Source organism: Cervus elaphus, chromosome 30 (genome assembly GCF_910594005.1).
Source record: "Cervus elaphus chromosome 30, mCerEla1.1, whole genome shotgun sequence".
NCBI lineage: Eukaryota > Metazoa > Chordata > Mammalia > Artiodactyla > Cervidae > Cervus > Cervus elaphus.
In genome coordinates this window covers 30,992,490-31,064,285 of record NC_057844.1, presented here as the reverse complement: position 1 = coordinate 31,064,285, position 71,796 = coordinate 30,992,490, and the positions used below count along the sequence as shown (strand labels likewise).

General features: G+C 45.4%; 1 protein-coding gene across 9 annotated transcripts; it reads left to right on the top strand.

The window, feature by feature from the left end:
- Nucleotides 1-36,922: 36,922 nt before the first annotated feature.
- Nucleotides 36,923-57,023, top strand: LOC122687014. Of its 9 annotated transcripts, XR_006338984.1 has the most exons (5): nt 36,923-37,406; nt 42,662-42,789; nt 48,223-48,265; nt 48,591-48,658; nt 49,497-52,285. XR_006338984.1 is itself a non-coding variant. In XM_043892434.1 (4 exons), the coding sequence occupies exons 1-4, from the start codon at nt 36,957-36,959 to the stop codon at nt 48,631-48,633; spliced, it is 633 nt and encodes a 210-aa protein (XP_043748369.1). In that variant the 5' UTR covers nt 36,923-36,956; the 3' UTR covers nt 48,634-48,762. The 9 variants fall into 9 exon arrangements, 2 of the variants coding, with proteins under 2 accessions (XP_043748369.1, XP_043748368.1); XR_006338983.1 differs by lacking the exon at nt 48,223-48,265; XM_043892434.1 differs by lacking the exon at nt 49,497-52,285 and having other exon boundaries at nt 42,693-42,789; nt 48,591-48,762.
- The last annotated feature ends 14,773 nt before the right edge of the window (nt 57,024-71,796 follow it).

Sequence of the window (71,796 nt, the reverse complement as noted above, 5' to 3'; positions counted from 1 at the left end):
TAACAAGACTTTGGAAGGAGGGCTCCTGAGAGCATTAACATCACTAACATCGTACCTTTCTAGTTTTTCTCAATGTGAGAATTTCTTTCTTAGGGAAGTGTAGAAAAAAGTCCGGGGAAAACGTAACCACACAGGGAATTGGTCTTTGAAAATCCTTAAAGTAAAAGGACTCTTCTTGAAGAGTTCTTATTTCTCAGCCAAGGTTCATAATAGCTAAATGACTGGGCTCAGGACTCTGGGGGAGAGAAAATAACACTGATGCTCCTTCGGTCTCAGACACGTGAGATCAGAAGCGATTAGCCATTACGCCTGCTGGCCAAGCTGATAAATTAGCAGAACCAAGTCTGCGGCTGGGAAGTTGTGTCACTGGGGGTGGGGTAGAAGCAGGAGAGCCAATCCCGTGCATGGACACTGTGTGATTGGCAGAGAAGTCGACCTATCCGGGTATGGTGGGGAAGACGACCCTTTTAGGATAAGTGTACACCACGGAGGAGAAATCGGATTTTGCTAGCCCGTTTCGTGGGTCTAGTTGTATAAATCACTTGGGTCTTGGTTAGAGAAAAGATGGGCTGATTTATACTGAAAAGGGCAGAGAACAACTCTGTCCTGACCCTGGGCCGCTCTCCTGATAACATGGAATAAGAAGGTCTGCCATTGAGGTGAGAGTTTTGTGTTGAAAGGGCCACCCAAGTGATTATTATCTTCGTTCTTGGCGAAGGACCGTTGTCCGAACTGATGCCACCAGAGAATAGAAAGGTACACTTAATTAAGAGTAGACTTCGCAGCAGTATGTATGGGAAGAGGCCATGGATTTGGGTCTTAGAGATAAAGACTGTACAGAACACCCTGGCAGGTCATCAGCACCAGTGTCATCTGAGAGCTTGTTTAGAAAAGATGCAGAACCTTGGACCATACCCTAGACCTGAGGGATCAGAACCTGCGTTTCAAGGAGATACCCCGTTTCCTGAAAAAACTGGTCAAGGACCTCCATTCAAGCGTCCACCAGCTTCCCATAGTGGCAGGGGCAGAACACCCTGGGATGAGGAGCCAGGGCTTGGGGACTTCCCTTCTCTGGTAGTCCAGTGTTTAAGATTCCACAGTCCCTACCCAGGGGCCCTGGATTCAATCCCTGGTCAGGGAACTAAAGCCCACATGTTGCAGCTAAGACCCAGCACAGCCAAATAAAATAAATAAATAAATAAATATATTTTTTTTTTTAAAGAGGGAAAGCCAGGATTTGGGAGCCACACTACCTAGTTCACATGATCTTGCAATCCCTTGCATGCTGAGCCCATGGGCAAGATGCATGAATGCTCTCTGTGCCTCAGTTTCCCCATCTATAAACTGGGGGCAGTAATATCCCCACATTGGCTGTTACAAGGATGAAATCATCAATCCACATAAAGCACTTATCTAAAAGGTTGTAGGTGTTCAATGAACACTAGATAGACCCTAGTCATTTTTCCTTAGATGGTAATGTATCAGACCGATCTCTTCAGTTTTCACATTGAGAACCTGAGGGCAATGATAACTAGTCACTGGGCTGTCTGGAGGGTTTTCAGAGACATATGTGTTCTGTGGTCTGTAAACACCTCTCCAGGTGTGAAGATACTGTCATTGACAGCCCACCAGAGGAAGAGGACAGGTAGGAAGGTAAAGCTTTCAACCAGCCTGGGCAAGAAGGCAAGACCTCCTGAGGGGTAAGGGACCACCTTGGTTTTTCTGCAATCAGTGAGAACCAGACCACCCTCAAGTAAGTGATGAGGTAAAAGGTCAGCAGGCTCAAGTCATCCTGTCCTCTTATTCTCTCCAGCTCCACCAGATCAGACCACCCACAAAGAGACGTTTGCACAGTGGCTGGTGGGTAAATAACACCTTTGTGCAACACTGCCTGGAGTGTGGCAAGGACCAGTGTGGGTGGACCACCCCCAGCGCTGTCCGAGAGTCCCCCAAACTCCCCTCTTTCTTTCTTGTCCTAGACAATCCTCGGGCAAGCTGACAGCTCGAACTTTGACACCTTCGGTTCCCATTTTCATTTTGACGTCCCTCTGAGCAGGCATCCGAGGAGATCTGGGATACATTCTGTTATTTGCAGGACCGAGAGACAGATAAAATCTTTTATGCTCACTTCCTGTAGCTGACTTAGTGCCTACAGGGCATAAAAGCTGACCCTGGATTTATTGCTGCTGCTGAGAGACGTGGGAGGTGTCTTATAACAGCATCACTTTTTTTTTTTTTTCCATTATGGCTCAGCTGGATGGAAGTGCTGTGGTTAAGACTCAGTCCCAAGGGCCTCGGAACACTGTCAGGGCCAGGGTGCAGCCAGTATAGGGGCCCCTAGAGGCCTTCCAAAGGGTCTGTCTGAGAACATGCACCAGGTGGGAAGGCTGATCTATGTCGAGTCATCAGGCACTGACTGCTTATGTGTGTGAGTGTATGCTCAGCGCTCAGTCCTGTCCAGTTCTTCTGTGAGCCCATGACTGTAGCCCATCAGGCTCCTTCTGTCCATGGAATTTTCCAGGCAAGAGTAGTGGGGCGGGTTGCCATTTCCTCCTCCAGGGGATCTTCCCGACCCAGGAATCGAACCCAAGCCTCTTGTGTCTCCTGCGATGGCAGGCAGATTCTTTCCCACTGTGCCACCTTGGCAGCCCTAACTGACCTCTTGATCCCTGTGAGATCCTTCGCCTCAGGACTTGCATTCTGCCTGGAGGACCAAGTCCACAGCACCTCCTTCTGTGTCTTCCTCCTCCTCCTAGATAGTCTCTCCATTTACAGTTGCAAAATCTAAAGCCCGAGTGAACCCGTGAGGAATGTAAGCTCTGCCACGCACAAGTTTGCTTTTCCCTTCGATCATCCATTACCCCATCTCGAACCGTCTGTTAAGCCTTTGACAGCAGAATGCCCCCCTCCACCCCGAGACAGCATGAAATTTGAGTTTAACCAGAATGGAAATGCTGGTCCTGACTCTCTTCAGTCATCTGATCTCCTGAAGGAAACCCCCAGCCTTACCCAGCCCGAGTGGTCCTACTATGTCTTTCTAGTTGGGTGAAGGACTCTTCTGTCTCAGGAACAATGTCCGTTACTGTTTAGAAGTACTTGTGATGGTCCAAGGCATTAAATAAGAATGCCCTGCTTCTCCCGACGGGAAAGGACTGGATGGTTTGCATCAGAGAAGCAGCATCTGCTGGTCTCAATGCTGGGCAACCACAGACCTTCTTACTTGTCAGAAAACAGATGGCATGGTGGGAGGGTTGGTTGTGTAGCAGGGCATTGTGTGTGTGTGTGAAGGTTTTCTCCCCAGCATCCTGTACAAGAATCCCATGTCAGGAGGTGAGTGCTCAGATGTAAGGCAAGCACCTGGGACGTGGTACCCATTTACTGGTCCAGAGTGGCTGATTGGACCCCACTTTCTAGGGCGGCATAGCTTCTGGATCCTTCTGGGGTGTTGTGGGCGCTGACCCTGGCCAGCGTGGGGGCTCCACGGTCCTGCTCAGAGCAGAACAGGTGGTGAGGCTCTTCCCCTGGGAGCACCAGGCTGCTCTGAGACAGTTTTGTCCTTCAAAACAAAAGGGTCTGTTGATGTAAAAGAAAATGCCAGTCCTAACTTCTTAGTTTACTCCTGGTGGGTAACAAGCCTCCCATTCACTCTCCAGAGGGTCCCTTTCTCTGGAGCCTCAGAGAAGGCGCATTGTTAGGAGACGGGAAGGTGGGGACCCGTGCTTCAAGCTCTCAGGGCACTGAAATCCCAGGAAGTGGGCCCCTCCCTCTGCTTCCAGGGAGAGGCTTATTCAGGTGTGAGATTTAGAAACTTGCTTTTTTGTGATATAGACTCTTTTGATCCATCAGCCATGTCTTTTTTTTTTTTTTCTCAGATCAGGTGAAAGAATGACTGTGATAAAAACAAGGCTGGGCTTTCCTTATTTATGACAAACCCGTCAGCTGGACAAAAACAATTAAGTCTTCAAACCCCCAAGACATCGTTCTCTAAAGAATAGAGGGGAGTTGTTTATAGACAGGTGATAAGTTTCTCAGAACAAAAAGGAATGTATTCTTTGGATAAGAGCAAAATTTCAAATCGTCCCTTTTTTGCTGGAGGGAAAAGGTTCTGGTTTAAGGTCTCCTTAAATCTCTTTGGCAGAAGCCCAGGAGCATTGACACAAAGAAAAGAAACCAATTTTCAAATGGAATGAAAACACTAATGTTGAACTACATCCTCCCTGTCCTATTCCTTCAGCTCTCCTCTCTCTGTGGATGACTCTAATACCTGTGTCTGGAGGCCTCTCTCTAAACTCCAGATCTGCCTTTCCAACACTTGCTGGATTGGCCCACCAGTGGGTAGCTTCAGTTCAGTTCAGTCACTCAGTCATGTCTGACTCTTTGCGACCTCGTGGACTGCAGCACTCCAGGTTTCCCTGTCCGTCACCAACTCCCAGAGCTTGCTCAAACTCATGTCTGTCGAGTCGGTGATGCCATCCAACCATCTCATCCTCTGTCATCCCTGTCTCCTCCCACCTTCAATCTTTCCCAGCATCACGGTCTTTTCCAATGATGGGTAACTTGCTGTCCCCGTCCCCGAACTGAATGTGTCTGCCACTGAACTCCACCCTCCCCTTTGGAAGGGTATCTCCTACTGACTTCCTTGTTACAATCAACTATTGTAACCAAGCAGGATGCTATGGGGCCTTGCTGGGAGAGACATGCCCATGTCCTCTCCCTGCCTCTTGTCTCTAGAAAACCTCTAGTCTCCCTGGCCTCTCCCAGATTCCAAAAGGTGAATTTAATCAGAGAAGTGAGAAAATACAGTAAGAAAGGAAAACAGTCAAACAAGACAAAATAATAATACTTTAACCATTAAACAAAGTGAAGGACCTTTAGTTTCTCCTCAAAAGCTGCAGATAATATTCTGAGCCATGTCCTTTGAGCTGTTTGTAAATACTGAAAGCCCCACCGGGTGGAAGAAGTTGACTGTGTGTTACCCACAAGCATGTGGACCCCAGACCAGTGGGAACCAGAAGACTGATGTTGTTGGCTCCCGAATACCTCACCACCAGCCGGTCAGGAGGCTGTCCGTGAGCTGATCACACACCTCACAACCCTCCCCCTCGTCCTGCCTTTAATAATCTGTCCCTGAGAGCTGTGGGAGAGTTCAGGCCTTTTAAGTGCTAACTGCCTGGAGTCCTCTTGGCACCTGCAATAAACATTGCCCTTTCCTTCACCACAACCTGGTGTCAGTAGATGGGCTTCATTGCAATTAGGCAAGTGGACCCAAGTTTGGTTCAGTGACACTATCATTGTGAATGTTGTTAGTCCTGTCTAGTGATTTCAGAACCTCCCCACTCCCTTGTGTTCCCACCATTAACAAACATGGTAGTGAAAGACCTTGTCACTACTTCCTTTGACAAGTGGAACAGGCTCCTCTCTCGTCCATCCTTTTTCCATGCCAATCCTTGTCCACAAATAATGACGAATTAATTTCCCTACAAGGGCTTCCCAGGTGGATCATTGGTAAAGAATCTGCCTGCCAACACAGGAGAGGAAGGAGAGGTGGGTTCAACCCCTGGGTTTGGAAGGTCCCCTGGAGCAGAAAATGGCAACCCAGTCCAGTATTATTGTCAGGAAAGTCCCATAGAGTAGCCTAGAGGAATCACAAAGAGTCATGTCTGACTATGCATGCATGCGATTTTCCTAGTTATAGCCATCTCCTTGCTGTAATAGATTTCGTCTGTAGAAGCTGCCCAACATCATTGAATACCCTTCCATATTTGGGGACAATGTCTTCCTAACATTGACATTAGGAAACCTCATACCACAGACTCTTTTGCAGCTAAGACTCAGGTATATGATTTCAGGGATCCATTCTTCTGTTAAATGCAGGTGGGAGATTCAGTCTTCAGGAGTGTTGGTGGGATGTGTTTTCATGATGTAGCTCTGATTTTCTGGCTTCAGAGCCAAGCTGTAGAGCTCACCTGAGGTTTCTATAAGCTACTTAATATTGTGTGATAAATTCTCATTCAGCTTGGAGTAGGCAGAGTAAATTCTGTTGTTGGCAACCAATAAACACAAAATTAAAAATAAATATTGGTGACCCTTCAGGGACTAATGAAAGAAATTAGTCCCCCAGCTGGCATCCACATTTCTCTACAATTAAGTCTCAAAACAGCAGACCTTTCAAGGCCATCCAGTGTATGTCTCTATTCTTATTCTTGCATTGCCTTTACAAGGTGCATGTCCTCCCTTAAACATAGGTTTCCTGCATTAGCTTCTACTTTGGTTTAACCACTTATTTTCTGAAATAACTACCAGGAGCAAACTTTTTTATGACAAAGACATTCCAAAATTCAGTGCGTGACTCTCCTCTTTCATTTTTAGATGTTGAGATCAACAGCTTCCAAAGGTCCTCAATTGTGCTAATACATGTCCTATACTAAATAAATATAAAACCTATTTAGTTTTGCTTGGAAGAAAACTCTAAAACATTAAAGGGGAACTTTATTATCATCAAAAAGCATTTTTGATGATGTCTTTCCACACGCCTTTCATTTTCTTCTCATATTCTCCTATCTGTGACTTTGTCTATGCAACATCAAACACAGGAATGAAAATAAAAAAAATTTAATCAAAGAAGTTTTTCATGTTATGCTGGTAAAACATCTGGAAGACTTAATTTCTTCTTTTCCACCATACAAATGGTCTTGTAGAGAATTAGTTATATCATTTACCAAGATAAGTACTTCCTTGTCTCAGTCCATCCTTCACCTTCATGTGAATTTTTAAAAATCTTTAATTTTTGAGGAGCTCTTTTCTAGTTTTGAAAGACAAAGGCTTCACCAGACCTTTGAGGATGCCCTCAGAAAGAGATCCCATATTTATTGCCAACCTGCCTCTTGCTTTGATACTGTTGGAAGTTAGGAATTGAAGAAAAGGATGTTTGGATGAGAACAGGAAGGTCCTGACCTTGCTAAGTCCTATGAATATGGAAGCAATTGTCAACATCAGCCCTGGACCCTCCGCTGGACATGGTTTATGTGAAGCCCACATAGGCATCGTTGTTCACTGACTGCAGAAAGGCCTAATACTGTCTGTAACCACGGCGTTGGAGCTGATGGCACGTTGCTGACATTGACCCCCAGCCATATTGTTCTCTTTGGTAGCATCCAACTGACTGGAGCTGCCCTGCCCTCCCTCAGTGTGACTTTCGAAGCTCTGTATGAAATCTAGTCACAGTTTAATAGCTTCCCTTTTCTTGGCAAAGAAAACACTTTTCTAAAATCTACAGTTATCATCGGTGCCAAGTTCATTTAGACTCATTATTCCTTCTTCTTCTTTTCCCATTCTCACTCCCCATGCATGCCACAGATGTCCCTGGGAACTGGCAATATCAACCACACCACTGGAAGCCCAAGTGTATCAAAGAAGGATGATGAAAACCCATATAACCTTTACACTAGCAGGTAGCAGCCTTTGGATTATGTTTTTTAAAGGTTTTAACTATATCAGTCTAATTTTAAGAATGGTAGGACTTTCCTGGTGACCCAGTGGATAGGAATCTGCCTACCAATGCAGGGAACACAGGTTTGATCCCTGGTCTGGGAGAATTCCACAGAGCTTCCACTGAACCCGCACCCCCCAACTATTGAAGCCCATGTACCTGGATCCCATGCTCTGCAACAAGAGAAGCCACTGCAATGAGAAGTCCGCACACTGCAAATAAGACCCAGCACAGCCAAAAAAAATAAAGAAATAAGTAAAAAGTTAAAAAAAAAGAATGGCAAACATTGCAAAATTCTATTGCCAATATTTTCCGTAAGTCTTCACTGTTTGAATTTTAAAGAGAAAAAGCTTTTCTTTTTTAACCTAAATTAATTCAAGTTTTCTTTGTTCTGCATAGTTTAACTACCAGTACCATAAATAGATCACTGGTTTTGTCTTCATGAAACTGTTGAGTTCCCAAGATAACTCACTGTGCATATTAAGAAGCTGTTATTTTATATAATTATATAATAATTATACATAACATCTACATAACATACTATGTATGTAAAAAAGCATTTATTATTTATATCAAATATTTATACATATGTATTATAAATAAAATATAAATCAAATTGAATTAATTTGATTTTGAATTAAAAATATTAAAATCTATATTTAAAGCTTCTCCTCTAGTGTGGTGAATGAAATGTTTATCACCAAGTTTTATGGAACAATTGTTCAGTGGCTAAGAGTAATGTTTGCATTTACTCCCAGCTTTGCTAATCACGTGTCTCATAACCACCAGTTTGTTGGATGTGATGATTTAGGGCCTGTCAGAGTCAGTGAGATTTTACAAAAGAGGTGTTCACTATCTTTCCACACATTTCAGGATGATCAGGCTTGACCACACTACCTGGGCAACCATGTTGCCACAGCAGACTTAATTTGTTTCCTGGTTAATAATCTACCTCATACCTTGAACAAAACTGGAAAATCTGGTCATCTGGTTGCCAAATATGCTAAAGAAAATTGAGATGGAAACACTGGAGTTCAGTTAATACTTAAATAATTTGAGTTTCTTTTTTCTTTTTTTTTTTTTTTTGAGTTTCATTATTTTACAAAGCTTTTTCAGATAGGGATCAAGCATATATGTGCTTTTTTTTTTTACTCTTTCAAAAAATTTATTACAATCCAACTTGTTTCCATTTAAAACACTAGAATACCACTCAAGATGCCATCTTGGAACCCCAAGACACACAGCAGGAGTGAAGTGATCATAAACATAACCTTTTAATATTATAGATTCTTTCCGGGGCTAATCTCAAAAGACTGAGGAGTAACCTGTGGTTCAATGGTTTGATATCTAACTGTTTGTACTCTTATCAAGTACCTGAAATACATCAGAGATTTTCTGTTTGAACTGAGGGCCATGGTCAGGATGGACACACATTGGTTATACTTTGGGCATGATTATAAGCTGTCTTCATGCTTGAACTCTTAGTGAGGTGAATGCATTTTCTCCTTCCTTTATGAGGCTCTCATGAGCTTTGTAGAGCCTGGTAATTAAGGACCATGATGATATAGTGGAGGCCCCTCAACTGCATGCCCCATGTGAAGCTGAACAACATGGTGGAATGAGCTGGGGAGGTATGGCTGGAGACTGTGGTCTTGAAGGCCAACCCTGGCACTTACGAGTGGTTTGATATTGGACAGGTCTCTCCACCTCTTTCCTTTCTCATCTGCAAAAAGGGGATAATAACATGTTCTTTCCATACTACTGGAAGAATGAAATAAGACAGTATATGTGAGTACATCTGGCACCTGGTAGGTCTTAATAAGCATTAGTCGAACCTGAATCTGGACTCAAATTCACCAAACACTGGACCAATGTGTTTGTTGCCCGAACTGGGCCAAAGGAGGATGCGTGCATCCTGAAAGAAGTAGGGCCTCTGTTGGTTTCTTGTTTACTTTGGAAATTCCAATGAACAATGGAGGGTTAGAGGCATCAAGTTTTAGGGAGAAACAATTTGGTTTGGAAGTCTCTGGGAAACTTTGGAAAAGGAATGTTCTCTGCCTTCCTGGGTACCCTTCAGGTTGGATTGGGAAATTCTCAGACCATCACCCTCTTCCCAGAGACGCTTATGCATTGAACAGGACTTTCGGACCTCTTGGTAGGGAACTAGAATCTCTTTGGATATTTGGGAGCTAGAATGAGCTTCCAGGGGTCGAGAAATCTTGGTCTAAAACTGTAACATGCTTTTGGTCACTCTGAGCAACACAAGGTCCTCCCTTGTCATGCAGACATCATGGAGCTTGTTCTTACTCTTCAGTGAGTCACCACTTGCCTAGTCCAAAGGCCCTCCTATTATCTGAAGAGGCAGGACTGGAAGGAGAAGGTCCCTGGTGGAGAATCCCAGTGATTTGGCAGGAGGGTCACTCACTAAACAGAGTAGGAGGAGCATGGACTTCACAAATGCACGGCATCAGTTGGAGTCTTAGCAGTCCAACTTGGCCAAGGTCTTCAGCATGAAAAGGCCTCAACTTTCTCATCTGTATAGTGGATAGACTGCTACCTATCCACAGAGTGATTGTGAAGATTAAATGAGATCAGAAGTGTTGAAGAATCTACACTTAGAAGGCATTTGATAAGTCTCAATTCTCCTCCCTCACCCCCTCACTAATTCCTTCATTATTTTCAAGTAGTCTCAGACCTTGGATATGTGCCCCAACCACTCTTCCATTCATAATTCACCCTGTTTTCCTGGGGCAGGGGCTCTATACTTACAAGTCTCCCCTTTCCCACCTAGTTTCCACATCCTGACTTCTTTTCCCTTTGGTCCTTGAGGTGTTCCCCTGAAAGCCACTATGTCCTTCCTGGCACTTTCCATCTCAGGTTTTCTCAGGGAACCGCTTTGTGACCCTCCTGCTCTGGCTTCCTCCAGGTGGCTGTGTGCCTCTTGGAGGGCTGGGGTATCCCGTCTTATTGGTCCTCAGTAAGCAAGTGGGCAGAGCCAGGCAGAACATCAGCTATTAGGCCAGTGTGGAACAGACCCCCTGCCCTTTGGTCAGGTGGGGAGGACAGCGCTTCCAGCCACTGGGCTGGGTCTGGGGGGTGTGTAGACAAGGGCACTCACTGTCTGCATGTGAGAGGCCTTCTCCTGGCAACAGGGAGAAGAGAAGGTGAAACATCATGCCGGCTTGTGACTACAGAGCACCGTTCTTACTGCTGCGTTTACCTGCCTGATTCTCCCCATGTTGTCCGTGGACCAGGCAAACAGATAAAGGCAGGGGAAACAGAACAGAGGGACCAGCTACAGCGAAGAGGAAAAAGCGTTGGGGTGATGCACGAATTGATTTGATTCCACATACATTTATATCAGCTCTTCTACCCAAAAGTAGAAAGATATCAGAATGTGGGAGCAACCAGAGCCAGGGAGAAAATGGAAAGAAATCCAGGCTGGAGTAAGAAAGCACCCTTCAATACTCCTGCCCTTCCTTTCCATGAAGGACTCATGTGCTAGAGAAGGCGGCTGGGTACATCTGTGTCAGCACTGTTCTTCAGACTGCGGGTCCCAACCCAACAGAGAATCCTAAGATCATCCAGGGACTGAGAACCAGCATCTTTTAAAACTTTTTAATTGAAGCATAATGTGTACAACAAAGTACATAAATCTTAAATGTACTATATAGCTCAGAAATGTATATATGTTTATATATATGTGTGTGCAGTATCTATCTATCTATATCTGTATCTATATCTGCATAACGGGGCATCCTTGGTGGCTCAGCAGTAAAGAATCCCTCTGCCATGCAGGAGCCACAGGAGACGTGGCTTTGATCCCTAGGTTGGGAAGATCCCCTGGAGGAGGGAACAGCAACCCTCTCCAGTATTCTTGCCTGGAGAATCCAGTGGACAGAGGAGCCTGGTGGGCTACGGTCCATAGGGTTGCAAAGAGTCGGACATGACTGAAGCGACCTAGCACATGTTTATACATAAAACCAAAAAGCCCAAATCAAGGTATAGAACATCTGCAGCAGCCCAGGAAGTGCCCGTTTGCAACATCCCAGTAAATACCCACTTACTTCCCTAGAGACAGACAAACACTGTTTTGTGGTTAGTTTTGCCTATTCTTATTTGAAAAAAAAAAAAAAATTTTTTTTTTTTTTGCCATGCTGTCGGGCAGGTGGGATCAAGTTCCCCAATCAGGGCTCGAACCCGTGCCCCCTGCACAGGAAAGGGAAGTCTTTACCACTAAACCACAAGGGAAGTCCCATCTTGCCCATTCGTAATCATCATATAAGTAAAATCATATAATGATACTCTTTTATCTGGCTTCTTTCAACCAAATGCTGTATCTATATGGCAGTTGTTCTCTTTTTTTTTTTTTAATTGCTCTGTGGTAGTTTATTGTATGAATAATTTGCATGTTAAGAAATTAATTCAAATGGTTAAACATTTGGTTTATTTCCAGCTTTGTGCTGTGACTTTACAAGTCCTTTGATGGACATAGTCACTCATTTTTCCTTGGGTATGTGCATTTTGTTCAGTCGCTCAGTCGTGTCTGACTCTTTGCGACCCCATGGACTGCAGCACGCCAGGCTTCCCTGTCCATCACCAGCTCCGGAGTTTGCTCAAACTCATGTCCATAGAGTCAGTGATCCCATCCAACCATTTTATCCTGTCGTCCCATCTCCTCCTGCCTTCAATCTTTCCTAGCATCAGGGTCTTTTCCCACAGTCAGTTCTTCACCTATGACTGGAATTGCTGGGTCCCAGGGTTGGGACATATTTATTTCTAGTAAATACTACCGAGCAGTTTTCCAAGTTGAGCTATCCAGTATGATAACCACTGGACACAGGTTGTCCTCATGGTTATTTAAATTTAACTTCAAACAAAATTTTAAATTGAGTTCTTGAGTTGCACCAGGACGTTTCAAATGCTCAATAACCCCCTGTGGCTCATGGTCCCTGTTTAGACAGTGTAGACAATGCCCATTTCTATCATCAGAACTTTCTCTGATGTTCCAAACAGACTTGCAGCATTTTTCAAAACATGAAATCAAGTAGAACATGAGAATGTATTCTATAGAGTAAGGCTAACTATTGTTTCATGAGACTTTTATTTCAGCCATATTTTTGTGGATATGTGTATTTGGTCATGATGTCAAATGTAGTATTTCCAACAGTGAATCCTAGAAAACCCTCTGTCAAGGTACAAGTTTTTGTGATCTTCAGAGTCGCTTGGTCTACAAGGAGATCAAACCAGTCAGTCCTGAAGGAAATTAATCCTGAATATTCATTGGAAGGACTGATGCTGAAGCTTAAGATCCAATAATTTGGCCACTTGATGCGAAGAGCTGACTCATTGGAAAAGACCCTGATGCTGGGGAAAGATTGAGGGCAGGAGAAGAAGGGGGTGATAGAGGATGAGATGGTTGGATGGCATCACCGACTCGATGGACATGCATTTGAGCGAGCTCTGGGAGATAGTGAAGGACAGGGAAGCCTGGCGTGATGCAGTCCATGGGGTCGCAAAGGGTCGGACAAGACTGAGTGACTGAACAACATATACTTCCTATAAGTTTCTTCTTCCAAGTGAGTAGAAGAAACAGGAGCTGCTATATAGCTAGAGGTGGTCTCAGCTTTCCATCCTTCTCAGCCAAAGGGATCTACTTACTCAGTGGAACTTGACTAGCCCTGCGTGGGGCTGACTCACAGGGTTACTTCAGTGGCCCACTGGGTCCATGCAGGTGGGTATGAACCACCTCTGATGCCCAGAAGACAACTGCTTCTGTGAAGTCAATGCCAATGATAATGAAATATCAGATGAGCTTTGCAGGCTTTCAAACTCTGATTGCATGCCATTTGGTCACCTCTTCTTCTGGTGGTAAAGTACCTTGTAGATGTACTTTGAAAGCTCATTAAATATAAACAGTCCCCCAATATTATTGTGATCGTACAAGATGTTCCCAATATGAAATTGTGCTTTAATCAGGAAACAGTGACTCTTGCATAGTTTTAATGGAAATGGAAACAGAAAATCAAGCAATTCTTTCAGACTTCTGAGCAAAGTCACACTAAACTCTTGTTAGTTCCAGCATCTTTGATTCAGTTCAGTTCATTTCAGTTCAGTTCAGTCGCTCAGTAGTGTCCGACTCTGCGGCCCCGTGAATTGCAGCACACCAGGCCTCCCTGTCCATCACCAACTCCCGGAGCTTACTCAAACCCATGTCCATCGAGTTGGTGATGCCATCCAACCATCTCATCCTCTGTCGTCCCCTTCTCCTCCTGCCCCCAATCCCTCCCAGCATCAGGGTCTTTTCCAATGAGTCAACTCTTCACATGAGGTGGCCAAAGTACTGGAATTAGGTGGCATCAAATTCTAGTCTGGTCTCCAAGAGCCTATCTCAGGCGATGGCTCCATGTGGGTCTAGGAGGTGCTTGGTCGTCTCTGAAAAGCCTTCCACCCTGGGTCTCCCTTGGTTCCAAGGTCCTTGGGGTGATGATTTGATTCCAGAGGCAGGTTGCTCCAAGTGTGTCAAACCTTTCTGAAGATGCCACGTTCCAATGAAGACACAGCATCATGCCATCCTAACAAATGCTAAATCACCTCACGGAACAGACTATAAGAATTGGGTATAAAGATCTTTCCTCCTCCACTTATATTTTTCCTCTCAAGAATATCAGGAAACTTCCCTGGTGGGCCAGTGGTTAAGACTTTGCCTTCCAGTGCAGGGAGTGTGGGTTTGATCCCTGGTTGGGGAACTAAGAGCCCATGTGCCTAGGGGGCCAAAATACCAATACATAAATTGGAAGCATTATTATAACAAATTCAGTAAAGACTTAAAAAATCTGTTGTTGTTCAGTGTACACCTCTTTGTGACCCCATGGATTGCAACACACTAGGCTTTCTGGTCCTTCACTTGTTTCTGGAGTTTGCTCACGTTCACATCTGTTAAGTCAGTGATGCTCTCAAACCATCTCGTCCTCTGGCCCCTTTCTCCTTTTGCCTTCAATCTTACCCAGCATCAGGGACTTTTCCAATGAGTCAGCTCATCCCATCAGGTGGCTAAAATACTGGAGCTTCAGCATCAGTCCTTCCAAAGAGTATTCAGGGATTATTTCCTTTAGGATTGACTGGTGTGATCTCCTTGAATAAATAAATAAATAACAACAACAACAAAAAAAGATTGTCAATAGCTAAGCCTTTCTTTGATAAACCTGTTCTTGAAAAGTCATGTCAGTTAACTTTTGATACATTGAATTCTCACTTCTCTGGTCGAATACTCCAGCATCAGTTTTATAAATCCTCCTACCTTACTGCTTTTCTATAAATCCCAATTCTTTTATATAACTCCCAATAGTTATGCTTCTTGCCCTGCTCCCTCTTTTGTCACAAAGATTATAAATAACCCTTTGCAAGTTTTGGATATATATGGGGTGGCAGTGGGATGCTGCTTTTTGAAAGCGTCTTGTTATTTTATGAGTTTGGGTTTTCAAAGTCAAGTTTCCTTAAAATGAGGCATGCCTGTACCATTCATTCCAATCTGATCTACGGTGTGAACCATAGTTCCCACATCACACAAAACTGGTGGACAGCACTGCGTTTATTAAGTCCATCAAATTAATACCTAATTTTCTATGGCAATTGTTGACTTAGCATATGATCTAAATTCAAGGCTCGAGCCTACATTTTAAGACTCCTGGGGAAAATAAAAGACTCCTGGGACTTCCTCAGTGGTCTGGTGGTTAAGACTCTGTGTTCCTACTGCAGGGGGCACAAGTTCAATCCCTGGCCAGGGAACAAAGGTTCTACATGTCTCACGGTGCAGCAAAAAATAAAAAAGACTCTGGCTGTCAGGATACATCAATTATAGGAAGGATATTGCAGCAAATTCTCTCTCGAGGCCAGGTATCCTCCACGTATCACAGCCTTCCTTGCTCTGGGGCTCCATGAGTCTTCAGAATCTTTCTCAACACAGCAGTTCAGGCACCCATTAATCAGTATTCAGAGTTAGTGAGATGAAACGTATTTGCCTGCTCTGGAATCTATCATTTATGGATGAATTCCCCTTCAATGACTCTTAGGCTGATAAGAAATCTCATTAGCTTAGACTGCTTTGTCTGAGCCCTGGCCAGGGCCCATTTATAGAAGAGAGAATCATGTATTCTTTAGTCAAATGGTGGTCACAGCCCTATCCGTTTGCTCTTGGCATAGAGAGGCACCAGAGCATAAGAAAATCAGATGGACCTGAATTCAAATCCTAGTCCTGCAGGTTTCTTGCTGTATCACCCTGAACAAATGACTTAACTTCTCTAAGCTTCAGTTTCTACAGCTGCAAAATGGGATAATAAAATCTCCTGCAGAGCGTTGTTTCGAGGTTCTATCAGGAAATATTAATATAAATCTTAGCACTTTGTAAGTACTTGATACATGGTAATAATTATATTATTTTCAACTGCTGTGACTAGTTGTAGGTCTTAGGTTCTTCTGTGATGGAATTTAAATAAAGACGTGCATTAGTCATTGGAAATGTAAACCCAGTCCTCCAGTTCAGACCTAGGAGGAGCATGTCCAATGTAGAGACAACAAATGCAACCTCAGCTGGGTGATTCTCTCCAAAGCATGGCTACTTGGGTGGGATCCAAAATTAAGCCATTAATGAAATTAAAAGATGCTTGCTCCTTGGAAAAATAACTATGACACACCAAGGCAGTGTATTAAAAAACAGAGACATCACTTTGTGGACAAAGCCATATAGTCAAAGCTATGATTTTTCCAGTAGTAATGTATGGATGTGAGAGGTGGATCATAAAGAAGGCTGAGCACCAAAGAATTGATGTTTTTGAACTGTGGTGTTGGAGAAGACTCTTAAGAGTCTCTTGGACTGCAAGGAGATCAAACCAGTCAATCCTAAAGGAAATCAGCCCTGAATACTCCTTGGAAGGACTGATGCTGAAATTGAAATTCCAAAAATTTGGCCACCTGATGCGAAGAGTTGACTCATTGGAAAAGACCCTGATCCTGGGAAAGATTGAGGGCAGGAGGAGAAGTGGGTGACGGAGGATGAGATGGTTGGATGGCATCATTGACTCAATGGACATGAGATGAACAAACTCTGGGAGATAGTGAAAGACAGGGAAGCCTGGTGTGCTGCAGTCCATGGGGTCACAAAGAGTCGGACACAACTGAGTGACTGAACAACAACAAGAGGCAAGGGAGTAAGCAGACATCTGTCACTGCAAAGCTGTGTTAGCCTCTCAGCCACACCCCTTGGACATGAATCAGAGAAGCAGATAACATATGAGACACTGCATATTCAGCAGCAGAACAAGCCCTTTGACCAGGGAAATCCTGGATGTGGCTCATGCCATGGGCAGACCTCTGCCCGCACAACTGTGCCCAGGCCTCCTATATCTGATAGGATGGCTCATTTGTATAATTACTTTATCAGCTAAGGATGATGCTGTGAGGGAGAAAGAAGGGAAGTGGATAAAAGAAGCAAGTTGATATCCTTATACATAGGAAGCGTTGGTTCTAAGTGAGCCATGTAGCTCTAGCTTTTAGTACCTATTGAATGGCATCTTCCACAGTTATTTAGGGTTTCCAGAATGCCTTTTGGCAAGCTTAGGTGGGCCATGAGGTCTGGACTATAGCTGTGTCCTAAGAGCACAAAGACATTCTGATCAGAGATCAACAGCAAGAGCAGGTAGAGATAAGTTTAATTTGAGTCCTTTCCATTGAGTTCATTCTAGAAGCCAATGGAAACAACTTTAAATCATCACCATGTTGGACTGAGAGCGTTGAATATTGTCGGACATCCTAAGAGAGTAATATGACTGCATCTCACAGAAATAGACACTGAGGCTGCCACAGAATTGGGTATTTGGTGCAAGTAAAAGCTTCTGGAAAATCCTGCCCATGGGGTAAGGTTCTGTCTCACTCACTGGACTTCCTTAGAACATTGAACGCCTTCCACCTACTGTTCTTGGTTCTTTCACTCAAAATGCTGCCAGTAATTCCTCCCCACTCCCCTATAACACAGTCATACACGAGTCCAGTCCTCAAACTTTAGGAGCCATAGGAACCAAGTAGAGGGCTTGTTAAAGCACAGACTGAGACTTCCCTAGTAGTCCAGTTATCAAGACTTTGCACTTTCAATGCAGGGGGCTCAGGTTCGATACCTGGTTGGGGAACTAAGATCCCATATGCTGAGTGGCATCACCAAAAAAAAAAAAGATAAAAATTACAGAATGAAAGAAAATTCCCCCATAGACTTCTGGCTCCCACCTCTGGAGACTATGATTCGGTACTTTGGTGGATGATCTGAGAACTTGCATTTCTAACAAATTCTCGGGTAATGCTGCTATTTCTGGGCCCACACCTTAAGAAGCACTGTTTTAAGGATGTGTGCACAGAGCTGGTGTTAGTGGCTGATTGTGTGAATGAATGAGTGATAAATGAATGAATGAAAATCCTCCTTAGCCACCTCTTTAATATCCTCAAGGTTAATATTTTTTTTCTTATAGGAATATCCTCTGCAAAGCTTACTTCCCACAGTAGAGGAAGGTTTTTTTTTTTTCTCTTCTATTTAAGACAGTCTTTTTCATCCTACCAGGCCAAATATCCTGTGATAAGTAGTTTAGTCTCTCTTGCTAATTCCAGGGCACACAGAGTCCTCAACTGTGAAGGTGCCAGAAGTTCTCTGGATTCAAAGTGTTTCTATCCAGATGGACAGATTGGGGAGCCAGGCTCTTCATTGCTTTCTCTGCTCTAAAAATTCCCAGCGCTTCATTTGAACCCATCAAAGCAGCCTGGGATGAAAGACTAAAGGAGCTTGACACTACAAAAATGGTGCTGTTTGGGCTCCATGACACTTGAGCATGGGGAAGGCTGGTCTCGGGCCATTGGCCAGGGGGAGTTTCACCTGGCGAGCCTGCTGCTGCTGGCCTGCCTTTTGGCCTTGGTGTGAGCATTTTTCACCCAAATTGGGCCACTCTTCACCCTTGGTAACAGAGTAACAGCAGGTTCTGTCAACCGTGATTGTTTCCCAGCTGTCTGTAGACATGTTTCATGGCACCAGGCTTCCCCTTTGATCATTTCAACAATTAATTTTATTACATTTTGCCACTGTAATAGAATGCTGTATTTCTATAGAAGAGTAGAAAAAAGGGATCAATCACTTCACTTCCTAACACCATTAAAAACAAGGCCTGTTGTCATTGACATTCTGTATGTTTCTTTTCAGTTCACTTTCTGTACTCAGGATTATTCATTTTTAATATATATGTGATGAGTCTGTATCTGTATCTTCTGCCAAACACACTTTCTACAGAAAAGGAAGGCCTTTGTTTTTAAAGATTGTGTTTTTTTTATTCTGCCTTGTCAACTGACCTATAGCAGGTAGGTTAGTCTCTCGTTAATTCAGGACACATAAAATTCTCAACTGCAAAGCTGCCAGAAGTTCTCTCTTGCTAGCTTAAAAGATGATTTTATAAATGAGATTTGCAATTTTCCCACTTCAAAAAGCTGATTCTTAAAATGTGATTGCTTAGAATCATAAGCTGATTTTGTGTTCTACTTTTTCCACTTAAAGGAACATGATATATATTTCCCAGTGATCATATAAACTCTTGTAAAATTGCTTTAAAAGTCTCCTTTGGACTCTCCTTACTCAGATTAGTTACAGCCAGAAAACACAAAACTAAACTAAAAACCAGAACCAAAACATTGGTGAGATATAAAGTGTGAAAGGCAGGACTGAATTCTATTCAGTGTACAATGCTGAGGCTGTTCCAATGAGCCGGTGAAAAACGTCCTTGTGACCGTGAAAAGCAGACTAATTAGTTAAAAATTAATCCTGAAGCCTGAACATTAAGCCTAAAATAAATTCAACTTTGAGGCTCAAGTTATCACGTTCAGTGAGTCTTTATGAAAGTCATCAAATGCCTACTTCCTTCTGGGTAGTAGAAACCAAGATGGTGAGATGAATTCTCTGGTTCAGGTTGTGTAATCTCCAATAGGTCTGAATTTAAGTCTTAATTCTCACCTGTAGGGGATGATTCCTCTTCCTCAAATTGCCTTCAGGTAGCATGGTGTCTCAGTGGCACTTTGAAAGTGTTACTCAGTCGTATCCGACTCTGTGACCTCATGATCTGTAGCCCACCAGGCTTCTCTGTCCATGCGGTTTTTCCAGGCAAGAACACTGGAGTGGGTAGCCATTTCCTTCTCCAGGTTATCTTCCCAACCCAGGGATCAAACCTGGGCCTCGCACATTACAGGCAGATTCTTTACCATCTGAGTCACCAGGGAAGCTGCCAGAGGGCAATTTTCTTCTCCATCAAGGGCTGGTAATCAGACATTTATGATGACACAGGGTACCAGCTGGGCATTGGGTGGCACTCGAGACAGTAACACGGCCCCAGAGCTGTTAAAATGATAAAAATGTAAACATGGGTCACCTTCTTGTGGAAAATTTTGAATTATTCAATTCAATTTTGAAAATAAAACAAAACTGAACAATTAAGAAAAAATGAAATATGACTTAGTGGATGGATACAGATATGCACGAACGTGTGTGATTAATCTTTTTAGAACATGGAATGAACATACATCCCCAAGACAACTTTGAAGACAGCAGTCCTATCAAAATAAAGTTGCCATTACTGAGACCAAAAAAATGTTCCCTTGGCTGTAAAGGACCTAATAAAGTTTGTTCCAGTTATGCCGGCCTGGCATGAGCTGACCACTCTGTTAGCTTGCTAGGACTCCAGAACAGACGGCAGTGTACTTAACAGAAATGTATTCTCTCACAGTCTTGGAGGCCAGAAGTCTGAAAGTCTGGTTGCTGCCCCCAAACACATTTCACTCATATTCCAACTTCCTTGGGCAGTGGCACCACCTAAATCAAATCTTGTGATGAATATAAGGGGAAATTTCTGCAGCGGTCCAAGTGGGATGGATTTGCATTCTTCCTACATGTGACTTTGCTTTAGACCAATAGCTGCAGGGCTTGAGAGGCTTGTATTCAATGAATCTACTTTACCTCTGGATTTCTGAATATGTTATGATACTTCACTGATTTATTCTTGGTGTATAGAATGAGGAGTGTGTCCCAAATGACTCATCTCTCTGTTGAGATATATGTTATCTGTCTCACATGAGTGTGCCTTAGAGGTGAGGCTGGATGCTAGTTATTAACTTCTGACCAAGATTTACCTGGAGAATAGTAGTTATTATCTTTTAAAAATGCCCCTTGAGAAAGGAAGGCTTTCTATAGGCTGAGACTGAATCACCTGTGTTCCATACTAACCCCCCAAGGTACCTTCTTCCATGTTCATGTCAACTTAAAAATTGTACACCATGAGAGTTCTGAGATAAGTTTTATCTGAGATAAGTTTTATTGGACTATAGCCAAGGAGACAGCACTTCAGATTGCTATGAGAAACTGCTCCAAAGAGGCGAGGGGGTGGGGAGGTCAATATATATGTGATTTTGGTGAAGGGGAAGTACATGCAATCAAGCACATAATTTTTTTTGCAAAAAGTTCCTGCCAGTCACAAGAAGCAGGTGTCACCATGAAGGATTTTAGCGCTTTTCTTGATATGAGGAGATATGAGAATTGGGCTCATAAAGTCGACCTCTGAAAATATCTAACTATCTGAAGACCTGTTCTGCCAGGTTTCCGCCTACACCCCACCCCCACTCCATCCCCCCCCCACCCCTGCCCACCAGCACAGAGTGCCTCATTCCTGATCGCCACCCAGAACTCCTTTCACGGGGTGTTGAATATCAGCAACACATGATTTAATCCTTGTAGAGGTAGATGCCAAGTGCCAATTTATAGTTGATGTCCAGGTATAATGGGCAAGGACAGCCTTTCAAGTTTCCATCTCTTGCTTCCAGAGGTGTAGTCAGAGCTATGGGAAGATCACCTCCAGTGTTGTGACCAACTGGCTGAGGACAGAAGTGTAAAATGTGGAGGGAAATATCCTAGAGCCAAGGTAATAATAATAAACACACTGAACCATCAGAGTAAAAGCAAACCAACCAAACAAAAATGGCTTTGGGGGAAAAGAAAAATTCTCAAAATCTGCGTATGTCTAAAGGCTGCAAGCTCAATACACATCATCAGAAGAAAATTTCCCCAGGGAAATAATATCCTATTGGTACTACCTCTGAGCCAGTCAGAGTATTCAATGTGAAAAAACCTGGCACCTTATCCAAATGCTTCCCTGCTCCTGGGATGTGCATGATTGAATGTGTACAGAGAGCCTCTCAATCACGTGTTTATTCAGCGTCTGAGGACCAAGTCTGAGTTTGGGGTAAATCAACGAGACATCATGACCGCCAGGGTCTTGTGATGGAGACAATTGAGTAAGCCAGTCCTGAGGGGGCTTTTCTGAGTCTCTGCACGAGATGGAGTCTCCTGTTTTACATTCAGAGTCACAAATGCCCCCACAGAGCCATGCTGGGAACATACGGACATTTAAACGGCTGGCCTGGTATGTAGAAGTGAAGCGGCTGAAAGCACGAAGCCCAGACTTAGCAGCAGGGAGTGGAGTGAAAGTGTTCACTTGGCCAGGCATTGAGATGTGCACCCAGAGGAGGAGCGGTGAGTGCGCAGATGGGAGCGATGCAGCAATTCTTGACAAGAAGCCATACCGAGCAGGGCCCAGTGAGGCTCCTAGACACAGGTCTTTCTTGGTCCCCATTTCCTTGATTATAGGAAACAGCCTTGATTCAGCCTCCATGACCTTCCCTGAGTTCCACGGGGCAGATTCAAGCAGTGGAAGCACGGAGTCTCAACCAGGTAGTCCTAACAGCATGCTTATTCTTAATGCCCTGGTTGTTTTCGGTCCTCCTCCTCTGTCTTCGTGAACCCCAGTAGGTACAGTGATCGCCCTTGGGTACCCCTGGTTCTCTCCACACAGCAGCACAAGCCGTGTAGCATTCCACCTTCCAGACTCCTCCTGATTTCCAGTCCCTATTACAACATGCTGCCTCTGCTGTCTGGCAGGGCTGATCTGCGCCACCCCCACCCCTTAATAAGGGCGAGCTTTGGAAGGTCTCCTTCTCTGGATGTGGGCAGGGGGAGCAAAAAGAATTACGCCTTCTATGTGCCTTGCGACACCTCATTGAGTACTTTTGACCATCCTGGGAGGATGGGGATATCAGCCCCATATTCTAGAAGAAGCTCAGAGAGGTCAAGAGATTTGCTGAAAGTCTCACAGCCAGTCCAATAGGAACCAGCATTCTAGCTCGGTTGGTTCAAAAGAACACCGTACTTTTTTCCCACTGCACACTGGGGCTGGTGGGGTCATGGCCAGCAGCCCCCTGCGTTACGCCACGGATGCCTGCTGATCTGGTGCGATGGTTCCAGGCCCCTGGAGAGGCAGCAAAGCCTTGAGACCTGTTCCCTCCCGTGTCCCGCAGCTCCAGTTATTGCCTCCTCTCCATCTGGAGAGTCTTCAAATACCACGATTGCGGGATTTGTGAGGCTGGCTCATGCCTGTAGGATCAATAGAGTCATTCTAATGGGTATTAATGCATTGCCGTGAAATGCACCTACCAACGGTGTGGTTCTGGGAAGACTGAGTCCAGTGGGCTCATCACCGGAAAGACCGGGTTCCATCCTGCCACCGCGGTGCGCGTGTGAGCCGCGCCTCTGACCTGCATAGCTGGGGCCAAGCGTCTGCACGGGTTCAGGGGGCAATTAGCTTCCTCATTCCTGCAGCCTAACCAAAGCTGATAGTAGAGAAAGTGAAAGCACATCTGTTAGCTTGACGATACAAGGGACACAGTTTTAAAAATGCCACTTCAAATCTGCAAAGCCTGAAAATTATTCTTATTCTTCTGACCCAGGGTAGGGATTTAAAAAAAAAATTTTTTTTTACTTCCACAGGAAAAACAAATTAGTGATTTTTAAAGCCAATGCTCAATGATCACAAGAGTAAGACCTAGATTTAGCTTCCATGCCATAGTCTCCAAATGTCACTTCAACCATTAGGTCCGACCCTCACGCCCATTAATCAATTTAACCAGTTACCAGAAGCATAAGTGGTGGATTATTTTCTTTCTGTCTCTATCCAAGAAAAAGGTCTAGAGGCAGCAAGCGTTCTAAACTGAGGGTTTAGAATGAGGTGGAGGTGGCGAGTGTCAATCATCTGGACTATTGATCGTGAATTATTGATCCCAGTTATTGAACAGATTTTTATTTGGCATCTACCACGCGGCCCTGGCTCTGTCATGGTTTCTCTTTTCCTCAGGGCTGTGCTGCAAGATGGCCCGAGGACCTGGTGATGCCCTTGGTCCGCCAGGAGCCCCCTAGGGAGGGGCTCATGAAAGATGGAACAAAGCCTGGAAGGAAGGAGAGGTGGGAACCTCCTACAGAGGCCACCCACAGTTAGCAGCTTGGGATGTGGAACGAGGACTTCCCCAAGCTTTTCTGGGAAACGTAAACAGAAAACCACAGTGGATAAGAGTCCACTCAAATGGCTGTTTCCCCAGTGTTAGAGCAATCGAAGGAGCCCCAGAAGGTGTGTGCCTGGGGTGGGTTAGGGGGAGGAACGGGAATCTGGACCATGTTGTCGTTTAGTTGCTCAGTCATGTCCCACTCTTTACGACCAGGGACTGTAGCCTCTAGGCTCCTTTGTGAACAGGGTTCTCCCAGTAAGTAAACTGGACTGGGTTGCCATTTCCCTCTCCAGGGGATCTTCCTGATCCAGGGATGGAACCCGTGCCTCTTGTACTAGCAGGTAGAGTCTTTATTGCTGAGCCACCAGGGAAGCCCAGGGAGTGTGTAAGAGTTTAGCTGGTTTTGAGGGCTCCACTCTCCACCAACATCCTGCCCACCCCCGTCCCCCAGCCAGGCTCACATTCATTGCCCCCTGGAGGAGTATGGTTTGGAACCCTCTGGGCTGCTCCTTGGCTGGCTGGCCTGGAGTCCCAGACATGTCACACCAGGAAGTGTCCCCCGTCTGAGCCTCTGCTGATGGGTGTGGCCCCTCGCCCCAGCTCCGTGCTGGCTCAGGGGGTGACCAATGCTGACCAGGCCTCACCACATTCTGCCCCATGAGTCATCTGGAAGGAAGGGCTAGACAAACTTTACCTCTTGAGGTTTCTGGTCATGACTGTCTTGCTATAGCTGCTTCTGCTCCTTCTTGGAGCCTCCCCAAGCTCCAAGTGTATCCCTTGGTGTATCCCCAAGCCAAGGACATCACACTGCGATTATTTCTAATAGAAACAGGATGTAGCATCCTGCTTTCATTCCATCATTCCACCCACGGGCATGGGGCACCACCATGGACCTCACACCACGCTTAGTTCTGGGAAAGATGGCTAAGGCCAGTCCCAAATGTACAACAAGGCACAGGTTTATAAATGAAAGGATAATCACAACAGACCATGATACATACTGGATGATCTCATTTATGTGACATTCTGGAAAAGGCCAAACTAAAGAGATTGGAAACAGAAAAGTGGTTGTCAGGGGCTGGTGGAGGGTGGGAGCATGGGCAAGGGTTGGGACTCTGTCAGTGTCAGTTATATTTAAATACAAACTGTGTTTATTAAACATGCAGAAATGTTCACTAAAAAGGATGAATTTTACTTCTCAGGTGGCTCAGCGGTAAAGAATCCGCCTGCCAACGCAGGAGAGGCGGGTTCGTTCCCTAGGTTGGGAAGATCCCTGGAGAAGGAAATGGCAACCCACTCCAGTATTCTTGCCTGGGAAATCCCATGGACAGAGGAGCCTGGCGGGCTACAGTCCACAGGGTCACAAAGGCATTGGACACGACTTAGTGACTAAACAACAACTGTAATAACATTTTTTTAATAAGGAAAAAAAACAAAGTAGAAGGTAGTAAGTGCTGCAGTAAATAGGATGATGTGTCAGAAGGTGCAAAGGAGGAAGAAACCAGGTCTTTCTGGGAGGGCCGGGGAGGTGGGCAGGGAAGGCTGGACTGAGAACAGGGCCGTGGACTTGAGGTTTCTAAAGATGACACGTTTCCAGAGAGACGGGGGTGGGGGCGGAAGAGGGGGGAGAGGGTGTTCCAGGTCGGGGAACAGCATATGCGAAGGTACAGAGGCTGGACAGCAAGCACCCTGTGTTCTGTGAACTGCTGGTCACTTGGTGTCCCTGATGCATGGGCAGAAGTCCAAGCCTGCTGTTCTAAATGTAATGCTTAGGATTCGGGACAAGGACTTTGTCTTTTGCCTTTCAACATTTAAAAAATTATGATGAAAGGTATTAACGTGGAATTTGCCATTTTTGAGAGTACAGTGCACTGACACTTATTACCTCCACAATGCTATGCTATTACTCTCACTCCCATCCAACTTCCGAACCTTTCATCACATGACCCCAAACAGAACCTCTGCTCCCATGAAACAATAAGTCCTTACTCCTTCCTCCCCACCTCAGGCCCCAGGAACCTCTGATCTACTTTGTGTCTCTAGGAATTTGCCTATTTTAGATGTTTCATTTGAGTGGAATCATATGATATTTGCCCTTTTGTGTCTGGCTTATTTCACTCTATTTTTGTTTTGTTGTTCATGAAGACTTTGGATTTAAAAAGTGGTGGTAGTTAAAAAGTGGACCCCGACAAAATGCTCCCGAGATAAAGGAGAGGGGAGAAGGAAGCTCCTTCCTCCCACCTCTGAAAGGGAGGGACTCAGGACTGGGCTGGGGTTCCTTTCCACGCGGGGTACTGCACGTTCCATAGCTCCCTTGTCAATTCAAGGTCAGACACGGTCAGGGATACCCCTGCACGCCTGCAGCTCCCCAGAACCTCCACTCAGCCACAGTGTCTGTCAAGGGCCCCCTTCCCACTGGTCTGCGGCCCCCAGCCTTCTCACCCTATACCACACCGCAAAAGGAATTTTTAAAAAGACTTAAGAAAATAAGTGACCGAGAATTGCAAATAAGGCAACCCAAGAAGCAGAGTTTGGAGTTAATTAGCTCTTGAACTGTCAAACTCAATGGTTTCCAGTGAGTTCTGGCATTTCTAAGAATAATTAAGGGCTTGCTGGCTGTCACATTTCACAAAGGCCCAACCACGTCGCAAGCAAGTTCTACCTGCTGTCCACGCATGATGTCGGATGTCCAGAGACGCACAGAGGAGAATTAAACCTGGCTTGCATTGCAGGTTCTTGGGTGCAACTGTCATGTTTTCAGAGAACTTTTCATATTTTTGCAGTGAAATTTAATGATCACCATTTAAGGGCTAGATGTGAGTGGCAGAAGCAGTGGTACTTTAAAAACATCTGAAATCACTGGTGATAATAATAGCTAACATTTACCAAGTGCTACATTCCAGGTGCCACCAGAACCTGGGAGTTGGCTACAGATATATTATCTTCAGTTTACAGGTGAGGAAGCTGACGCCCAGGGAGGTTACGCAATTTTTCAGAGTCACAGGGTCAAGATCAAACCCAGGCAGTCTAGAACCAGAGCTGGCTCTCTCAACAATGGGACTCACTTCTCCTGTCTCCAAGACATCCTGAGTTTCTCTGCCAGGTGACCCGCCAGCCTTCCTGGCATGCATCATTAGTCTTGTCAGCATATATTGATTATAAATTGGCACATGATTCTGCTTCCTTGCCCTCTAAGCACTATTTTTCAGTAAGACATAATTCATCAATAATCTATTTAACTCATCTCACACTCAGACGATGACTGCTTTATCATCATCTCTCATGATGTCCATTTACTCATTAGCTAATTTTTTGAGCACCTACTATGTATCAAGTCATGTGAGAGAGACAGAGTTAAACCATCTGTCCAGGAGAGGCTTACGTTCTAGGTGAGGATAAAACACATATAATGCCTATAGTAAAGGGTTAGTATAGTACAAAATAAAATATAGTAAAAGGTAATATATGATGCAAGGTAAAAATTGATCAGGTTTCCAAGAAAAAGCATGTGTTATTATGGTTGTTTGAAGGAAAGAAATGATCTCTTGGATGTGTTTGTGTGTGTGTGTTGTGCAAGGTGGGAAAAAGTTGATGGAGAAAAGGTAGAAGGAGGAAGAGGGGATGAGAATGGGACTCAGACAAAATTTTAGGAAGACAGTAACAAGCTAGGCCTTTGATATGGGCTGAATTGTATTTCCCCAAATCCGTGTGTTCAAGCCCTAAGCTCCAGTACCTTAGGGTCAGGCTGTGTTTGGAGATGGGGCCTTTAAAACGGGAATTAAGTTAAAATGAGGCTGGGGGGTTTGTGTCCTAAATTAATACAACTGGTGAACTTACAGGTTGAGCAAATACGGACACAGACAAACACAGAGAGAAGACTGCTGTCTACAAGCCAAGGAGGGAACCTGGCAGAAACCAGCCCTGCTGATACCGTGACACCTAACTTTTAGCGTCAGAACTGGGAGAAAGAAACGACACCACTGTCGTTAAAGACACCCATTCTTTGGCACTTTGAAATGGCAGCTGGAACAAATGAATGCAAGCTTGAAAAAGAGGATTTAGACATGGAACTGATAGAAAGGAATGGAGTGGGGTGGGAGGACCATGTTGGAAACAGGTGGAGTTTATTCAGTGGATAAGAAGAGCCAAGGCAGGTTTCTGAGCAGACTGGAAATCAAGTGGAATCATTCAGCAAGCACTGACCAAGGACCTGCCCCATGTTAGGTGTTGCCAAGAGCAACCTGAAAGCTGCAGCTGTGATAAGATGCTTTGGTTCTTCATAGGTTGGCATGGCTGGGTGGGGCCAGGTAGAAAATGGGTTAGACTGGGGACAACATGGGCTGAGGAGACTACTTAGAAGTTTTTTTTTTTCCTGGTAATGGATTTTAAAATTGATTTTTATTGGAGTATTATTGCTTTACAATGCTCTGTTAGTTTCCATGTATACACATATCTCCTCTCTTTTTAGACTTCCTTCCCGTTGAGGTCACCGCAGAGCAGAGTCTCCTGTGCTAAACAATTGGTTCTCATTAGTTATCTATTCTATATGTACTATCAACAGTGTACATGTGTCAATTTTAATCTCCCAATTCATCCCCTCCTGCCCTTACTCCCCTTGACATCCATAAATTTGCTCTCTACATCTGTGTCTTTATTTCTGCTTTGCAGATAAGTTCATCTGTACCCTTTTTCTAGATTCCACATATATGTGTTAACATACAGTATTGGTTTTTCTCCTTCTGACTTATTTCATTCTGTTTAACAGTCTCTAGATCCATCCACATCTCCACAAATAGCACTATTTTGTTCTTTTTTATGGCTGAGTAATATTAGAAGTCTTTTTATCATGGCCTGATTCAGTGCCATTCAGTCTTCTTTCAAAAGAGTCTAATAGACCCTCCCAAGGAGGTGTTCCCCCCACCCACCCCAGCCTATTCCCAAACGTAAGTAACAGTATCAGCATGTCTGCACAGCTCCCCTGGCCAAGAAATGAGGCTGACCTCTACTTTCTGCACCATGGGAATGTGATTTTTTTACAATTTCTTTCAAATATAAATAAAAAATTAGTAGCTTTTCAAAACTCTATATTCTACTGGGAGATATAACCTTCCCCGTGGCTCCGCTTGGTTTATCTCTGCACCCACACCCCAGAGAATGCTCTTCTGAGGTCAAACATCTTCTCCAGTGGATGCTTGTTGGAAACCCAGGAATTCAGAAGCGATCTCAAAATAAATCTGTGGTTTATCTCTGGGGGCAAGCCTTTCCTCAATGTGGCAGGCAGAAGGATTTCCTCCCCCAGGAGGTCTGGTCCCAACCCCTAGAACCTATGAATGTATATACTCTATATTGAAGATGTGATCAAGTTCACAGCCTTGAGATGGTGAGGTCACCCTGGATTATTCAGGTGGACTTCATCCAATCACGTGAGTTTTTAAAAAGAAAGACCCCTTTCCCAGCTATGGAGAGCAAACCATGGAAATATGGTCAGAGATGCAAGGTTGCTGACTTTAGAAAGAAAAAAGTTATTTATTCATTTGGCTGCACAGGGTTCTAGTTGGAGCCTGTGGGATCATTCAGTTGTGACATGTGGGATCTCTGAAGGTGTGAGGAGGTGGGCGTGAGCCGAGGAAGGTAGGCAGCTTCTGGAAGCTGTATAGGGCGAGGAAATGGAGTCTCCTAGATCCTCCAAAAAAGAAACACAGCAGCGGCAACACCCTGATTTTTCCTACTGAGACCCATATTGGATCTCTAACCTAAAGAGCTGTAAGAAAGCAAACGTGTTTTGTTCTAAGCCGCTGACATTGCGGTAATTTGTTGTAACAGCAGTAGGAAATGAACGCCCTCCCTACGCTAGCACTCAAGGCAGACCTGCTTATTTAAACACTGTGTCTACTCAGGGTTGACCTTGTAGTGCCTTCCAATCCACCGATGCCCTTACCTGGTGGGTTTTCATTTTCCCCACCAGATTCAAAACTCCCTAAGGGCAAGGACCGAGTTAATCATCCCAGCATCTCTAGGGCCAGCATAGTGGATGCCACATAGGAGATTTCAACAACTATGAATTCAGTGATTGTATGAAAGCCCAAGGCAGCCTAGGGCTTCATAATGCCCCCATGGGACCTCCAAAGTGAGGCATGAGTACTTCTTTTCAGACATAAAGGGGTCAAAGCTGATGTCACTGTTGATGTATATGTATGTCATGATGGTGAAATGAGTTCCTGTTGGCTGTAACCAAGACAACAAGAAATCCCATTCACATGAAAAGACTGGTGAGCCATTCAGACAAGCGTCAGTGGAGGCCTGGCTTCCCAGGACAATCTCTGTACAATGTCACTCCAGGCCCCTTTTCATGAAGAGCATTTATCAACAGGGCCCTATTTGATTCATTTCCCTGGTCCCTCCAACAAAGGCATGGGACTCAGAAACAAAGCTCTGTTGGTTTGGACACACCCCTCATGAAATCACGTTTATTTTTGGAAAGAAATGACCATTCACAACTTTTCACTGTTGAATAGAAAGCTCTGTAGTCGCTTTCTAGAAAAGTCGACTGTGGGCAGTTACAGTATAAATAATGCAACCTCTCCCCATCATAATTTTGGTAATTATTTTCGACTGTCGTGATCAGAAACTGGGACTCAGTGGAGAAGGGGGTCCAGAAAAAGCCCTGCTGGCCAGGCCCTGATCTGCTGCGGCTCTGTTCGCTGCAGCAGCCCCACCATCCCTATAGAGATCTGGAAACTCCTTGTAGTAGTTCAAGCTGGCATCTTGGGCTGGTGCAGAGATGCTGCAGCTTTGGTAGCCTCCGCCTTTTCCGCTAGGACTGAAAGGCTTGGTGAGGGTCCAGCATCAGACCTCAACTCACCCAAGACTGGGAACTTTGAGTTGACCTGGAGATTTCATCACTGGCTCAATGGACATGAGTTTGAGTAAGCTCTAGGAGTTGGTGATGGACAGGGAAGCCTGGCATGCTGCAGTCCATGGGGTCACAAAGAGTCGGACACGATTGAGTGACTGAACTGAACTGAACTGAAACTCATTAGCAACCAGAGTTTTCCTCCTGTTTTAAGCTTCTCTCCTCAAACATTCAACACCCAACCCTGATGTCGGGTCCAACTATGGCTTCAATGGCCCCTGAAGTGGTCCCCTGAAAGTGTGACAGTTTATTCCAGCAGATGACAACCCTCTTCAGTGATGCTCCATTTGCTGTCAACTTTAGGGTTGAGAGACTGCTCAAGTTTTCATTTGCAACCTGGATGTGCCTTCTCCTTCTTCCAGCTTCTTGCCAACCCCTTGGGAAAGGACATAACCCTGGCTAGTGATGGTCCTAAACTTGTTCCCAGGTTCTGATCAGAGTGACTCTCCTTACCACATCAACCCAGTCCTCCAGCAGGGTTTTGGTGACTCTCAATTGCCCGGGGCACAAGTGCAGACAGGTTCTTCAAGTGGCAAGCAGTAAACAGGAAGTGGATGGTAGGATATTAAGCCTTGGGCACTTGACACACAACTTATTCTGCTTGGCTCATGTTTGCAGCTCCCTGTAACTACAGTTCTGTGATAGAAGCATATCAGAATCAAGAAATATTTAATGAGTGACTAATGCATTTTATCTGCTGTAACACAGCTTGGCCGGGAAAGCAAGAGGATGGGCTGACATTTGAACAAGGGTACTTAGAAGGAACCCTTACCTAAAATCATTCCAAATCCTCAACTTTTACCAACCAAGGTGGTCCCACACTCTCTGGTCACTGGGAGAGCTGTGTGGGGATCAAGAAAGTGCCCCAGAGCAGGCTATGGGGCTGGAAGAGCCTGGAGGTGGGAAGCCTCATGATCACTCAGGTAAGGTGAGCTCCGCCAAACACAACCTTGCCATGGAGAGATGAGCCAGCTGCCAGGACTGGGGAGCACAAAGCCCTCATTCAGCCCAAGTGAACAAAGTGGTCAGGACTTGAGGGAGACACCTGACATGAATACTCCACTAAAGAGGTAGCGTCTCAGGAGAAAACCATGATGTGACAGATGGTATGAGAAAACAGAATCTCTTTACTCCTTCCTTGTTGTTGTTTAGTCGCCAAGTCGTGTATGGTTCTTTGTGACCCCATGGACTGCAGCACACCAGGCTCCCCTGTCCTTCACCACCTCCCAGAGCTTGTTCAAACTCATGTCTGTTGAGTCGATGATGCCATCCAACCATCTCATCCTCTGTCATCCCCTTCTCCTCCCACCTTCAATCTTTCCCAGCATCAAGGCTTTTTCCAATGAGTCAGTTCTTCACATCAGGTGGCCAAAGTATTGGGGCTTCAGCTTCAGCATCAGTCCTTTCAATGAATATTCAGGGCTGACTTCCTTTAGGATTGACTGGTTTGATCTCCTTGCAGTCCAAGGGACTCTTCTCCAGCACCACAGTTTGAAAGCATCAATTCTGTGGCACTCAGCCTTCACTATGGTCCAACTCTCACATCCGTACATGACTAATGGAAAACCATAGCTTTGACAATACGGACCTTTGTTGGCAAAGTGAATTGAGCCATAGAACCCCCAAGAGGAGGAAAACAATAGAAATGCTCACCTGAAAAGTGTATGTTAGAGATCAGAAACTGAAGATTCGAGAGGAAGCCAGGACCTTGGGAAGGAGAGAAGCAATTTGGAGTGTATGTGGAACATCTTGTGGAGCAAGAGTGTTACTGTGTGCGAAGTTTTTCACAAAGATAATCAAGGATAACTTACTGCTGTCCACCTGAGCCAGTCACTTGACCAAGGTCCCCTCTCCTCCCCCACACTCCTCTTCCCTCCTCAGGTCCCCCATGGAGGGTTCCCACTAAGGAGAAGTTGGCAATTAGACTTTACTTGATAATAGCGATCTATCTCTATGGAGTTGGTTGTAAACAAAAGGATCTTGAGTTGAAGAGCATCTTCTTATAGGGCATATATTAAAACTTGCCAATTTTAACTGTTTAACTGTTTTTAACTGTTAAAACACCAAAAAAAGAAAAAAAAAAGAGGTAGAAGCTGTTTTCTTTGATCATAGTGAAATAGATAGCTTAAATATGTCCTTTCAAGTGACTCGGGTCCAAATCAATAATCAGGTCCTAGACAGAATAATCACAATGGGGTCTTGTCAAACGGTGTGTGTGATGGTAAACCGGTGGTTCACAAAGACATGGAACAAACCTGGGACATCATAGCAGGAAGGGCTGGATATATTATGGGAATGCAAAAGTTGCAGAAAATTTTAAGATAAAAGACAATACTGCAATTAAATGCAGGCTTTTCGTTGGCCACACTGGCCACACCCCAGAACCCTGAGTGCCAACAGAAGCTCTCCAGTAGAAAGTTTTGAGAGCTCTGCTCTCTGGAAACATAAGGAGATCACACTCAGCCCAGCCTTCTGGGTCCTCATTTTCCTTACTTCTCTCTCAGTGGGCAAGTCTGATACTCTATGTCTTCATAGATGTTGAGAAAACACTATTTCCAAGTAAATATATGAGCCACAATGCAAAGTATGCAGGTAAGATACCAGACTCCCTTTCTTTCACATGAAACATCTAGAACAACAACCACAGCTAACAAAGAGTAATTGACACATTGGTACCCTGGTTTGGTGTGGTCCGACCCAGCCAGGGGTGTGGCTACTGACAGGAGGGAGGTGAGGTTTTGTGGAAGAGAACAGAGCAGCTCAATGCTGGCGAGATAAAATGTTAGGGCTGTCTCCTAAACATCTTCCCAGCTGTCTTTGGCATTTTTTTTTCTTTCTTCTTGGATCCATGGATTGCCCAGTGTCCCAGACCCACTTTCTTCCCTATGGAGAACCTTGCCAAGGCTCCCATAACACTCTGCCATCACACACTCTACACAGACACCTGCAGGGGTGCCCTGTTGCCTCTTAAGTCTTACTTAAGATCCCACAGTTTCGGGCAACTTACCTTCTTATCTTTCTGGGGCTTCCCAGGTGGTGCTAGCGGTAAAGAACCTGCCTGCCAATGCAGGTGACATAAGAGACGCAGGTTCAAACTCTGGGAAGGGAAGATCCTCTGGAGGAGGAAATGGCAAATCACTCCAGTATTCTTGCTTGGAGAATTCCATGGACAGAGAAGCCTGGTAGGCTATAGTCCGTAGGGTCGCATAGAGTTGGACATGGCTAAGTGACTTTGCATGCACATGTCTTCTAGTGCTTCTTTTTTTAACCTTAATCAGACCAGGCTCTGTGCCAGCTCTTCGCTGCTTTCTCAGATTTCCGTGCACTGTGCTTCCTCCCTGGGATCTCCCCTTGCTTCTACAAACCCCAACCAGCATGTCCTTCAGCATCTGGGGCTCATTCTTCAAAGCTCAGTGTATCTCGTCACGGAAGCCTCTAGGATCCTCCCTTTGCTCCATCATGCACGCTCTGTAGCTCTAAGACAGCTGTCACCATTTATGTACATGTCTTTGCTCCTCTACTGGATGGTATCACCTTGAGGGTAAGGACTGTGTCTTACCCATCTTTGCATTTTCTATGCTACATAAGTACTCATAGGGGTTTCCCAGGTGGCACAGTGGTAAAGAACCCACCTGCCAATGCAGGAGACCCAAGTGATGTGAGTTCGATCCATGGATCAGGAAGATCGCTTGGAGAAAGAAATAGCAACCCACTCTAGCATTCTTGCCTGGAGAATTCCATGGACAGAGGAGCCTGGTGGGCTAGAGTCCATGGAGTCGCAGAGTCAGACATGACTGAGCACACATGCACCTCTACATATTAGAGCTCGGTGTGTTGACCTTTGCCTTGGGTAAGTTACTATGTCTCTCTGAGCCTTGATGCCCTTATCTGTAAAGTGGGGCTATCAGTAATGTGTCCTTCACAGGGATGAGTGTCAGGATGAAGTGAACTCATGCAAGTAAAGTGCTTATGCAAAGATTGGCACATAGTATGCGTTCCTTGCTACTACTATCAATATTATGTCAATTGTACCTTATTCATTTCATACTAAAATGGTCTCTTTTTGGTGGCTGGGATATCTCCCATCTTCCTTATTTAATGACAAAAACAGTGCTTACTAGGTTTTGGGGTTCTCACCCCTGCCTGTGTACCAGCATCACCTGGAGAGCCTTTTGAAAGTTCTGACGCCTGGCTTCTACCTTCCAGAAACTCTCCTTCAGTGGGTGTGTCCAACATCAGTCATTTTTTATTCCCCGAGTGTTTCTCAAGTAGGGCTGAGATAATGAACCCCTGAAAATCATTACAGAGTTTACCATTTCCGTCACAGGTCTCTTCAGCCCTGTGTCTAGAGCAAAGAGTTGGAGTCTGGGGGGCACCAATCTCCAGACAACTGCATGGTTAACACCAAGGGATGTATATTTCTCTTCATTCTAGAGATCTTCCACTGTTTCATTCTGTAAAAGCTCTCATGATGACTCAGCATTTTAATACTTTTTGGTGTCCCTGTTCCATTCCCAAGAGCCAAGTGCTGGCTCAGGGTAACTTAGTGCATAAAATGCTAGGTGATAATAAGACAAGGTAGTAAGACATAGGGGCTTCCCTGAAGGGGCTCAGTGGGTAAAGAATCCACCCACAATGCAGGAGATACAGGAGACCTGGGTTTGATCCCTGGGTCAGGAAGATCTCCTGGAGGAGGAAATGGCAACCCACTCCAGTATTCTTGCCTGGAGAATCCCATGGACAGAGGAGCCTGGCGGGTTACAGTCCATGGGGTCCCATGGACAGAGGAGGCTGGCGGGCTAGAGTCCATGGGGTCCCAAACAGTCAGACACAACTGAGCATGCACACACACACACACACACACACACACACAGCACACAGTGATACACGAGAGAGGAGGAGGGAAACACGAAATCCTTCCAACCCTCCAGCTCCCATTTTCCCTCTTGAGCTTGTTATGAGTGATGGGCTCTGTCCCAGAAGCCAGGAGTGGGCAGGGCCTCAGAGAGGGTATGGGAGGCCACAGTCTGCCTGTCTGTGCCCCGTGAGCAGACGCTGCTGGACAATTGGGCTATTATAGCAATGAGCAGAGAGTAATGACTGATAGATGCAGATTCCTGTTTCTCGCCCTCTAGCCTTTTAAAAACCCTTTGTTCAGTAATTAAATGTATAAACCTTGTAGTTCTCACTGGGCATTGGATTTCAACAGGAATTTGGCCAAAATCAAGACTGGAGAAGCGGCCCCGCCGTGACCACCTGGGCATTCTTAGGCAGCCTGGTCCTGCTGACTCAATCCTCTCTTTGAACTGCAGGACTTATGTAACTTTAGTCTAAGAGTCCAACCCAGGGGTTCTATTGCCAAGACTGAGAGAGAGAAAAAAAAAAGTTGATTAAATTCAAGACATGGCAGATAATGCCAAAAGACAGAGGAAATGTGATCTCCGAGGAGGGAGAGAGAAACATGTGTGTTTTGGAGATAGGAGTGTCGGGCAAATGGACGCTGAAGGTCAGATGACTTCTGCAAAGCAACTGCTCTGAGGAATTTATACTGGTCCCCTGGTACCACTAGGGGTAGTTCTGGAGGGTGGCTGGTGGTGGCTGATGTTTTGCCAATGGACCCAGAATGTGACTTGAAAACCTGCGTGGAAGCCCATGAAATGTTCAGGTGCTTCTGAAGACAGGCCCCATTCTGGGACTTAGGCAGAGGACCACAGCACTCCACCCCCACCCCCAAGAAGACCCACACACCAGATCACACTTGGAGCTGATACCACAAGTCCCAAATGCCCTGGGCCTTAGTCCAGACATCTTCAAGTTGGATGGGACCTTGGACATAATTTTTTACAGGTCGGCAAAGTAACACCTGCAGAGGTGAAGTAAATTACCCAGATCACATATCTGCTTGTGGCAAAGACGGGACCACAGCCTGAAATTGCCAGCAGCCCTGAACCTGCTCATTCTGGTGCCAAGCTGGGTGGTGGGCACAAGGGGGCTGGAGAAAGAGACAGTTCCTGGGCCGGGCACCCCCTCCCTGGCTCTTGCATTCTGGGAGGACACTTTTGAAAATTCTGTCCGGGCGCTAACTGCACAAACAAAACAGAAGAGCAAGTGGAGGAGACGCAGGGAACCAGCCAGGAAGGACATGCTTAAAGCATGAAGTCACCAGCTCCGAGGGCAAACCACCCATGGAAAGAAGGTTCTTGTGCTGAGCGCCTCCGACATGGCTCTCCGAGGCTTCGAGGAGCAGCAGAGAAAATGCGAAGAATCTACAAAATGTTCTGCAGCTCTGCTCAGCTCTTGAAACTCAAATATTTGTTTTCTATCAGGAAGTGGCTCAGAGGACGGGCACAGTCTCACAAAGTGCGTGATCCGGGCACCAGCCAGGCGCCCCAGCGGGGTTCAGGATGTCTTAGCCACGCCTCCAGTCAACACCTTTCGACAACAACTGCACCTGAGTCAGAGCTAAAGCCCTTCCTGGGCTTAGTCCGACCCTCCAGTTCACTCCCTTCGCCTCCAGAGTCCAGAGCAGTCCGGCGCCCCCTGCTGGTGACCTATCTTGCTTCTCTTCTGATGGATTTAGGAACTGGACTGCCTTTCCCAGCAGTGAGTCTAAGACTTTCTGTTCCCTATTTTATAAGACGCTTCTCTCTGCTTAAAATGCCCAGTGCCTGGTGATGCTGTGTCTTTTGTGCTTAAAGGGAGAAGGAAATTCATTGGGAAGTAGTCGGGGGTGGATGACCACATCCTTCCCTCGCATCCTGGATGTCACTGGGAAGGATGAATTCCTGGCTGGAGGCAAGTGAGCTCCACGCCATCACCTCTGAGCACATTAGAGCCTTAAGCCAGTATGCTCCCCACACAGCTGAGACTTGGGCAGGTTTGCCAGCTGTCTCATCAGATGGAATGCAAACAAACAGAGATGGGTGAGCCTGGCTTGCTCCTGGCGCTCCCTCTCAGCTCTTCCAGGGGAGAACTCAGGGCCGGTGAGGGCTGCCCTCCACCCAGCAGGGCTCCCTGGTGGTGCCTGTCTTCAGGGAAGAAGAACCTCAAGGCCCCTGAACTCCCCCCAGGCCACTCCTTTAAGCCTGCAATTCCTGCTGTGCTGTGCATGCGTGCGTACTCAGTGCTGTCCGACTCTTTGTGACCCCATGGGCTGTAGCCCACCAGGCTCCTCTGTCCATGGGATTTCCCAGACAAGAATACCGGAGTGGGTTGCCATTTCCTCCTCCAGAGGATCTTCCAGGCTCAGGGACTGAACCTGAATCTCCTGCGTCTCCTGCTTGGCAGGCAGATTCTTTACCACTGAGCCATCTGGGGAGCTGAAATTCCTGCTACAGGAGGGAAAAAAGAAAAAAAAAAAAAAGGCTTTCACTTCACAACTGAAAAATAAGACTTAAAGGTCCATACCCCTTTAATGAAAAAACTCTCAAGCCCATCCAAATTGGAACTCACTGATTTAAAATCTTTTTTTACTCAGATTGAAAAGAAAAAAAGAAGTATATAAGAGCTGGACATAAACTCTGGCTATTTCATAATTTTGCCCAGGGCTTACCCTTTTTGCATTAAAAAAAATCTATTCACCACACGGACGGGGGCGGGGGGTGGTGGGTGTAGATTTTCCCGTCTTCTCTCTGTATTGTCTGTCATCTTCCTCAGCTATGCCATGTGACTTTCTCAGAATTACTGCTGAGTTGTCTATGAGCTCAGCTCTCCAGTGGGCACTCTTATACTGAGCAAATACTGATGAGCTTTAAAGCAGCCCCTCATTTGTGAGACAGTGGAGATGTAGCAGTCAAGCCCAACATTCTCCTTTTACAGGCAAAGAAGTCCTTGCTGCTGGGGTGAGAGGCTGGCAGGACTCAGACCAGACCATAGTCGGTTTTGCTCGGGGATCTCATCCGGGTTTCACAACTCCTCTGGTTCTCCCGGAAGCCAGTGACAAGATTGCACCTCCAAACTCTGCTTTGTCTCAGGATTCTTAGGACGAGTCAAAAGGCTTCCTTTCAAGCTTTCTGTGCAATGGAAACCCTACTTGACTAATTCAAAACCACCTCTCTGGAAATCTCAAATCTTTGGCACTAATTCAACATAGAGAATTATGTTGCATAATAATTATTATTTTCCCCTCCATAAAGTAGGAGAACTCAAGTGATATAGGTGAGTCACACACTGATACTCGATGAAGGCGACCTTCTATCACGATCGGAGAACCAAGACCCGGCGTGGCAGGTTTACATTGATAACTAATTCCTGTCCTTAGGTTCTGCCTGCAGAGAGACCTTGGTGCAAGGCGTTGTTTATACTCTAGCTTCGTGTATGGGATAGGATGGGGAGGAGGACATGGGTTCTGTCTTAGAAAGTGTGTGTTAGGTTGGTGGATGGTCTGGAGGAGGGGACTAGAGGGAAAGAGTGTACACACACACACATGCACGCACACCTGTGGTTGCCACAGGCCTAATGTTTGTTCCCATTGGCTGGCTCAGCAGAAAATTTGGCTGAGTTGCAAGACTTATGTTTTGAAGTCTGGTGTCATAAAAAGCAAATACATTTTTCAGGTTCGGGAACACACCAGCCCAGAAGAGCCAAGGGAAGAGGGAGAAAAGATTTCTTTTTTCCCTCCAGTAATAACTTTTAAAGTCAGAGCTGAAATTCACCTGGGAACCCTGGTGATGCTGACTTACCCTGATGGTTCTCTACGCCCAGTGGCCAAGTCTCCAGCCCTGGAGACACACTCTCAGCTGGTAGCTGTGATGTCACTTTTTGTTTTCAACACATGTTCCGAATTACCCTAGGACTGACCAAGCAGGATTGGGTTGAGAGCAAAAATCTCTAATCTGACAGTCACCATGATATCAGGAACATTTAGAAAAGCCACAGCTCAGGACTGGTTCCTGACTTGATGGAATAATTGCGCTTGCTTCTGATGATAAGTAATCGGTAGGTGGCAGCTGTGGGTGATGGGAATAATTCAGGAACTAACCAGGAAGCCTCAGATCTGGAAGAAGGAAGAAGCAAAGTCAAGGTTTTCTTCAATGTTTTCACAGTTTCTTTAGATTGTAATACAGCTTAAATCCCCAAAGTGTAACCAAGGACACTGCCATAGGAAATTAATTTGATATTGGCCAATTTAAACAGAAAGACAGAATGGATTCACAAGCTGAAGAACCACAGATGGAATCAGATTTGATTATTTCTGACTTAAGAAAACAAATTTTGAGAGAAGAATATAGTTTGATTGTGAAATTAGAGCTGTATCAATCAGATAGGTATCGAAAGACTTAGAGAAAGGTTGTACTTTTTAGAAACAGACTTCTAGGATCATATTTTAAAGCCTCTGGGCTTGGTTCAGTGTTGTCAATGGGTTTAAAGAACTTCCTTTTTAAAATTCTTGAAACAACATTAAATTTTTTAACCTTTTTTTTTGGTAAGAAGCCATGGTGACTTTGTAGGAAAAAGAGAAGGGGTGATCACAACATCAGACCAAATCACCACTGTTGAGTTGAATTTTGAACTTCCAGCTCAGAACAGGTCTGAATTTGCTTTGCCATTTCCTCAGGCTCCAAACAGGGGGGACTCCTTCTTGGGGGTGGGGTCACAGAGATTAGAGATATTTGTTACCTCAAGTCCCTTCAGGTTGGGCTACTCTGTAGAAAAGGTCTCATTTAGTGTAATCCCTAGAGAATAATCACCATTTGGTTATTAAACTCATTTTCTTTTGGCCAGATACCCCCCAAATGCTTCAACATCACAAGTAGATTGAAAAATGAGAATGTGGAGAAGGAATCAGGGCCTAATATTTCTACACTTTTATGGAATTTTCTTCTTCAACAATTGGACTTCCCTGGGAGCCTGGTGGTTAAGACCCCACACTTCCATTGCAGGAGACATAAGTTCAGTTCCTGGTCAGGGAGCTAAGATCCCCAGTGGTGTTCAAAAGAAACCCAAAAAGGTTCTGGTTCATACCAGTAGATCATTCTCTGGGATTACATTACATCTAAAATAATAAACTACATTTATTTTTTTAAAAGAATTAAGAATATTGTCTACTTTCCTGGGAAATGGGGTTGTGTTGAGAATCAGCTCATAGTGAAAAGTGGTGAACATTGTCATCAACCCTGTATCATGGGTGCAGAGGCCTAGACCTGAGCATAGGAACTCAAATAAGGAGCCTAGCAAACGATGGACCCTGAATGCATGAGGTGGGCAGGGAAATAAGAATCAGATGTTTAGGAGAACTGTTTAGATTTTATCCTTATATTTTCTTAGGTATTCAATCCAGTCTATCCAAAAGGAACCATGCAAATAAATTTTTTTTTCCATAAAGAATTCGATTAGAGATGTGTGTTAGTAGCTCAGTCGTGTCGACTCTTTGCAACACCATGGACTGTAGCCCGCCAGGCTCCTCTGTCCCTGGGATTCTCCAGGCAACAATATTGGAGTGGGTTGCCATTCCCTTCTTCAGGGAATCTTCCTGACCCAGGGGTTGAACCTAGGTCTCCTGCTTGGCAGGCTGATTCTTTACCACTGAGCCACCTGGAAAACCCTGATTCGAGATAACCATTTTTTAATTTCCAAAGCTATTTTTCTAACCCGATATAACCAGAAACCTTTTAAAATTGAGAATGTTGAGTTTGTTGGGGATGACAAGGTTGGAAAGCATTAGATAAAGCACCCCTTCACACCTGCCAAGGGACAAATTTCTGTTGTGTAATAATAGTTTTCGCATTCCTCGGATGGATGCACTCAGTCCAACTACAGGGCACCTGCCAAGCTCAGCTGCAAAGTGGGGAGGAGAAGGGACCCATAGGCACACTAGCTCTGTCTTAGCCTGACTTCCCTAGAAAGCAGAGCCTGGTGTAAAAGCACATACTCAACTACTCCACTAGGAAGCACCATCCCAAGGAGAGAAGAGTCAGTTATCAGTTATGGCAGGGTGGGGTGGTTTGTGTATACATGCATCTCCAGAAACACAAAGCTTCCGTCTTCAACTATGGAACCATGCAACAACCACACAGGACACTCCATACCCCAAATCCATCCTGGTTAGCATTGCTTTCTGCCATTTCTGCCTTCACTAAGCTGCAAGAACTCTTGCCACATCCTAGGCATCTTTTGCAAAGGAGGTTGATTATCAGTGATAGCAGAGTGCAAAGAAAACCATCGATCTTGAGCTTCCAACGTACGATGCGGTTTGTTCTTTCTGAGAAGATAGATCCTACTTGGGCCCGGAGGTCCTGTGCTCCACAGCCTTGTCTCCCTCACTCAGGACTGGTTCTGTCCAGCTGCCTCCCTGAATCTGAGCATATGATTGGCCACTGTGTGTTATAAAAGAGGCGCAGTCTGGACTCACCTGTACGCTAAGTTCTGTCACACTTTCAGCCTGAGTCAGCCATGGAATGGGTTTGGGTGGAAGTGTCTCTCCCAGCACCAAGGGACCATAGTGACTCAAAGGTGGCCACAGTGCAGATTGGACGTCTGGGTTTCTTTGGAAGTGAACGTGAGTTTTAAGGCCAAGTTTCCAGTGTGTTCCAGCACAGGGACGACTGAGCAGAGGAATGTTCCTGAACCAGGGGGAGAGGGTGGCTCTGGGAACTGCAGGTTCTGATGGTTCAGGAAGGGGCGAGTCTGATGAGAACCTCAGGGGAGCGGCATGGTCCTTTTTAGCCCCTTGGCTCCCTGGGGAACCTTGGCCTTGCCCACTGGGAGGCTGCAGTCTCTCCAGCCTGGAGCCTGAGATGGCAGGCTCCTTCCACCCCCAGGGTGCTGTGTCGGGAATGTTTGCCGAGTACACAGGGGTTCCTCTGATGAAAGGTGCACCCCGAGTACAAAGTGTTATTGTTCTGTCTTACACAACGCAGCTGAAAACAGGAGCATGCCATTCTGCTGCAGGGCGGGATGTCTCTGCAGCGTTTGCCTGGGAGGAACGTGTGCCCAGTGACTGGAGGAGACGCAGTGGCCAGCATGCAGCAGGGTGGCCTGAGAACAGGTGAGGAGAGAGAGGCATGGGGGGCTCCTGGTGGGGCTCCCCCAGGTGACGGGGTGAGATGTGAGGCTTGAGCCACAGCCAGGGAGCCCTGCTGCGAAGCTCACGTGCCCCCAGGTGCCACCAGCCTGGCCAGGGATAGGGCAGGGATCAAATACTGCCGACTACAGGGCACCTGCCAAGCTCAGCTGCAAAGCATGGGGAGGCAGAGCCAGGATCTGAGGGTGCCCCAGTTTGGAGGTGCCACTCAACGTCAGCAGGCGGGAGTCTCCTTTGGGGTTTATTTCCCAAAGCCCCAGGACAGGTGGTGGTGCTCTACCCGACCAGCTGTGCCCTGGCTATTCTTCACCAAGTGGGAGATCGAGCACTGAGATCAGAGCATCCCCACTGGGGCCCCGTGGTCCCCAAACCACACGCCCTGAGCCTGAGCACGTGTGGCCCTGCCCTGCTGCTCTCCGGGCTCCCTCTTTGGACCCACAGCTGATGGTCTAGGTGTTCCGCAGTGTCGGCTCTGATGTGTTAAAAATAAAACCAAGAAACAACAGGGTTTCTAATTATTGTGCTGACAAATGAGTCTCGCAGCAGTTTCCCAACGATCAGCTAATGAGCTCTCATTGGAGCCTTTGGGCCAGACCTCGGTGCGGCAGAGACACAGAGCAGGTGCCTCCTCCGAGCAGCCTGTTTGGGGATCTGATCACATCTTCACTCTGGTGCAGCGTCCCTGCCTAGGGAAGCCCCGGCACAGTGGGTTGGGGGGCACCTCCAGGCTGAGAGCACCAGCTGCGTCAAGGTCAAGGTTGGAGGTGAGGCCTTGGGACCTTCCTACATTGGCTTCTGGCCCCCGTGAGACGTTCTCATCAGGATGGCGGAAGCTCTGAAGGGTGCTCGGCTCAAGGTGCCTTGCGCATGGTCTCTGCCTTCTCTTAACACCGTGCTGGTGACGTCAGGGGTTGTTCAGGGCTGTGAAGCAAACTTGTCAGGGTTTGGCCAGTTTTTTATGGCCAAGTTGAGTGCTGGCTTTCATAAACTGTTGAAAAGGAAGGGAGGGTGTCTTTTCACCTTGCTTATAGTTCCCTTTGTTGTGCAGAAGCTTTTAAGTTTAATTAGGTCCCATTTGTTTATTTTTGCTTTTATTTCCAATATTCTGGGAGGTGGGTCATAGAGGATCTTGCTATGATTTATGTCGAAGAGTGTTTTGCCTATGTTCTCCTCTAGGCGTTTTATAGTTTCTGGTCTTACATTTAGATCTTTAATCCATTTTGAGTTTATTTTTGTGTATGGTGTTAGAAAGTGTTCTAGTTTCATTCTTTTACAAGTGGTTGACCAGTTTTCCCAGCACCACTTGTTAAAGAGGTTGTCTTTTTTCCATTGTATATTCTTGCCTCGTTTGTTGAAGATAAGGTGTCCATAGGTATGTGGATTTATCTCAAGATGAAAAGACAGCCTTCAGAATGGGAGAAAATAATAGCAAATGAAGAAACAGACAAAGGATTAATCTCAAAAATATACAAGCAACTCCTGCAACTCAATTCCAGAAAAATAAATGACCCAATCAAAAAATGGGTCAAAGATCTAAACAGACATTTCTCCAAAGAAGACATACAGATGGCTAACAAACACATGAAAAGATACTCAACATCACTCATTATCAGAAAAATGCAAATCAAAACCTCAGTGAGGTACCATTACACGCCAGTCAGGATGGCTGCTATCCAAAAGTCTACAAGCAATAAATGCTGGAGAGGGTTTTGGAGAAAAGGGAACCTCTTACACTGTTGATGGGGATGCAAACTAGTACAGCCACTGTGGAGAAGAGTGTGGAGATTTCTTAAAAAACTGGAAATAGAACTGCCATATGACCCAGCAATCCCACTCCTGGGCATACACACAGAGGAAATCAGAACTGAAAGAGACACGTGTACCCCAGTGTTCAGCGCAACACTGTTTATAATAGCCAGGATATGGAAGCAATCTAGATGCTCATCAGCAGATGAATGGATAAGAAAGCTGTGGTACATATACACAATGGAATATTACTCAGCCATTAAAAAGAATACATTTGAATCTATTCTAATGAGATGGATAAAACTGGAGCCCATTATACAGAGTGAAATAAGCCAGAAAGATAAACACCAATACAGTATACTAACGCATATATATGGAATTTAGAAAGATGGTAACAATAACCCTATATGCAAGACAGAAAAAGAGACACAGAGGTATAGAACAGACTTTTGGACTCTATGGGAGAAGGCGAGGGTGGGATGATTTGAAAGAACAGCATCAAAACATGTATATTATCAAGTGTGAAACAGATCTCCAGTCCAGGTTGGATGCACCCAGAGGGATGGGATGGGGAGGGAGGGAGGTGGAGGGGTTCAGGATGGGGAACACATGTAAATCCATGGCTGATTCATGTCAATGTATGGCAAAAACCACTACAATATTGTAAAGTAATTAATTGTAAACTAATAAAAATAAATGAGGAAAAAAAAGAAAAGGAAGGGAGGGGAAGAGCTCAGTTTCCCAGTAGAGTAAGATGACATCTGTGGCTGATAACTGCACTCCTTACCCCTAACTGCCTGGTCCACTCACGGCCTCCTGGATAAAAGGATCAAGGAGTGACCAGAAGCCACATCAGGAGCTGGGGTACTCCCCAGCTGGGGAGCTGGGATCCCCCAAGCCCAGCCGAGAAGCTCAAAGGACCGTTGGTGAAGTCCTGCTCCTCCCTCCTCATCAGTCCCCTCTCAGAAACCCCAGTGCCATGAGGGCAAAGATGCTGGGTCCAGGGCCCAGGATGAAGCCCAAGCCCAGAAGATCTCTGCTGTTATGAGCTGGAAGAATGACTGAGTCAGGCGTTCTTCTCTTAGTTTCTTTCACTTTCATGGGCCCTCGAGACCTCCCAGTCTACTCCAGCCCCTTCCCTGCTCACCGTGGTTCTCTCTTCTTAGCATTCTTGCTCCCTTTCTGTCCAGATTTTAATTAATTATTGGTCTCCAGCCAACAGAGTTAGCCCTCTCCTACCGTGCTCAAGGCAAACCCACTAACAAGGTCAAACTTTGCTCAAATGAAATAGAGAAGCGTAGCTTTTCTTCTCTTTTCTCTGCCCTCCCCGCCATTTAAAAACCATTATCTGGGAAATTTTCAAACAAACAGGAAACTAGAAAGACTAGAGTCATGACACGCCCTGCCCAACCCCCACCATCATAAACTCAACCTTCATCAACATTTTGCCAATCTTGTTTCACCTCTCCCCTGCCCTTTTGGTTTGGGGAAATATTTAGTCCTCTTTTTAAAAAAAAAAATATATATATATCTTCTTCCTGGAAACTTTTTTATTTTATTTTTATCTGAATTTCTTTCTTTTTTTCTTTTTGGCCATACCATGCAGCTTGTGGGATCTTAGCTCCCCGACCAGGGATCGAACCTGTTGCCCCCTGCAGTGGAAGTGCAGAGTCTTAACCACTGGACCACCAGGAAAGTCTCATTCCTCTAACTCTCTGAGCGCATTTGGAGAGGTTCCCTTACCTTCATGCCCACTGTTAACACGTCAGCTCCGTCACGATGGGGCACATACTTGCTCCATTATGTTCGTGTCACATATCACTCAGTCTTATTTCTGTGTTGAGAGCTGTTTGAATTATGCAGCATTTACAGCATTAAGTGCTGTTATTTAGAATCCAATTTGGCTCACTTTAGATGAGCAATAGGGTCTATATTTTTTCTCCTTTCCCATTTTCCTTCTTAAGCTGAAAATTAGATTTGCCCAACACCATCCCCCACCCCAACCCCATCCCATAGGGTGTTGCTTTTTCTTCCGTTCTTTTTGTCTAAGTGCATCCTGAAGCATTTCACCAGCATGCTTTATTATTTAACCACACGTCACCTGCCCAGGAGACATTCTGAATATTGACAGCAGTAATGAAATAGCCCAGGTCCTGACCAACCCTTTTCTGTGGGGTGTTCATGTGCTGAGACAGACCTACTAGGCTTTGTCAGCACCGATCTCTGTCTCCTTCACGGCCAGAGGGGCAGAGGCAGATGGAAAGACAGCTGGGGAGAAAGGACACCCTGGCAACATCTAGGTCTGACTACACTTGGACTTGACAATTATTCCTGTTACACACACACACACACACATATATACACACACACACACATACACACACACACATATACACACACATATATACATACATACAGTGTATACATAAACACAGATGCATTCTATCTATCTATGAATTTGTTGGTGTTGCTACTAAGTCGCTTCAGTCATGTCTGACTTTGTGACCCCGTGGACTGTAGCCCACCAGGCTCCTTTGTCTGTGGAATGTTCCAGGTAAGAATGCTGGAGTGGGTTGCCATTTCCTCCTCCAGGGAATCTTCCCAACCCAGGAATCAAACCTGTGGCTCCTGCATTGCAGGCAGATTCTTTACCGCTGAGCCACCGGGGAAGCCCGTGATTCTAGCTACATTTTATTTCTAACATTGTATACAAGCTCAGTCCTGGGATTTTTTTTTTTTCTCAAATGTACTGTTGTTTATTTTATTACTATTATTATTTTTGGAATATAGCTGATTGACAGTGTTGTGTCTGGGAAGCCTTTGTTGGCCTTTTTCTTGTAGGCAGAGAACAAGGTTGATCCATGGCAAGTGCATGTAGCATTACCTGTGGGTTCCATGTGCCCCTTCCCCTACAGCTCACCAGATCCAGGAGCAGATGGGGTTGGGGGTGGCACCCAGGGGGTCCTCCTCCTTCTTAATCAGAACCACATCACCCTAACTGTCAGTCCTCAGCCCAGATGCCCTGTGTTCCATGAATTCGGATCAGCACAAAAGCCACATCAGCAAGTGGGTCCCGGCGTCCATTTTCCCTCTAATTAGCCAGCCGCGCACAGCCAGGGAATGTTTCCCGAGTTCCTCCTGGCTATGCCCAGACCTTCACCACCATCCCGAATACCCGTAAATGTGGATAATGCTAGGATCAGGAGCTAGTTGCCAGGGCCAGAGGACACAAAGGCACCAAGGGGCCGAGCCAGGCCTGTCCTCCCCTCGGTCCTCTCTTCAATGGCCCTACTTCCTTGAGTTTCCCTTCCCTCCAGCTGGTGGAGGTTTGTGAAGACACCCTAGTTGGGCCCAGACCTCAGCCCACCCACTCCCTCCCGTTGTCTCAGCTCCTCTCCGGGGCCTCCTCACCTGTGCTGGGTGTTTAGATCCCCAAGTCATAAACACAGGGCTGCTCTGATGCAGTGGTTTCTATGACAACACAAGTTGACATTCATCGGTCAACTCTGCCCAGGTATCCTGCCTTTCCTCATCATAATAGCTGACATTTTTTTTTTTTTTTTGCGTGCTTGTGTGCATGCATGCTCAGTCACTCAGTTGTGTCCGATGCTTTGATTGAACCTGAGTCTCCTGCATCTCTTGCTTTGGCAGGAGGATTCTTTACCACTGCGCCACGTGGGAAGCCCTGTTTCAGGTACTTTATCTGTATTAACTCACAACAACCCTATGAGGTAGATACTACGGTTGTCCCCATTTTACAGGTGAGGAAACTGAGGCACAAAGAGGTTCAGCCATTCGCCCAAAGTCATACAGCTAATAATTGACAGAGAGGGGATTCAAATCTGAGATTCAAATCTGACTTAAGAACACAAATTTCCTTAAAAGTAAACCTGAGACTAAGTAGAATTATATATGACATGGAAATAATTGAATAAGGTTCTTGGCTCAGAAGATGGCATGTTGATGCTTTTCTTCTCCCCCTTGTCTTTTTCTGTTTTTTTTTTTTTTTCTTATTACAGGATTGTTCACACCATCACCATGTCGAGAGTAAATAGACGGTGAATCTTCAGATAACATGGTAATGGAGGTGACAGTTTGGTTAAGCTTGTTTGCTGTGACCTACTTATGTCAGATATGCAGGCATAGGTCTGGTTGATAATCTTGCTTAAGTCCTGTAAATAAAGACTGCTGAAATCATCCAGCCTTTTTGTAACTGTTGTAGAGATACTACGTGCAAAGTTTCTAGAAAGAGAGGACCTATCTTTAGGGATTTGATGATCAACTAAAATCATCAGGGAAAGTAACTAAAAGGGAAATAGATCTGTGACTATGAATTGGGTGTACAAAAAAATATATGAAAATATCTGCAAACTCCCCACAATGGAAGAGGCATTGTGAGTGGAAAGGGGCCTCCTTCCTACCTTTACAGTAGCTCAGAGGATGTTGCATCATAGGAGAAATTCATTAAAGACGGAATTGCAGAGGAATGTCTGATACAGAGCCTTGTGATCTGGGAGTTTTCAGGGAGTGTCCAGTAAATCAGCGAAGGATAAGGCACAGATGAAGGCTGGGGCTTTAAGGGAGGATCAGGATGGGAGAGCTAGAAGGAAACTGGGTGAGACTTCACCCAGACACACATGGCCACCGCCTCCGCTGTTCTTCCAAGATGCTCTGGGCATAAAATGAGGACAGAGACCACGTCTGTCCCCTTTGGTACTGTCTAGCTACAGTACCTAGCACGTAGGTGGTACTCAATATTCATTTGTTGGGGGGAAAAATCAATGAATAAATAAATGAAGATGGTGACTGAATTCTCTGTTAAGTCAGTCGGGTGTAGGAAACTTGAAGAGCCATCTACCCCTCTCCCATCTAATTCCCCTAAATGTCTGGCCAACATCTCCATCTTCCTTCATTGCATTACTCAGGTCTCCCGGCATGGCCTTCTTCACCAACAGAGACACCCTTCAGGCGTCACCCGCGGGGTTATTCAGTGTCGCCAGCTGCCTCGGCTAGAGGGAAGACATAACCTCCAAACAGCGGTTGCCCTCACTCACAAGCATTGCAGCGTCTCTGCTGCATCCTCTTGAGGCCTGTGGGCTCCGTCCGGACCCTCCTGAGAAAACCTTTGGTGGGGGTGGGGGAGGTGGGACAGTTTGGATCATGGCATTGAGCCAAGGCGGTACTGGCAAGAAGATGGGCACAGGGGCTTCCCTGGCAGTCCAGTGGTTAAGACTCCAAGCTTCCAGTGCAGGGGGCACAGGTTCAGTCCCTGGTCAGGGAACGAAGATCCCACCTGGGATTTGGGAGGGACATTGCATGGCCAAAAATTTAAAAATAAATAAATAAAATAAAAGGAATAGGAGTCGAGGTTGCCAGACAGCGAGCCCCCAAGAACAGTAAAAAGAAGAAGATGGGCACGCAGTCGTTTCTGGTTCTGCTGTTAGCACACTCTGGGCTCTGGGACAAGCTCCCTCAGTCCTGTCTACCACAGGCCCTTCACCATAGGACAGGGGTGACAGAAGGAGAAGCTCTTTGAAAAGTTTAGTGTTCTCCTTAAAAGTGCTCTCTAGCCAGTGAAATTTTCCTAGAGACAAGTCTTAGTTTTCCTATAACTCTCTCCTTCTTAAAGCGTTTATTATTATTATTTTTTAATGTGTGTGTGGGGAAACCTGTGTACTCTTTCCACTTCCACCATTTCCTAGTCAGGATTTTTTTTTTTAAAGCAGCATCTCCTCTGAATTTCTCAGCAACCATACTTTACCCTGTAGGTGGTTCTCAATTCAGAGTTGAAATTCATAAGCAAACTGATTTTTCTGAGCCTCATGGTGGCTCACACATTCAAAAAAACTCCATGTGTCTGTCTTCTTGTCACTGTGAACTCTCCTCTTTCTCATCAATCTCTGAACGAATCTCTCAGCAGCTCCTCCCCACAATGAGCGCTTCCAAATCAGTGTGAAACCCTTAATTTAATTAACACCATCACAGTTTCTCAACAAGGGTAAATGAGATCAACTACACTTACACCAGAAAGGAAGGAAATTAATTTTCCTCCATTGGGGGGAAAAAAAAAAGAAAGAAAGCTTTGCAAACTCAGCAAATTCACCATTGTCTTAGTGGGAATCACAGAAGATCCTGAATCCAGGGGTCAGCAGGTCACGCATCCTGGGTGGGTTTCAAAATAACTCCAGAAATACTGACAGCAACAACTGAAAAGAGACCCCAGGGGAAAGATATTCCTTAAGTAAAGGAAAAGGATGGGGTTGTGAAAAGAGGGAATTAACATCACTATCAGAAGTGAGGTTTGATGCTGTAATCTGCACGTAAATAAAGCATACTCAGAGCTCCTCTCTCACCAGTTTGAAGACTTCTGGTCAATGTGTTGTTTAAATCATGATCAGAAGGAGATACCTATCATTTTCTATTTTCTAGAACCAGATTTTTAGGGGGTAAAAGGGAAGGGATCCAGCACTTAGGAGAGATTTACTGTAAAATATAAAATAAGATGATTAAGACAGAATGGATCATGTCTAGTAACCCTCAGCGTGCTCTAGGACCAAAATGGGCCAATTCATGTGAAAGCTGGCTGGAGACGAGCAGGTAAAAATCTGGGTGAAAGAGGCATGGGGTCCATCCCTGACCAGTGCTGGGAAATATGCCAACTGCATCGTGTTTTCTGTGGAAGAAACACCCTGCCGTGATGCTAGAATGCAGTAGGAAACAGCTGTATTCGAGAGAAGGAGAAACAGTCATCTTGTTATGCTTCCCTGTTAGACTCTCAGGCAGACACATGCCATCTTGATTACTGTGCTTTTCAAAAGATACAGAAAAGCTTGAGACAATCCAGGAAGAGTGACCCAGGGGAAAAGATAGAAAGTGTGATGGGAAAGAGGTCCTAGAAGGGAAGGTGAAAGGATCAGGACCACCAACCTAAAGAGGAAAGAGCAAGTGGTGAGGAAACACTGTTTTCAAACATGACAGATGTTTGGCAGAAGGATACTGATCCTATGTTACCTGAGTATGTGGAGGCCAGGACCGAAAATGCAGATGGAAATCAGAGCAGCAAATAAATCGTCTGATGGCTTTCTGGCTTCTGCCAGAAAGACCAAGGCCAAGGCCAAGCTCCCTCACAGTGACGCAGGGTCCCATCTGGTGTCTCTCCTGCCAGTCACTGCGAACCCACGCTGGACACGTCATCTGCCCCTGCTTTGAATGTCTTTCACACGTTTTCACTAGTAGCGACAACTGGGAATCTCTTCTGGGTGGTACCCTCTCCTCTATCCGTCTCCCAGGAGCTCTCAACACAGCACTGGACCAGAGTTTGAACCCAATTAAAGGTTGTTAAATCAATGAAGAATTGAAGGAGGGAATTCTTAATGCCAAGAACAAAGACTAGGAAAGAGATGTCTAATATGAAAATTGGTTTTTTAAGATTCTTTTTTTTTTTATGTGGACCATTTCTTTAAGTCTCTATCGAAGTCGTTACTCTATTGTTTTATGTTTGGCTTTTTTTTTTTTTTGGCCGCAAAGCATGTGGGATCTTAGTTCCCTAACCAGGAATTGAACCCATACTCCCCTGCGTTAGAAGACAACGCCCTAACCACTGGGCAACCAGGGAAGGCCCTAAGAAGGAATTCTAAAGTGAGATGCTGTCTGTTGTATTCTAGAAATTCCCCTTCATCCCCCCGAACTCAGTCTTCAGTAAAATCTACAGTGCTCACTACTACTTTGTCAAGTGGGTTTTCATTTTGGGGACACACTTCAGGGCCTAATCCTGCTTCAAGGTGGATCAAGAGTGAACTTCTAGAAATTCAGCATCTGGGTAACACTGGAAAACCCATTACACCTTCTCTGAGGAAATCCTGCTGTTTATGTCTAGATTCTAACCCCTCAACAGGAAATTTTGAATCTCATGTTCCTGCTGATACAAAAAAGGGTTGAGCAGAAAATTAAATTCTATCTAGTATGGATCTAGATTCTAACCCCTCAATAGGAATTTTCTTGATGTCGTGTTCCTGCTGGTACAAAAAAGGGTTCAGCAGAAAATTAAATTCTACCTACTATAGCTCTTTTCCTGTAGTAGGTTTATAATACATTCTTGAGATCTTATGGTAATTAAACAGCATGCCTATTCTAGGGCAGTAGGAACTTAATCAGCTTCCCATGTGGCTCAGTGGTGAAGAATCTGCCTGTCGATGAGGAGACTCAGAAGACTTGGGCTTCATCCCTGGGTGGGAAGATCCCCTGGAAGAGGAAATGGCAACCCACTCTAGCATTTTTCCCCAGGAAATTCTATGGACAGAGGAGCCTGGTGGGCTACTTTGCAAGGAGTTAGACACGACTGACTGAGTATTCACTCAAAAACTCAGTTACAGTGAGCCTTCTGCATCTTTGGGTTCCACATGCAAAAATTCAAGCACCAGCAGATAGAAAATATTTTTTAAAATTCCAGAAAGCGCCAAGAAACAAAATTTGACTTTGCTGTGCGCTGACAACTATTTATACAGCATCTACAATGCATGAGGTTTTGCAAGTCACCTAGGGATAACTTAAAGTCTGTGGGAGGACACAGATACTGTGTCATTTTACGTAAAGGTCTTGAGCATCCGTGGATTTGGGTATCCCCAGGGGTCCTGGAACCAATCCCCTGAGGAGGCAGAGGGACAGCAGCATTCTCTCACACTGACCACCCATGTGTTGGCCCACCTCCGGTCACCTGTCTGGATTTTTTATTTAGAATATATTGTCCTGGGGGGCATACAGCTTCCTTGGAAGGGGAGGATGGAGCATCTCCTAGAGCTATTCAGCACCTCCGCTTGAACTTCACAAAGACCTGCAGGGAAGACAGTGCCTGCAACTGGCCCCTCTGCCACTGGCCAACTCTTTCGGGTCAACTCCAATATTTTTCTGGAACTATGTTGTATTCTGTGAGGCTGGGAAGGATTGTGAGAAATCACCCAGTTCGTGCTTCTCCGGCTGGGCAGAATGGAACTCAGCCTTTACAGACAGCTGGGTGGTTCTCTATAAATTTCCACGTGCTCCTTCTACGTCTTACATTTTTGTTTCCAAACCGTGTTCTCTCCAAAGCAAGCCTTCACTGTGTTTACTTGAAGACACATTAGAGCACATGGTTTCCCATAGTACCTCTTACCGCTTTGTCAAAATTATGCAAACTAAGAATAACCCCAATCTGGTTGGGGTTGTTTGGGATTGAGAAGTAATTAGATTATAATGTGTTAACCTGTATGCTAATATTTGTCCCCAAAGATAAAGAGATCTGAAAATGCTAATGTGAGATCCTTTCAGGAAAAGAAGATTATGAGCTGGGAGGTCAGAGGTCAGGGGAGGAGGAGTGGGGAGGGGAGCCCAAAGGGCCAGGGAAACCATTTGAGGGTTTGGGTTTGTTTGCTTCTTTTTTTAAAAAAATTTTTTTTGTTTAAATTGAAGTCTAATTAATTTACAATATTATGATAGTTTCATGTGTACAACAAAGTGATTCGGGTATATATATTATATATATATGTGTATGTATATATATATATATACATATATATATACACACATCTTCAAATCATGATGACTGCGTGTTATAGTTATGAGCAGAAAAGATTAAGAGGATGACGGAAAGAAATGTGATGAGGGACTGAGAGCAGAGCAGATATGGGAAAGGTGGAGAGGGCCCCGGGTGGTGCTAGTGGTAAGGAACCTGCCTGCCAATTCAGGAGACGCAAGAGATTCGGGTTCAAGCCCTGGGTCGGGAAGATGTCCTGGAGGAGGAAACGGCAACCCACTCCAGTATTCTTGCCTGGAAAATTCCACGGACAGAGGAGCCAGGCAGGCTACAGTCCATGGACTCACAAAGAGTCAGACATGACTGGGTGACTAACGTGTGTGTGTGTGTGTGTGAGCACTAAGTCACTTCAGTAGTGTCTGACTCTTTGTGATCCCATGGACTGTAGCCCACCAGGCTCCTCTGTCCATGGGATTCTCCAGGCAAGAATACTGGAGTGGGTTGCCATGCCCTTCTCCAGGAGATCTTCCCAACCCAGGGATCGAACCCAGGTCTCCCACATTGCAGGCAGATTCTTTACCATTTGAGCTAATGGGGAAGCCCAGAAGTACTTTAAGTCTGGTGCATTTAATTGCACTGATGTATTGAAAACGTGGCAGAAATGTTGGGAAACCTCTGAAGTCCTGCTAATTGGATTGCAGCTAGCACCCTGCTTCCTCCTCTGAAACTGGGTCTAAAACTGGTAAAGTAAAATTGCCAGCAATCACAGATAATGTGCCACGTGGGTGTCCGTGATCAATGCTCAGCGTCCTCCCCTGGGGCGAGGTTTCCAGATGCCTTTCAACAAAGGGAACCGGCTGTTCCCAGGTTGTTGGTCACACGTCTTTTTAATCAGTTGTGGACACAGATGTTTCCCCAATTTTGTTCTGACATGAACTTACTTCTCTAATCAATGGCGCTCAGCATATGAATTCAGGAGACAGATTTCCTTACCCAGTAGTGTTCTCTCCCTACTTTCTGTTTCATCGACTCAGTGTGAATCACCCTGAAAAAGACCACCTCCAAAGCTCTGAAAGTGCTCCTCAAATAATTTCACCCTGACAGTTTCTCTTGGTTGCAAACAAACACTATCCCCAGTGAGGTGCTATTGGTGGGCAAAACGCTGCTGGTGTTAAACCTGGTGTTAAACGCTACTCTCCGTCAACAGTGAGCCATCTGTCCTCAAGAAACCCGTTGCCCTTCCCTGGCTTCAGCTGGCTTGTCCATAAAAGGATGGCTGAGCATAGTGTATTCTGAGGTCCCCTCTGGTTGAGCTCCCAGGTTGAAGATATATACTCGGTGTCTGGGAAGTAACAGAAAGGCCGCCCCTTTCCTGCCTGAAAACCCTGCGGGATGCTCTTGGCTTCAGAGTTTGTTGTTTCTCTCTCCTCTCCTCTCTCCTTTTCCTTTCTTTTGGCTTCGCCGGCCCTTCATTGCAGCTCATGGGCTCCACTAGTTGCACTGCATGGGCTTAATTGCCCTCTGGCATGTGGGATCTTAGTTCCCCAACCAGCGATCCAACCTGCGTCCCCTGCATTAGAAGGTAGGTTCTTAACCACTGGACCACCAGGGAAGTCCCTCTCCTCTCTTTTCTGCCTGGTAAAACCCCACTCCTGCTTCAGTGTCCAGCAAGTCGCAGGAAGCTGCTGAGGGAAAGCGACCTTCCTGTTCTTACCTTCCAATTCTCCATCAGGAGGACAGCTCAGAGGGGCGCTGCACACACAGGCAGGAAACAGAAACACAGAGGTGGTGATGCACAGAAATTCCCAAAGGCTCTAGGGACTGGTTTGAGAGCTAAGGAAAGTCTGAGGCTGGGAGAAAGTGACGGCTGTTGTTTCCAGTTGCTGGGTTAAGTGTCTAGTGTTCTCTGCTTGGTTGTTACCCGGAGCTCTGTAGTTACAGCCCTTCTCTCATGATGCCCTGTCTCTACCCGCCTGATCATGTGCAGGAGCCCTTGACTTTGAGCACCCCAAATAGTCCTGTGGATTTCTCTATGTTTGACAATACACTTGGGACTGGCCATTGGTGTGTGTCCACCCCACCTGGCCCTATAAGCCTCAGGATTGGTGGTTTATGACCACAGGATATAGGGGTGTTTTCAATGCAAGACGAACCTATTTCAGTGGATCCTAGATCTAGAGATACAGGCTCTAACTATTAAATAAAGGGAGATGCTGGATCCCACACCCCGGCTCTCCCCCTGTTCCTGTAATTCCTTTGCTCTTATGTCCTAAAGGGAGCAGATCTGGGTTCCTGGGAGGGGAAACTTTCTCTCTGTGTCTCTATCTTTCTTTCTTTCTCCCTCTCTTAAACTCTGTATGGATGCACCTCGCCACTCCTCCCTGCATAATCCAATCTCATGCATAATGTTTTTTTTTTCCAGTTCCTCTTAAAGATGTACTCAGCGACTGAAAATAAACACCTACAATTTGCTGCAAGTTTTCAGACTTCTTTAGCTCCCAAGCAGACACAGGAGCCTTCGGGAATCTGCATGTGGCCGCCCTGCTGGTTCCCACAGCCTCACTCTCTCCACCCGCCACCCCCAGAGGTGAACACTCCACTCCGCGGTGTGTGAAATATTCGGGTCTCTCCTTCCCTTGTTACACGCTGCTGCCCTGCTGTGTGTCATTTAGCTGGGCGGCTTAGCATCTATCTGCCCAAAAGTGGACAAGATCAAGGAGAAAAGGGAGCCCTCAAGGCCAGGGCCTCCCTATCCCAACTCATAAAAATGCATCCCTGTTGGAGGATTTTGAAAGTAATAACACAAATATGATGCTGTGGGCTCATTTTTTTATTTCAATAACCTGTATAAGAGTGTTTCAGGGTAGTCCAGAAAAAGAGCATCTGTTCATATGTTCTATTTCCTAATGAAAGGAGCCTTGTGAATAAAGAAAACCAGGGGAAATCTGTCGATGTGAGAATGCCTCCTCCTTTTGTATATGGCATGATGCTCAGTGCAGGGCTGAGCAGAGAGCTGTCGCTCACTAAACACCTCCTGCGTTTTGGGGAAGAGTGTCTCATGAAAAGTACATTTTTATCTCATCACTTACACGTGGAATCTAAAATATGACACAAATGAACTTATTTACAAAACAGAAACAGACTCACAGGCATAGAAAACAAACTTACGGTTATCAAAGGGGAAAGTGGATGTCGTGCCCGACTCATTGCAATCCCATGGCTCCTCTGTCCATGGGATTCTCCAGGCAAGGATACTGGAGTGGGTTGCCATTTCCTTCTCCAGTGAGGGGATGGAGGACGGATAAATTAGGAATCTGGGATTAGCAGATACAAACTACTATATATAAAATAGAAAAACGACACTGTCCTATTGTATTGCACAGGGAAATATATTCAACATCCTATAATAAACCATAATGGAAAAAGAAAAAAAAAGGATATGTCATATAAAATGCATAGAATTTGGCCAAAACTATAATGAGAAGAATATTCTTAGCCCCGGTTTTCTTATTAAATGGAAAGATGAAAATAAAATAATCATTAACTTTTTGAAAACTGTATTTTATCTCAGCTCCTACTCTGAAAATGACAGCTCTTTTCTTCTATTTTTTAAAAGCACTTTAAATGTGCTTTTAAACACACCTGTGTGTCAAATTCTGTGGTAAGCACAGAACAGGCAGAATTGGTTTATTCTTCACAGCAGACTTGGGAGACATCACCTTTTACAGGTAGAGAAAACAAGGCCCAGAGGGCATAAGTGGGTGATCGCCACGTCCTAGCTAGTAAGTGGCTCGGCTGGGATTTGAACCCAAGTCTAATTGACTGGAAGTGTGTACTTTTAACCACTATAAACAATGTCTTGTCAGAACATGAGTTATCTGGGGTTAACAGAGTGGGCGATGAGCTGTTTTGAAACACACAGGAGTCCAAACACTCTTCCTTGTCTTGCCTTCCTGGCATCTTTGGTTGGCATGCCTTAATCATTCCCATGGCATTTCAGGGGCACTGAAGGGGAGGAGGCTGTGTTACATTTTTATTAAACTCATTGCTTTCTTATTAGTAAGAGATACTGAGCCACACCCAGAGTGAGCTCTAAGTTCATGATTCACTATTTCCTGATCTCACAACTGTCTTCTGGACCCTCAGGTTCAGGAAAATTTCATAGAAGAGGAAATTAAGCTCACTTCATCCATCCCAAGTGGTCAAGATATAGAGAATTCCCATTCCAGGGTTTGGAAGAGCCTGGATAGCTACAGTAAAATGAAAACTCATTTCCTGTTTGCCATTTTGGTTTCTTCTGAGAGCTAAACATATCCATTTTCTTACTCTCTGGAAGTTTCCTCTCCTGTTTATTTAGGAGACTACCCCATTGCCTTTTCACTACCAAGTGAGGCAGAGCCCTTGCAGATTTCTAAAGACAAGTGGCCTCACTGTCCCGACCACTGTGTTAGTTTTCGACATCTAAGGGAAATGATTTGGGCAGCCCAGTACGACCCCTGGCCAAGGGACCAAATTAGCACAAACATCACTCCACCCAGTAATTACCAGCCCTTCCCTGAATATTTTTTGGGTTCAGAGTCACCGGAGGCTGGAGTAGACTCCAGGACTCGCTAAAATATCAGAAATACCAGCTCACTCAATGGTGTGGACCTTGGGGTGGGGGGTTGGTGTTAGAAACTGCATGACCTTCAAAAAAGAAGTGCTTTAACAATTACGGATATAGTGATGGACAGTAAAATCTGTCTACCTTCCCGCTCTCAGATTAAATATTTGCTGGTTTAGATAACTTGCAAGTATTTTTCCCAAAGCCTGGTTTGTCTTAGGCAGGATAGACACATCCCTGGAAATGACTCTCTCCATGACCCATTCCCAATGCTGGTGCCAAAGGCTACCATTAAGTTCAGTGGGCTTCTCTCTACATCTGTTTTTTGTGCCAACATATTGGAATGATAATATTCTCACCCTGGGGCTTAGAGAGTAGTGTTATGAACCAGATTACAATAATAAGCATGGTTGCCCGTCCCTTTCTTTAAAGAGAAGGGGTTGGGGGGGAAATGGATACATGTATATGTATTACTGAGTCTCTTCACTATTCACCTGAAACTATTACAACATTGCTAATCAGCTATACCCCAATGCAAAATGTTTTTGGTATTAAATAATAATAATAATAATTTTTTAAAACTAGAAAATTCCTCAGAGTCCTCTGGGAAGTGTAGGAGTTTTCCATGGCTGGAACGAATTCATGGTCACCTAAAGAAATAGGAAATAAAACATCTGAGGAGTTTACTCGTCAAATGACAAGCTTGACCCGTCCTGGGAAGAAACTTATACAATGCATTTGTTCTGCCATTCAACAGGCATGAACTGGAAGTCGACTTCTCCCACAGTCTGTGTTTGGTATTTGGTAGAATTTTAAAAAGCAGAGATTCAGCCCAGGTGGGACCACTGAGACTTGAGACCTCACATTTTAGGTGACGGGTAGGTAGGGGGAGAGTGGAGGGGCTGAGGTTAGAGGAAGAAACCAGAAGGAACTTGGGACATATTTGAAGAAAACAACTCCCTTACCTGGATGTTGCTGGTGCTGTGGTCCAGAAATAAACGCCACATTAGCATAACGGGGAGACCTGGTTTAATTGCAATTCTTTTTCTTTTTTTAAAATAACCGGGAGTTTTCTTTTGTTTAAAAGCTTAATGGGATACAGTGCAGTGACGTGGTGGCTTTAAAAAGCTAAAATAATTGTAGGCTCCATTAAATAGAAATACAGTGTCCAGATAATAAGCTATAGTAACAATATATGTGGGTCAAATGACAATTGAAAGGCATATTCCACTCAAGGCTTTGTAAATTAGATAAATCATCGGGTATAATTGTGTATCTAGAGAAGAAAGATATAGATGCTGGGCTCTGGAAATGGCAGGCATAAAGTCAGGGGAGGCTCTGAGTGTTTAGTTAGGAAGGGAGAAAATCAAGAAATAACATTGTTCAGCCGCTAAGCTGTGTCCAGCTCTTTGTGATCCCATGGACTGCAGCACGCCACGCTCCTCTGTCCTCCACTATCTCCCGGAGTTTGCTCAAATTCGTGTCCATTGAGTCGGTGATGCTATCCAACCATCTCATCCTATAACTGTCTCCAAATATTGGAGGGGTTGCTGTGAGTAGGAAGCAATGGGTTTTATTTTGGTAAAACACAGAATTGGAGCAAAGAGTGAGTCAATGTCAAGGGAAGGGCTGAGGAAGCCATTAAAGAAGGAAGTGGCCAGGAGGTGATTTTAGCTCGGTATAAGAAATCCACTTTCTAAAAATGAAAAATTTCCCCAAACCAAAGTGTTGGGTGGGAGAAACATCATTTTCCAGAGGTAGAGAGCTCTTTGTTGTCCACCAGAACATAAACTAGATGGGTGTCAGGATTTGATGAGAGAGTTCCAAGATCAGGTAAGATGTTAGCTATCTAAGGTCTTATTCATCTCCAGGATGCTAGGTTTCCATGATGGGCCAGACCTGAAGTGGTTCTGCTAAGAGCCACTGGAAACCAGGGGCAGGGGGAGTTCAAGTCCATGAGCTCATGGACCAAAGTGCTTTTAAGCAGATGGATCATTCTAGATGCATTAAAGCTCCAGCCTGTTTCTCAGAGAAGGTTCTAGAGAAGGGACCTTTCTCTAAAGTAACAACAGGAGAGTAAGACTAGCAAATTCTTCATGAGATGCCTGCTCCTTCTGTGACAAATATGAATGAGAAGCGTTGCTAGGTTACCGGTGACAGCTCCCATCAACGAATCTAGGTGCAACTGAGGAAAAATGATGCTGATCTATGCAAAGGATGAAGAGAGAACAAAGAGAAGAAGGAAATATGGATTCCATCCAAATAGAGGGTTTCCTCGGTGTGCTGTCTATGAGAATAAGCTGTCGTTCTTGTGCTAATCCAGTGCAAGGATTGAGAAGACAGACACACACAGGATGGTAATTCAAATGGACTAGTTCATCAGATTTTTTTTGGATAAATATAAAACGTTGATTCATTTCAGTACAAAATTTAATACATGGGAATATAACATTTTAAAAAAATGATTCATTGTCTTGTTATACCAAGAACACTCTGAGGCTAGGAACCACGTCCTATTTATTTTGGTGCACTTGGAGTTTAGCACAGTGTCTGGCACTGAGTAGAAGATACTATACATGTTTATGTACTACACAGAAATGTGTTGGGTTTTTTTCTGGATAGTAGATAAGTTTGTGTGACTGGACAAGATCACCATGATTTCTGCTTTCTCTGGTCTTCTCCTGTTGCCCTAGCCAAACTTTCTTCTGCTCTAAGTGGAGAATTGGGCTCTAAAGCACTGGATTCCAGCCCCTTCCATGGCAACCTCAGCTGACTTGTTCACTAATTCACTCATCAAATGTTTATCACACTCCTACTCTGTGTGAGTCATCGTGCTGGGGCTGGGGTACAAAAACAAGGCCAGAAAGACCCTTGCTTCCTGAAATTTTCTTACTGCTACTATGGCTGGGGGAGTCACGGCCCTGGGGGTGAGTTCCTGGTATCAGTAAAACAGAAAAGAAAAGCGTTTTTTTTTTTTTTTTTTTTTTTAATGACCAGTTGAGATATGCAGATGCAGTAAAAGGAAACAACTTTTAAAAGAGCTTTGTTCAAAAACTTCTGTGATTTGTTTTTCCTTTGATTCAAAATTATGTTAACAAGTTTGGGTTGACTCGAACAACATGGGGGTAATCCATGTATAATTTACAGTCATCTCTATCTACGGTTCCTTCTGCATCCGAAGATTCAACCAACCATGGACCGTGTAACCAGCCATGGACCATGGATTGCCATAGCATTTACTATTGAAAACAATCCATGTATAAGTGGACCCTTGCAGTTCAAACCTGTGTTGTTCAAGGGTCATCAGTATAAACATAAAAAACATCCTGCCCAGGAAAATTACCCACCCTGAGTAAATCTGAGAAGATTCTATCTAAGCTTTAGCCACTTTTTCATGTCAAAAAAGTAAAAATGATTACAATCAAATACTATTCATACTTGACTTCACCAAATCCATTGTTATATAAAGAGAAATGGTTCTGACTATCAGACATTGAGGCGGACACATACTCTCTGTACCTGCTACCTGCTTGCTCGTCAGCAGTTTTGAACAGATCAGCAAATAAGGAGAGATTTGAAAGGATTGCTGCTGCCACGCTGTCAAAAATCTGAATGTAAATTGGGTAGTCTTCTTAAAGAATTCTGTTCTTCACTCATATCCTTGGACAAGAATGGCAATGAGATGATTAGAGAGAGAGAAAGGAATTGAGAAGAAAGTGAAGAGTAGAAAAAAACCCAGCAGAACTTGAAGGTCAATTAAAACAAGAAAAGGCTGGAAGAAAGGGCACCACGGATAAGAAAGGAGGGGAGGAAGTGAGAAACTAAAAAAAAAAAAAGAAAAACAGGAACTAGAATTTTTCAGAATCACTAGACTCTGGCTCAAATTTGATGGAAAATAGACATTTCCTTGTTGCTGACCTGCGGGGACCCCTGGTGTTGGCAGCCAGTGATGGAGTAAATGGCACTAGCTGGACGCTGCCTGGCACATGGCAGGCATCAATTCTGGAGGAGTCTGAGTGCAAAGGAGACCTAAATACAGGAGCCGACAGCTGAGATGCATTTGGTGTCTATGACATAGTCAGTCCCTCTGAGATGCAATCCCGGGAAATCCTTTATTTCCTCTTTCTGGATTGGTAAAGCAAGGTATTTTAATATTACCTAATTATCCCCACCCCCACAATGTACTTTTTATAAAGGCGGCAACTGGGCAAGGGTTAGCCCAAGGGCCGCAGTGGCAGGAGGATTCTTCGGCAGCTCACCACCCCTCTGCACGGGGCCTGGAGGAGTTCACGGAGAGGAGAGGTGCTAGAGCCCCCTGCCTGCCGTCCATAAACATTGTAAAGATGGATAGGATCATGTTGGCAGACGATCCTGTGCTCCTGAGAGGGGCGGGTTACAAGGCTTTGATTTTATTATGCACAACACGCCATGTGCTTACTGCTGGAGAACTGAGATGCAAACTGTCTGTGGGTTATAATTTCACTCTGCTCCTTCCTGTTCCTTCTGGGTTGGGGACCAGCATCTTAGGTTTCCATATCGGAAAAGTCAGTTTCTTCATTGCTAACCACTCCAGTATATCACAGGAGAATGATGGAGTGGAGAAAGTTCGATAACAGTGGATCTATTGTCCTGGTGAGATTTGCCCGAAAGTGATGTTTCAGCCAGCGAGGAGCAAACCGGACAGATGAAGAACCTAGTATTCAGTGAGTTGGGATTCTCTCTAAGCAAGACACTGCTAAGCAAAAAAAGAAAAAAAGAAAAAAAAAATCAATAGCAGGAAAAGCAAGATCAAACCAGGCTCAGGTTTCAGCACCGTGGGGAAATAACTGGGAGAAGGAAATTTTATTAAGACTGTTCCTCCAACCGTGCCCATTCCTTTGAGGCATCTCTGCTTTAGCCATTCCCGTCCACTGTGGTGAGCAGAGGCCATCACGGGGCAGATTGATCTTCCACTAAACAGACATCTAGTTAGATATTAGATGTGTAACAACAGATGCATCTTCTTGGAGAAGCGTGTGAGAGGGTCACCCTCCACCCTCCAGACAGGTCCAAGAAGTACCGGGCTGCTTCCAAGAATTAAGTCTAGACTATTAGCCATGGCAGAATAAGAGCCCTCCAGAAGAAAGAACCAGGTATGACTTAATCAAATCCCTTATGACTATACAGTGGAAGTGAGAAATAGATTTAAGGGACTAGATCTGATAGACAGAGTGCCTGATGAACTATGGACAGAGGTTCGTGACATTGTACAGGAGACAGGGAGCAAGACCATCCCCAAGAAAAAGAAATGCAAAAAAGCAAAATGACTGTCTCAGGAGGCCTTGCAAATAGCTGTGAAAAGAAGAGAAGCGAAAAGCAAAGGAGAAAAGGAAAGATACCCATTTGAATGCAGAGTTCCAAAGAATAGCCAGGAGAGATAAGAAAGCCTTCCTCAGCAATCAATGCAAAGAAATAGAGGAAAACAACAGAATGGGAAAGACTAGAGATCTCTTCAAGAAAATTAGAGATACCAAGGGAACATTTCATGCAAAGATGGGCTCAATAAAGGACAGAAATGGTAGGGACCTAACAGAAGCAGAAGATATTAAGAAGAGGTGGCAAGAATACACAGAACTGTACAAAAAAGATCTTCATGACCCAGATAATCATGAAGGTGTGATCACTCACACTCACCTAGAGCTGGGCATCCTGGAATGTGAAGTCAGGTGGGCCTTAGGAAGCATCATTACAAACAAAGCTAGCGGAGGTGATGAAATTCCAGTTGAGCTATTTCAAATCCTAAAAGACAATGCTGTGAAAGTGCTGCACTCAATATGTCAGCAAATTTGGAAAACTCATCAGTGGTCGCAGGACTGGGAAAGGTCAGTTTTCATTCCAATCCCAAAGAAAGGCAATGCCAAAGAATGCTCAAACCCACACAATTGCACTCATCTCACACGCTAATAAAGTAATGCTCAAAATTCTCCAACCCAGGCTTCAGCAATATGTGAACTGTGAACTTCCAGATGTTCAGGCCGGTTTTAGAAAAGGCAGAGGAACCAGAGATCAAATTGCCAACATCCGCTGGATCATCAAAAAAGCAAGAGAGTTCCAAAAAAACACCTATTTCTGCTTTATTGACTATGCCAAAGCCTTTGACTGTGTGGATCACAATGAACTGTGGGAAATTCTGAAAGAGATAGGAATACCAGATCACCTGACCTGCCTCTTGAGAAACCTATATGCAAATCAGGAAGCAACAGTTAGAACTGTACATGGAACAACAGACTGGTTCCAAATAGGAAAAGGAGTACATCAACGCTATATGTTGTCACTCTGCTTATTTAACTTACATGCAGAGTACATCATGAGAAACGCTGGGCTGGAGGAAGCACAAGCCGGAATCAAGATTGCTGGGAGAAATATCAATAACCTCAGATATGCAGATGACACCACCCTTATGGCAGAAAGTGAAGAATAACTAAAGAACCTCTTGATGAAAGTAAAAGAGGAGAGTGAAAAAGTTGGCTTAAAGCTCAACATTCAGAAAACTAAGATCATGGCATCTGGTCCCATCACTTCATGGGAAATAGATGGGGAGACAGTGCAAACAGTGTCAGACTTCATTTTTGGGGGCTCCAAAATCAGTGCAGATGGTGATTGCAGGCATGAAATTAAAAGGAAGGAAAAGTTGGAAAGAAAGTTATGACCAACCTAGAAAGCATATTAAAAAGCAGAGACATTACTTTGCCAACAAAGGTCCGTCTAGTCAAGGCTATAGTTTTTCCAGTGGTCATGTATAGATGTAAGAGTTGGACTATAAAGAAAGTTGAGCGCCGAAGAATTGATGCTTTTGATCTGTGGTGTTGGAGAAGACTCTTGAGAGTCCCTTGGACTGCAAGGAGATCCAACCTAAAGGAGATCATTCCTGGGTATTCATTGGAAGGACTGAAGCTGAAGCTGAAACTCCAATACTTTGGTCACCTGATGCGGAGAGCTGACTCATTTGAAAAGACCCTGATGCTGGGAAAGATTGAGAGCAGGAGGAGAAGGGGTTGACAGAGGATGAGAGGGTTGGATGGCATCACCGACACAATGGACATGGGTTTGGGTGGACTCCAGGAGTGGGTGATGGACAGGGAGGCCTGGCGTGCTGCGGTTCATGGAGTCGCAAAGAGTCGGACACAACTGAGCGACTGAACTGAACTGAACTGAGAAGAAAGGAAGCAACAGTCACAAGAGACTTGGAGCAATGATGCAAGATGGGGATTTTTTTTTCCAACAGATGGTGCTTAAGTCAACCACAAACCAATGACTGCAGCTACTCAGGGCTAATCTCAGAGCAAGAAAAAAAAATGTTCTCTTGTCTTTTTCCTCTGTCCTACTCTTGGCAAGCCAAGGTGGTTATGAGTCCCTACCTCTTGCTCTGACACTTGACTGCAAAGCTCTACAAATGATCAGAGAGGCATTCAAGGTGATGCAATCCAGCAAATTATTATTTTCTACTTATTTTATTGAGTGGCTGTTATAGGCCCAATGCTTTTCTGAGCACTGTAAGGTTAGAAAAGAAAAATGCTCTTTGGCCCTGTCCTGATAGAGCTTTAGACTCACCGACATTCACGGAGGTAGTAGACACCACATCACAAAGTAGGTGTGACCCGGTGCCAAAAGGCATTGGGACATAAAATAGTCCTCATAAGATAGTTTCTCAATCTTGAGAGATGACCCTGAGACTGACAAGGCTCCTCTGGTGCCTCCCCGACCCTTATCATGTCCCAGGAATCCCACTGGGTACATTGCTCACCCCTTTGAAGGGACGGTCCCCCCTCTGGTCCTTAACACCAGAACTTGAGGCAGGGAGTGTGTACACAGCCTGCTTTTGGGTGGAGCCTGACGGAGAGTGAAAGAAGCTCATTTGGTAAGCACAAAAGCCCCAAATCTGTTAAAAGTTTATTACCCTTGAAGGTGATTTTTAATTTTTTTTTATGTAAAGAGGCAAAAGCCCTTAAATGCTTTGCCTGTCTACCAGCCGTCCATGTCACCTATCAAGAAACTGGGAACAGGGTACTTCCCTGGTGGTCCAGTGGTTAAGACTTTGCCTTCCGATGCAGTGGGTGCAGGTTTGATCCCTGGTTGGGAGCTAAGATCCACGTGCCTCCTGGCAGAAAAAACCAAACAGGAGCAATACTGTAACAGATTTAATGAAGACTTTTAAAACGGTCCACATTAAAAAAAAAAAAAAAGAAACTGCAAACAAGGCTTAGCACCCACCTCCAGCAACGTTTCACACGTGTGAGGAAGACTGAGAAGAACTGACCGTTAAACCCTGACACAAGACTGGGTTAAACACGCATCTAGGACTGTGGAGCAGCTACTGAGGACAGGGTACCATACGCCGCCTTCTGCCACTCAGACCCTTTTATTCTTGCTCTGGTGAGTCCCCCCTGCGCCCCTCCACCTCTAGGAACCTAACTGGCCACCTGCCAGGGCCTAGAACCTGCTCCAGGTTACAGAGCAGAATCATTCAGCCCTATAAAAATATGGCCTCTGAGCCCATGGAGGCACAAAAATCAAATCACGAAAACACGGAACTGAGAAGGTGAGAAGGACACAGTGCCAGTGAAGACCTGGCGGGTCTGAGTGGACCACACACAGCACGGGCATCGGCTCAGCTGCACCATGATTTTAAGAGGCGTTAATGAGCTCCAGGTGAGCTGCCTCTAAGGGCTTCTGTGGCCCCAAAGAAGATTCTGGTTAGGCATTCCCAGACCCTGTCCTTCTCACCTCACAGAGGCATGACCCTGCTCTCCAGGGATGGGTGATGGAAAGTGACAGGCAGATGGGAGGAGGCTGCATTTCTGATAATTGAAAGTGGCAAGAGGGACCCGTCCACTGTCAACTAAAGCGTGCAGGTGGAGCTTGGGTTCCCCCGGGTCTTCCTCTCAAGTCGCCCACCTGAGCTCTGCCCCCAGCTCAGGATATGAGGTCCAGGAGAACAAAAGCCTGTCCCTTTAAGCCCTGTCCCCTCCCGTCCCCCAGCCTGCAGGCCCCACCCCAGCAGCCTTCCAAGTGATAAGTAATCACCACGCACCACCCCCTCCCCCCGTGACCTCTGGTAAGGGCTTTCTAGCAAACAGGCCACTTCTGATGAAAGCAGCCCAAACAGCTGAGTCGTTGAAAGTGGCAGCAGTCCCCAGCGATTTGTCAGGCCTGCAGGAAATGGGAAGGAGATAAATATTCAGCAGCTGCACTGCCCACTGTCCATGTAGCCCCATCTGTAAAGAGCATGCTTGCTTCTAAACAAGTCCTCCTCTTGACCGGCTCCCAGCAGCCCTGAGCTGAGATGCTGGGCAGCTCCAATTAAGAAAGGTTCAAAGCAACAGGAGCCTGGAGAGCGAGGGGCAGGCGCCTGGGAGCCTGGCGTCCTGCAGAGTCACCTGGGACTATGAAAACTCCAGATCAGTGAAACCAGAACCTCTTGGGCGGGAGCGGGGAATTAGGATCAAGATTCTTTTAAACTTTTATTTGGAAATAATTTATGAAAAGTTTCAAGACTAACACATACTAAAAAGAATACCCACGTGTCCTTTATACTTCTGAACATTTTAACCTTTTTGTTATTTCTCTCCTCCCCCACTCTCGCTCTCTCCCCCCACCCACATACACATATAATATTAAAAGTTTTTTTTTCTGAACCATTTGAAAATGAGCTACATCCTGTCCCTTTCCCCCTAAACACCTCAGTGCGCACTTCCTACAAATAGGGCCATTCTTCCATGTAACCACAGTACAGATTCAGTAGCAATAAATAGAACATTGACAGAATACTTCTGGAATCAGTCTGCTTTTTACTCTCAGGTGAGTTCCCTGTGCAGCCAAGTGAGACTCCCGGAGGCTGTTACTCCTCACCCCAGGATCCTGGTTCCCGAAACAGGAAGCAGACGAGAGGTTGATGGCCCAGATTAGGGTTTTCCACTCGATTGAATTTATTAATATTTCACTATTTGAAACGCATTTAGTTAGCAGGGAAAGACTACAAGGTAAATATTCCTCATTAGTTGGATGGCTAAATAATTTCCTTTTTTTTTTCTTTTCCTAGCCCCATATCTTTATTCTCCCTCCACACTCCCGGATTTATTAACAGAGCAAACTATTGTTGTTGGTGGTCAGTCTCTAAGTTGTATCTGACTCTCTGCAACCCCATGGACTGCAGCATGCCAGGCTTCCCTGTCCTTTACCATCTCTGAGAGCTTGCTCAAACTCACATCCACTGAGTCAGTGATGCCATCCAACCATCTCGTCCTCTGGTGCCCACTTCTCCTCCTGTCCTCAGTCTTTCCTAGGATCAGGATCTGCACAATTGGGATTCAGAGGACATCTGGGTCTGGAGATTGCTCTGGAAATCTCTAATGATCCCTTTTGGGAGGGAGTGTCACCCCTCCCTCCATTTCCTCCTAGGGGACTTCTCTAGTGACCTGACTTGTTTCCTAACGAGCAGGGGATTTATTAACAGTCTGATATGGCATAGTAACCTCTTGAGAATGTACCTTGAACTTTGTTCAGACCGTTTCAGACTTTTACAACTAAAGCGATCTCTCTCTCTTTTTGGTAATTCACATACACAGCCTTTGAAGAGGCCTCTGGCGGTTGATTTTCTGCGTCAACTTGACTGGGTCCTGAGGTACCTAGCTGTGTGGTTAAATATTATTCGGGGAGTGTCTAGATGAAGTAAGTAAGTAGGTTAAAGTTGCTTAGTCATGTCCAACTCTTTGTGACCCCATGGAGTGTAGCTCTCCAGGCTTGTCTGTCCATGATTTTCTCCAGGCAAGAATACTGGAGTGGGTTTCCATTCCCTTCTCCAGGGGATCTTCCCAGAGATTCAACTCAGGTCTCCAGCATTGCAGGCGGATTCTTTACCATCTGAGCCACCAGGGAAGCCCAGGACATTTAAATCAATAGTCAGAGTAAGGCGGGGTCGTCCACCCAGATCTGGCCTGAGCAAAACCAAAGGCTGGGTAAGGGAGAATTCGTTCTCTCTGCTGCACTGCCCTTCAGCTGGGACAGTGGTCTTCTCCTACCTTTGAACTTGGACTGCAACTACACATGGGCTCTCCTGGGCCTCCAGCTGGCAGATCTTGGGGCTCAGCCTCTCCTGCCACAGGAACCAGTTCCTTGTAATAAATCAGATACATTGGTTTCTCTGCAGAACCCAGACTCCTACTACAAGTGAGCTGGATTTTTCCAGAAGGGAAAGGAATGGGACAGAGAAAGTTGAAGAGGGAATTTCCAACCTGGAAGGAGACAGTTGGATATTCAGGGATGGGGGAAGGGGATGGTGGACTTCAGGTTCTCCAGGGACCCGACCCCTCAAGGTTTCCCCTCTGAGGGGGGCACATCCTTCGGTGGGTCAGCTATGAAAGATCCAGGTCAAGGCTCCCCTAGGTCTGAGTCTGTTTCAGTGTGGGTGGAGCTGCCAGGCAGGCAGACAGCCTTTGAAGAATCTCTCTAACCAGACTGGATGCTGGGTGGGTGAGTACCCACCCCCCCACCTGAGGACCAGCTTCCGGGGCAGCCTAGGTGCCATTCAAGAGACATGGCAGGACTAAGAACACCGTGAAAACCCCAGGAACCCTATATGCCCTTGGGAAGGCCGGAGAATGACTGATGATAGGTTTCCAGCCATGCTAGTCCTAGGAAACCCTCTTTCCTGTAAGTGTCTCAGGGCAATTAACACCTCTCATGGGTGCACGCGTGCGTGCATGCTCAGTCATGTCCAACTCTGTGACCCCATGGACTGCAGCCCACCAGGCTCCTCTGTCAATGGGATTCTCACGCAAGAATACTGGCTTGGGTTTCCATTTCCTTCTCCAGGGATCTTTCTGATCCGGGGATTGAACCTCTGTCTCCTGCATTGCAGGCAGATTCTTTACCACTGCACCCCCGGGGAAGCCCAACTGATACTTGGAACATGCATATAAGGCCCAAATCCATCTCCTTGTCCCAGTATTTCCCTTGGGGGAATCATATAGAAAGGTCTGTCTCCCTTACAACATGCCTTTAGCTATATGATGATTAAGAGGAGGGTTTCATGGATTGTTCCCTGGAGGAGGTGGGAGGGAGGTTCTAAATCCTCTAAAATTGTTTATACTCACAAAACTGCATTTTTCTGGGAAGGGGAACCCATACACCTGATCAGATCCTCAAAAGGGGTTGGACCTAAAAAAAAAAAAAATTTGCACAGCACGGTTGTAGACTGAAAAGATCCTTTTGGTCAAATTGCCTGCTTCCTGGTCCACCTACCCTAAACTGGTCGCTTGGTCATTCATAGTGAATGAGTATTTTTGGAAGCCCTCCCATTCCTCAGGTCCTATAACTCCAAGTGGAATAGTCTGCACAGAGTGGCTGGTTCTCATCTCCAGTCTTGGCTCCTCTGGTTGTGGGTTGGGCTGTAGTTTTTAATCACAGTTCACTTCATTGCTCTCTTTTCACCTTAAAGCCTCAAATGGTTCTCATTGCCAACCCATCATCAGAGCAGTCAAGCAACACAGGCTCCGGGAAATTGAAATTTTCTCTTTCTCTCATCCTGGCTCCACCTCCACCCTAAGAACGCCCTGAGGCCTCTTCTGGAAAAGTTGTGGTCAGGTATTAGCAGAGTTCCCTCCTACAAGGACTGTTGGCAGTTTCATTGGATTCTTGGGAAGAATGGAAAATCTTTACCAGTGGAGACTTGGAAACCAGGTGAAATGGGATTGATCCGGGGTGGGATCAGGCCTCCCCAGGGAGCGTCCCAGGTGGCTCAGTGGTAAAGAATCCGTCTGCCAACGCAGGAGACATAGGTTTGATCCCTGGCCCGGGAAGATCCCCTGGAGGAGGAAATGGCAACCCACTCCAGGAATCTTGCCTGGAGAATCCCATGGACAGAGGAACATAGCAGGCTACAGTCCACAGGGTCAGACATGACTGAGTGACTAAACAACACCACCAACAGGCCTCCCCGGAGCCTGGCATCCTCCCTCATACCACCTGGGCAAGTTCCTTCTCAGTGGGTTGGCCCTGCCCATAGCGGACTCTGCATCTGATTTGCCTGCTCAAGCAGCTGTTTCTCAGCCCCACACCGTCCACCCACCACTCTTCT

Coding starts and splice junctions, on each gene's coding strand:
- LOC122687014 (XM_043892433.1), top strand. CDS start 36,957: ATGAAGTCACCAGCTCCGAGGGCAAACCACCCATGGAAAGAAGGTTCT. Junction 42,790..48,222: donor GCAGGGTGGCCTGAGAACAG/GTGAGGAGAGAG, acceptor TTGCTTTGGCAG/GAGGATTCTTTACCACTGCG. Junction 48,266..48,590: donor CGTGGGAAGCCCTGTTTCAG/GTACTTTATCTG, acceptor TTCTTATTACAG/GATTGTTCACACCATCACCA.